The 72,089-nt window shown below is 31.6% G+C and overlaps 1 protein-coding gene and 2 pseudogenes across 3 annotated transcripts; all 3 read right to left on the bottom strand.

Annotated features, from left to right (window-relative positions):
- Nucleotides 1-5,553: 5,553 nt before the first annotated feature.
- Nucleotides 5,554-8,340, bottom strand: LOC149495867 (receptor-like protein 9DC3; annotated as a pseudogene).
- Nucleotides 8,341-26,920: 18,580 nt separating this feature from the next.
- Nucleotides 26,921-30,509, bottom strand: LOC149495868 (uncharacterized; annotated as a pseudogene). The gene is made up of 2 exons (XR_016321136.1): nucleotides 27,286-30,509; nucleotides 26,921-27,212 (listed from the first exon to the last, which is right to left on the bottom strand). The product of XR_016321136.1 is annotated as an uncharacterized LOC149495868 (transcript).
- Nucleotides 30,510-34,114: 3,605 nt separating this feature from the next.
- Nucleotides 34,115-37,571, bottom strand: LOC119370012 (uncharacterized). 2 transcript variants are annotated; one of them, XM_089723403.1, is made up of 2 exons: nucleotides 35,989-37,571; nucleotides 34,115-35,113 (listed from the first exon to the last, which is right to left on the bottom strand). In XM_089723403.1, exons 1-2 carry the CDS (start codon nucleotides 36,838-36,840, stop codon nucleotides 35,102-35,104), a joined length of 864 nt encoding a protein of 287 aa, XP_089579529.1. In that variant the 5' UTR covers nucleotides 36,841-37,571; the 3' UTR covers nucleotides 34,115-35,101. The 2 variants fall into 2 exon arrangements, with proteins under 2 accessions (XP_089579529.1, XP_089579528.1); XM_089723402.1 differs by lacking the exon at nucleotides 34,115-35,113 and adding an exon at nucleotides 35,543-35,652 and having other exon boundaries at nucleotides 35,989-37,570.
- Nucleotides 37,572-72,089: the final 34,518 nt, after the last annotated feature.

Raw genomic sequence — 72,089 nt, forward strand, 5'->3', positions numbered from 1 at the left:
AAATTTCCAGCAAACTCTGGTTCATAAACTCATTCCATCCCCTGTTTTCACATCATTTTCAATCCTCTCACTCCACAATAAGCAACATATGATCTCATGAGCAACACTCCACACAATTTTTCATGCAAAGAACATGGGAAAAAAACAAGAGATATCAAACCTGTCTTGCCACAAAGCTGGGGCTCTGTTTTAGCTTCTCTTTTCTGCAACTTTTGAACTTTCTTCTCCTATACACAAGAATTCTCATAACTCATCTCCAATATAACTCAATTAAAGAGTGAATAACATATAACTTCAAGGAATTCTACTTACTTGGAGTGGACTTACTGCGTAACGTGCATGAGAAGTGCAAGGAAATGGAAGGGAAACGTAAGAAGAAAATGAAAAACGTGAAAATAGGAAAGTGAAAATGATAGGAACGGGTAGACTCTAGAAGAAGTGATTTGGCTGTGTAAACTCTCTAATTGGTACCTCAAGTATACAAAGGCTACAACTTACTACCCAAGCTATATGTTTGGAGGCAAACAAGTCCTAAACTTTCCATGCAAATAAGTCCACTTATCATCCATTCTACCCCAACCAGGTTTGGTTCAACCCGACTCAACTCAAGAGGATGTTACAAAAATACTTTATATTATATTCAAAATGAAATCAAATAAATAATAAATTCAAAAAATAAAATATAAAAATTTCAAATGTCTTATTTATCATATATATTTATTAAAACATAAATTAAAAAATCAATTATATCCAATCAACTAATAAACTGTAATTTTTTTAATTGGCCATCATTAAGGGTATTTTAGAACATTTTAAATTTCATTAAGAATGATATAGGTAGTCGCATTATTCCCCCTCATTCCCACTGTAACATCCCTTCCCGGTCCACCCATTAACCCGAATGAACCGAGCCGAGACGCTACAATCTGGTTGAATCTATGTCCTGTCATGCTGATATCATCCTATATGCTAAATATTATGTCATGTTATAAGAAGTTCCCTTTAAAAAAAAACTGAGCTTGCCAAACATGTGAATACAAAACACTCCTAATTAAACTCCAAACTTCCAACATCTCCAAATAATCATCATAACACAATAGCACTTTATATATTTTCATAACTGTATAAATCCTCAATAGCATTTAATATCCATTAATTAATTGCATTCATTATATATATCAAGTCTTAATGAACTAATCATACTAACTATTTTAAAATATTTCATTGAATAAGTATTATTCTTATTTCCAAATACTTACGCCAAAATAATTACATGCTTCAATTATATTTCAAATCACATAATCTCTAAAAATATAATAATTATACATGCCATAATTCTTAATTATATAACTCTCAATCTACTACTACCAAATTAGTCACTTCTGCTTTGATAGTACTCTTCAAATCTTCAAGTAGCAACCACTATCTTCAACCTACGCGTGATAAAAATCGACGCGGTGAGTATAAAACTCAGTGGTGCTCATAATTCATATACTTACCAAAGTTGCGATGGCAACTTACTTAAAATACAAATTTCATAAAATCATTGATAATCATAGAATCATTAAATTTCAACATAAATTTACATTTATAGCAAAGAAATATCAAATAATCTTATAATTAATAACATACATAATTTAGTTCTAATTATACCATAAATCCTTTACATACACATTTAATCACACATATCATTATACTTTCATGATCTTACCTAATATTCCTTATGCTGTATGAATTAAATAAATAAATATGTATGCACACATAACATTATATTTTCATGATCTTACCTGATGTTTCTTATGCTGTATGAATTCAAGAAATAAACATGTAAGCACACATATCATTATACTTTCATTATCTTACTTGCTGTTCATTATGTTGTATGACTTATGTAATTTTTAGTCAACATCATATAAGTTATTCTCATAACTGTATGGCTTCATAAGGTTATAGTGAAACCTAAAAGATAAGAAGAACTGTATGAAACTGGATGAATACTGTATGGCTGGGCTGCTATGGCCATATATAATCATATCCACTCAACGGCCTGTAGCCGGAGTAACAAACTGTATGGGGCGCAGATCTGCTATCCTATATCGCGACATAGCCTTATCTACGTGGTTTCTACTTAACCTCAATGGAGCATATTATCTGTATGTCATTAATACAATCAACATATTAAATTATTCATAAAATGCATAAACTATACTGTTTATCTGTATGCTGTCTCATTCTGTATGTTGCTAACCTGTTTCATGCTTTAAAAGGATGTCATAGACAATTATCAGTAATATCTAATGAGTAATAATACAAACAATTAATCACTTGTAAAGGAACTTGCATGAAAATAATTTGACTGTTGCATTCGCGACGCAACTCTTACTAATCTTTATGTAACTTCATTTATACCAATCAAATTAAGGAAATTCTTGATTTTAATTTACGTTAACTCAGAAGGTTAAATTCAGTAAATATCTTAGGCTGAATGAATCTACATATGCATCCCAACATCATATCTCATGTAGCCTTGAAATCTGCCAAGGCAGCCTGTATTTGTTTCATAAATTCTAGCATAACTCTTTCTTCGTAAGTCCAATTTAGGTAAGTCTACATTCTATGGTTAGATAACACAATAAACTTTGACCTTTGCTGAGTGTTTAAGACATATATTGAGTTATAGAGCTTCAAATTGAATGAAATTAGATTCATTAGAAAGATAAGACAAAATGATACAAATTTTATGAAGGGATCACAGCCCAGATCAATGTGTAAGATGGTAAACAAAGACTAGGAACACAGACCAACAGTCCACACCTAATTCAGCAGAACCAAGTCCACTGTTTGTTGCATTTCTACTTATCCAAACACTCAAATTAAACCAATCCAAAACCAGAGAAGTCTCAATACACAGGGTAACAACTCTCATGAAGACCTCAGAACATATTCTTGCCATTATAGTGGTCAAAATGGGCACTCAAGTCAGTGATGCATGTGGCCCATCATAACAAAGTCAGTTTGGGTGTTTTAGCCATAAGTGGAGCTGTATATATCCAAATTGAACATAAGAAGATGGGTTGGAAAGCTAAGAAGTAGACCTAGAACGTTCATGATGAACTCAGACACCAATGGAAAATAAAAAGGATCGAAACATAGTCTTTAATGCCACCTAATAACATTTTTTACCAATTTCAGCTTACTTAAATCATATACAAGGTAGAGATTTCTACCACAAACTAAATACTCTTCAAACATCATCTTAAGAGCATAAACCAATAAAGAATAACAAGAAAACTTAAGGCCTTATTCATCAATAGGTTCTGCCACTCTTGGAAAATGAAGAAGAAAATGTTTTCCTCATCAATTCAACATATGGGCATGCTTAGAAATCTCCCAAGAACACATTTATACCATCAAAGTTCAATAATCAAATCATTTCATATAAAATTCCCAATTTTCACAAAATAGTATAAACTTCACAAAATCAAAAATTTAAACAAGGTAAGAGTGTTTATGAACACTTACCTTAAACATAAGCTCTAACAAGCTTAAATCAAACTCTTAAAGCCTTAGTTTGCCCTTCTCTTTGGTAGAAGGTCCTCCACCCTTTGGCTTAAGTAGTAACTCTCCAAATCACTTGAAAATAATCACCACAAATCACTTCTCAAGCTTAATTCTCTAAGATTCATTACTTAAATCAAGTTTAATGGTGTAAATTTGGTGGATTTAGTGAGTAGCAGTGAAGAAAACAAGAGAAGAGAAGAAGAGAGGAAGTTGGCGTTGGAAAATGGAGGAGAAGAAGAAGTGTTGCTCAATTATTTGAGCAACAAGGGTATTTTTGTCATAGCCCTCCCCTTGGTAAGTATTGTCCGCTTTGGGCCCGTCCGTACGCGGTCACCCTCACGGCTTTGTCCCTCAGGCAGGCTTTGCAACCCACCCAAAAGGGCCCTTACCAAGTTGAGAGACTACCCCCTTTATGTATAGGACCGCCCCCTCGTACTTAACTGATGTGGGATTTGCCTAAGTGTAGCCGGTGGCCCCCGTCACTACACCCCCCTTAGGGACTCAGCGTCCTCGCTGAGGTTTGCCCCACCACCGGCCAGAGGAACGAGAGTCGGCTCTGATACCAACTGTCATAGCCCTCCCCTTGGTAAGTATTGTCCGCTTTGGGCCCGTCCGTACGCGGTCACCCTCACGGCTTTGTCCCTCAAGCAGGCTTTGCAACCCACCCAAAAGGGCCCTTACCAAGTTGAGAGACTACCCCCTTTATGTATAGGACCGCCCCCTCGTACTTAACCGGCTACACTTAGGCAAATCCCACATCGGTTAAGTACGAGGGGGCGGTCCTATACATAAAGGGGGTAGTCTCTCAACTTGGTAAGGGCCCTTTTGGGTGGGTTGCAAAGCCTGCCTGAGGGACAAAGCCGTGAGGGTGACCGCGTACGGACGGGCCCAAAGCGGACAATACTTACCAAGGGGAGGGCTATGACAATTTTAGTCTTTTCACCACAATTGGATGGCTAAGATTAAGTCAATGGTAATCTAATCCAATGGCTAAAAATATTCTCCAATTTATTTCCTTCAAAATATTATTTATCTCCACAAAATTCTCAAATTTAATCCTTAAAAATTATTCCTCTAATTTCCTTAATTAATATAACAACATCTCAAAATTACTCCATAAACATATTGCCTCTAATTTTCGTAATTAATATAACACCATAATTAACTATTTACTAATTATCTAAATGCTCCAAAAATATTCCTTACTTACTTTCTACACATAAAAATCATGTATGTATACTCCACAAATATTAAATAAAATATGACACATAGATAGTAATTTTTGGACCAAAATAATACTAATTCCCGGACCGATGACACTATTCATAGACCGGTAAATTACTATTTCAGACACAGAAAAATGGGGCGTTACACCCACTTTTATATATAATATAAATTATATATATAGTTAAATCTAATTCTTAAATTGTGTCTTTGCTATAAATGGAACAATTTAATTTCGTGCATTGCAATTTCTTTGAATAGCATAATTAGTAGCATCATAGAAGCAACTAGTTAAGTTAATGAGTCAACATTTGTCTTGTTAGAATTTCAAAAAATAAAAAAAAAAAAGAGAAAAATGTGAGTTTTTGACTTTTGTTACAAATTTACAATTATATCAAGCTAAACATACGTAGGTATCAATTAGTTAATTTGAATTTTATTTCAAGTGACAAATCAAGTCTGACTTTAAAATTATTTTACATATATAGACACACACAGAAAAAAGAAGAGAAAAACAACATAAAAAAAAAAAGGAAATTATAGCTTAAAAAATTGAAAAGAGCTTTGTTGTAGATGTTCCAAGTAGCGCATTTGATTCTGGTGCAATAGAAGAGATCTCTTCTTTCCACATGGCATGCAAATGTACCATCTGCTTATTCATCATTTCATTTACCTAACAAAGTCCAAAGTTCATCATGAAATAAAAATCTTGTTAATTAGATATGAAGACAGATATTAAAACTTACCTTCAGAAAGCAATTCCATTCACTAATTTCTTCTTCTTCTTCTTCTTCTTCTTTGATAAGATATGCAGGTGTTGTTGATACTTCTTTTCAGCCTTGGATGTCCTTCACCTTCAATCAGCTTCACCAACCAAGCAGGTTTTCTTGTTCTGAACACAAGGTATCCCTTTGCGAGACCAAACACTGCTCCAAATGCATATCCCGTGAAAACAGATTTCCATCCAAATCCATTTTCATCAGAGTTTGAATCTCCTTCGCCTGATGGAGTCGTTATTTGTTGCCTTTCACCAGAATTACAAGCCTTTTGCAGTGCAAATCCACACAGTCTTGTGTTTCCTTCATACGAGCTATTATCAAATGTGTCGAACTGAGGGCCCGTAGGTATGGGTCCTTCAAGTTGATTATGCGAAACACGAAATACTTTGAGGGATGTCAAAGTTGCCAATTGGATCGGAATCCTTCCAGTAAGATTATTTGAAGAGAGGTCTAAAGTTTCCAGATTGGTCAAATTTCCTATTGATGGTTCAATATTGCCTGTGAGATGATTATGAGACATGTTGAGCTGCTTAAGTGCTTTAAGCTTTCCAATTGACTTGGGAATTTTTCCTGTGAAGTTATTACCTGACAAATTAATGGATGTTAAAAGAGTTTGGATTTTCACCAACTCAATTTCCAATCCTTTCAATGTCAAGCTCACAGAAAAATCATAATAGGAGTCTTTTGGTTCTCCCATGTATGTCATATTCTGATCAACATTGATCATTGCATCGAAATTATTGAAATAATATAAAGGCAAAGGTCCACTGAAATTGTTGTTGGAGAGGTCCAAAATCCGTAGCTTGGGAAACGGATAGTTGGCAATGGAGTGGCTTTTCACCAAACCATGGAGTCTATTGGATCGTAGCTATAGAATCTGCAACTTTTGAAGAGTTTGTAGAAAAGAAGGGAATGTGTCCTCTATCTCATTGTTGCCCATATCTAAAATTTCCAAATCTTTACAATTGGAAATAGACGTTGGAATTTTCCCTTGCAATTGGTTGCCATTGAAATTCAAATATCTCACGTTACTGCCTTCTGAAAATACTTGAGGGAGAACTCCACTAAAGTTGTTCATACCCAGATGTAATACTAAAAGGCTACTGCTGAAGTTTCCCAAACATTGTGGAATGGGACCACTGAAATTGTTACTCGACAGGTCGAGGATTTGGAGTGATTTTAACTCACAAACTGCAGAAGGAATTTCTCCTGTCAATTTCTCATTTGATGAAAGAATGAGAATCGTCAAGCCCAACTGATTGAAAATTGAGCTTGGAACTGTGCCAGACAACTTGTTATGGCTCAGATCAACATATTTTAACGTATTATTATATTTGAATTGACATACTTGACCAGTGAGCAAGTTATTAGACCAACTCAAGTACACAAGGCTGGAGAGCCTGCAAATATCTGGAGGAATTGGACCACTAAAATTATTGTATGAAAGGTACAAAAATTGGAGTTGGTTACAGTTTCCAATGAAAGATGGAATTGGACCATTGATATTGTTACTTTCCATAAATAAATAGAAGAGCTAGCTAAGGTTTCCAAATGAGGGAGGAATTGGGCCACTAAAATTATTGTATGAAAGGTCCAAATATTGGAGTTGGTTACAGTTTCCAATGAAAGATGGAATTGGACCATTGATATTGTTGCTTTCCATAAGTAAATAGGAGAGCTGGCTAAGGTTTGCAAATGAGGGAGGAATTGGGCCACTAAAATTATTGTATGAAAGGTCCAAGAGAGAGAGTTTGTCAAGTTTTCCAATTGAGGATGGAATTTGACCAGCGAAATTATTATCTTCAAGTTCCAATACAATGAGTTTGGATAAATTACCAAACAATTCAAGATTAGACCCTATAAAATTGCAACTATTGAGTTCCAGTACTTGCAACAACTTCAGATTCTTGAAGAATTCATTTTCTAAATAAATCAGAATTTTAGTCCGAGAAAGTGACAAGTGGCTGAGTGAGATACTCCAATTTGACGTTGGAAAAGAGCCATTGAGGCCTACATTGTACTCTAAGTCTAAGACTTCGAGATGTGGAAGCTGAATTATACTGTCTGAAAATTTCCCTCTCAACCTACAATATAAGAGTTTGAGGGATGACAAAGAAGTAGATAAATTGATAAAGGAATTAGGAGAAACGAAAGACAGGTCTGCAAAGCTCAGGTCCAATTCTTGTAACTTGGTTAAATTTCGAATAAACTTGTCTAAACTACCAGTTGTTTCTAATGTCAAACCAAAGTTCCAGGAAAGATCAAGAGAAACCAAATTGGATAGCTGACCGATTTCTAATGGAATTTGGCCATCAAAGTTTGAATCATTTAGATTAAGGTGTGTCAAGCTCAACAAATGGCCAAATTGAGATGGAATTATGGAGCCTCTGAAATTATTGGAAGAGAGATCTAGTTTTTGAAGATGATGAAGTGCGAAAAGAGAATTATTAGAATGGAAGTTACCATAAAGCATACTGTAAGAAAGGTTAAGCCCAATCACATAGCCAGTATTAAAGTCACAGCTGACACCATCCCAAAAGAAGCAACAATCCGTGCCCTCTTTCCATGAATATGTCTTGGGATAAGAATTAATAGAAGGATCATAACTCCTAATGGAGAAGGAGTTTTTGAATTGGAGCAAGGCATTACTTTGATCAAGCTGGCAAACTACATTTGAGAAATGGGAATTTGTAATATTTGAAGAAAGAGATTGAAAATGGAAGTGAAATAGGAGGCAGAGAAATTGAAAATGCCACAGTAAGCAACCAAAACCCATGTTTTGTGTTTGCCAAATTTAATTATGATCAATTTCAGCATATATCACTCCCTATTTATAGACCACATGATTCCCTATTTGTTTGAATCATGATAATGTTCTCTCTCCTTTTTCTTTTTTCTAGTTATTTTAAACATTCGTTCTTTAATTTCTACCACTTAGTGCAAGAGCCACTGTAATTCTATTCTATTTTTATTGTTATTATAAATTACACTATACTTTGTTTCATAATTTTTTTTAATAGTTAGAATAATTTTCTCTAATTATTTTTAACAAAAGTGGATTGTAAATTTTATCTTTTAGAAATTACGTTGGTTTCTGTTTCTGCATTATCAATCTTTTTCTCAAGGTTTTTCTTTTTTTTTTTTTTTGAAAAATCCTCAAGGTTTTCAAAAAAAAAAAAAAAGAATTCAGAATAATAAGCTACACTGATATTTTTTGTATTTTTGAACACCTCATAATTAAAACCAAAATAAAATAAAGGTACATCCAAGAAGACAAGAACTTTTCAAGTCTTGCAAGCATGCACCATATGAAAAAAACTTGTCTAGATTCGGTGTACGACCTAATTTATAGACCAAGCAAATGAAATTAGAGATTTTTTAAAAAGTGTTTTGACTTTTTATTTTTCAAATGTATAATCAGAAATACTCTCATTTCAATAAACATATTAAATTTCATTAGTTTAATTTATAGGTGGGAATATAAACATGGTCTAAGTAAGTTTTTCCATGCACCATATACCACGTAGGGATATTATTAGAGTATCAAACCTTATCTTTGGGCAAAGGATGAAATTTATTTGCCTTTCACTTATAACCCTTTAATTAAAAAATTCAATCCAGTCACTATATTATTAGGTGAATAGTTAAAGAGTTGTGTCAAATTCAGTCACTATCCGAAGACTTGTGCAAGTCTTTCTTTGCCTCTAAATTCTTTGATAAGTTAACCATTATGCTACGTTTTCGTTCCAGTTAAGCAAATTCTAATCTTAAAGTCCAGCGAATGACTTGTACAAGTCTTCCTGTCTCATTATTCACTAACCAAATTTCCTTCAACCATCGTTAAGGTCTACTGATTGAGAAATTCATAGATAGAATCTCTATCTAGCAAGTGACGTGTATATTAGATTAAGAATCTTGTTCGATAAATTTAGCCATTACATTTACCTTTTGGTTGTTTCAGAAACTAAGACTTCCTCTCTCTTATATCTCATGCATTGGTGCTGGCTTGCTGCATTTTTATACTTCTCTTTCTGGATTATCTTTTTTGTTAATTAATTTTACCCATTTGTTCTCATTTCTCTTTTTTTATTGAGTATCGGTACGAAAGACCATTTGGAGAGAAGAGGTTAGATAAAATTGAAAAGTTCACTCTTTTATAAATAAAATTTAAAATTTTTAATATTTTAGGGATGAATGTTTTTAATTTTTAATATTTCTTGAATTCAAATGAATATATAAATAAATATTTTTAAAAAATTAAAAAAAATTTAAAAATTCATTTTTTAAATATAATGGGATTTTAGTCCGAGAAAGAAGTAGATAAATTGATAGAGGAATTAGAAAAAACCAAAGACAAGTCTACCCGGCTGAAGTCCAATTCTTGCAAATTGGTATGAGTTTGTGGATGGTTAAGTTTTGGGCTAGATTGGCTAAGCCTTTAAAGTTAGACCGGGGGCTTGAATTGTCTTATCGAGGCCAATCAAATATAATTATAGATATCATTTTCTTTTTTCTAAAATATCAAGGGAAGAAATTAATTTTGTGGAGAATTGAGTGTTTCTTATTGATCATCAACACTAATTTATACAGAGATATATAACATATCATCTCCTAAACATCAGCCTATCATTAAGCTATTTACAGGTAATTGATCGTCTTTACAAAATAATCACATATCTAAATATGGAAAAGATAAATACAATATATTTTCCTTAATACTCCCCCTCAAGTTGGAGAGTGAATATTCTGAACTCCCAACTTGCCTTTCAGATTTTCAAACTGATCCCGTCCTAAAGCCTTTGTGAAGATATCTGCAATCTGCATTTTAGTCGGAACATAGCATGGTCTAATAAGTCCTGACTGCAACTTCTCACGTACAATATGACAGTCAATCTCTATATGTTTTGTACGCTCGTGAAAGACCGGATTAGCCGCTATATGTAGTGCTGCTTGGTTATCACAAAACAGTTTTGTCGGTTTTACTCTTCTCACACCCAAATCCTGTAGAATATAGTGAAGCCATGTAATCTCTAAACAAGCATTTGCCATTGCCCTATATTCTGCTTCAGCAGATGACCGCGAAACATTTGCTTGCTTTTTTGATTTCCACGATATTAAGGAAGACCCAAGAAATATACAGTATCCTGAAATAGATCGTCGTGTCATACGGCATCCTGCCCAGTCTGAATCACAATAAGCCTTCAATTCCAAGGAATTCGTGGATGGCAATAGAAGACCCTGTCCAGGTGATCCTTTGATATACCTCAACAACCGGAGTGCAGTGTTCCAATGTGTTGTCCGTGGTTCGCCCATAAATTGACTAAGCATCCGCACGGTGTAAACTATATCAGGCCGTGTTACTGTCAAGTAAATGAGGCGACCAACAAGCCTTCTGTACTTGGCTGGTTCATGTAGTAACTCGCCATCAGTTGCATTGAGTTTCATTTGCTGCTCCATAGGAAATTTCTCTGGCTTGGCTCCAATTAAACCTGCATCCTGTAGTATATCGAGTGTATACTTTCGTTGAGACATAAATATGCCTTGTTTGGATCTGGAAAATTCTATGCCCAAAAAGTATTTTAAAGGACCCAAATCTTTGATGTGAAACTGTCTAAGTAATGTTTGTTTAAGTTGGCTCATTTCTTGTAGACTGTTGCCTGTCAATAGAATGTCATCAACGTAAATGAGTACCGCAGTAAAAGACATTCCTTGAACTTTTGTGAATAAACTGTAGTCGGCCTTGGACTGTGTGTATCCAGCTTGTTGTATGGCGATGGAGAAGGTGGAAAACCAGTTGCGGGAAGCCTGTTTGAGTCCATAAAGGGACTTATGAAGCCGACATACCAAATTCTCCCCCTGTCGGCGAAGTCCCTGTGGAGGAGTCATGTAGACAATTTCTTGCAAATCACCATGTAAAAAGGCGTTTTGGACATCCAACTGATGGGTGTACCATCCTCGGGCTGCGGCAACTGTGAGCAGGCATCGCATTGTAGTCAACTTTGCTGTTGGTGAAAAAGTTTCCCGGTAGTCAATTCCCTCGACTTGTGTATAACCTTTGGCAACAAGACGGGCTTTATAGCGCTCAATAGATCCGTCAGAATTGTATTTAATTTTATAAACCCACCGGCAACCGATAGGCTTTTGACCTGCAGGAAGAGAAACAAGACTCCATGTATGGTTACGTTCCAGTGCTTGTAATTCGAGATCCATAGCCTTTTGCCAATGGGGATGTAGGACAGCTTCTTCATAAGAATTAGGTTCTACCTGCGTGGTAAGGTGAGCTAAAAAGGTTTTGTGTTTAAGTGAAAAGTTAGAGAGTGTCATGTAATTAGTAATGGGATACCTGGTATTTTGAAGTGGACTTGCTTCAGGGGCAGCGTGATTGGCTCCAGGCGGCATAAAGTACTCCTGATGCCAACGTGGTGGATGTTTTGTGCGAGTCGATCGACGAAGTGGTTGGTCGTTGAAAAGAGATGCGGAAGGTGTGGACACAATTTGAGAATGTGATGAAGAATTATGAGGTGAATTATTTGAGGAAGGAGAAGGACTGGTAGAGGAGTCTATAGTGGCTGAAGGTGGGACATTACTAGTGGAAAAGGAAATCTGATCAGCATCCATAATTAATTGCGGCTGAGGTAGGTTTTGTGATGTTTGTGAAGTATTCTGGGCAAAAGGGAATATATTTTCACAAAATTGGACATCACGACTAACAAAATATTGATGTGTAGTAAGATCATAGAGTTTATAACCCTTTTGTCCGTTTGGGTACCCAACAAAAATACAAGAAGTAGCACGTGGATCAAATTTGAGTTTTGGATGAACATTGGTGGCATAACATTGACAACCAAAAACTCTTAAGTGGTATAAGTTTGGACGTTTGTTATATAAGCGCTCATATGGAGTTTGATTGGACAAAATAGGTGTGGGAAGCCGATTTATTATGTAAACGGCAGTGAGGACACAGTCTCCCCAAAAAGTTAAGGGAACACTGGATTGAAAAAAAAGGGAACGAGCCACGTTTAGGATGTGACGATGTTTTCGTTCCACAACACCATTCTGTTGTGGAGTATAAACACAAGTGTTTTGCAGTTCAATACCATGATCATGGAGAAAGGTTTTAAGTGATTGAAATTCTGTGCCGTTATCAGTTCTTAAGATTTTAATGGTTTTATTGAATTGTGTACGAACAAACTGGATGAATTTTGTTATAAGATGTTGAGTTTCTGACTTGTGTCTCATTAAAAGGACCCAAGTGCAACGTGTGTAGTCATCAACAATAGTGAGAAAAAAACGTGCCCCTGAGTGAGTAGCTACTTTGTGAGGCCCCCATACATCACAATGTAGTAAATCAAAAGGATTTTTAGTTGTAATGGAACTGATAGGAAAAGGTTGTCTTGTTTGTTTTGCTAAAGGACAAACACTACAATTATTAGAAAAATCAACGGAGTGTTTACTCAAGGATAACAAAGGAGAAATTAATTTGAAACGTGAAGAAGATAGATGTCCGAGGCGCATGTGCCACAGATCAGGCGAGATGGACACTTGGCAAGAGTGGATGGGTGAACACGAAGGCATCATGTGGTAAAGTCCTCCATGTTGTTTACCCAAGCCAATCATCTTCCCCGTTGTCAAGTCCTGCAAAATACATGAATCAGGAAATAATATGATGCAACAATTGAGATCTTTGGTAATTTTACTGGCAGAAATTAAATTTAAACGAAAAGAAGGAACACATAGCACGTTTTTAAGGGTCATATTAGGACTGAATTTTACTGTGCCAGTTTGTGTGATTGGAGCAGTGATTCCATTTGGTAAGTTGACTGAATGAACGGTTGGTGATTTAGTGTGGCTAAACAGATGTGAATCTGCAGACACGTGGTCAGTAGTACCACTATCTAGAATCCATGGGTTTGATATGGCAGAATTGGCATAAGCTTTGGATAATGAAAACAAACCTGCTGCGTTTGCATACACATCAGTGTTACCAGATGAAGCTGCTTGATTAATTGAGGATAATGCCTGTGCTATCTGTTGTAAATATTCAACCGAGTATCCCTGGAATTTATTAGGATTTTTTTTTTCTTCATGAGAAACTTCGGAATAATTGGCCTGAGGAATGGCTTTACCATTGTTTCGTTGTCCTCCACGATTTTGGCTTGAGAAATTGCTACCTGCTCTTTCTTTTCTTTTAATCCTACAACGATCTTCAGTATGTCCGTCTTTATTACAGTAATTACAATGAAATTTTAAAGTACGACAATCATCAATAGTATGTCCAGGTCTATGACAATGATCACAAGTTTTAGATGAGTTGGAAAATTGCACCTTGTTTTGAATAGCGGCAGCAATGGAAAAATTCTCCACCGGTTCTGATGATAACTGCCTCTGCGTTTCTTCTTGCACTATTAACGAGTATGCTTGTCGCACGTTAGGTAATGGTGTCATCATGAGAATATTAGATCTTACCGCCTTATATGACTCATTGAGACCCATTAAAAATTGCATCAACCTGTCTTCCTGAAGTTGTTCTAAATGCGATGCAGTCTGATTACAGGTGAATGGGGTTCGATAAGTATCTAATTCGTCCCATAACGCCTTCAGTTTGATGTAGTAAGAGGCTACTGACATGGTACCCTGTGTAATTGTAGCAATTGATTTTTGAACTTGGAAAATTGCTGGTGCATTCTTCTGAGAAAATTGATCCCGAAGATCAATCCAGACTTGGTGCGCAGTTTTTGCATGTACTATACCTTCGGCTAGATTAGGTTCAACAGAGTGCGTTAACCATGATAAAATCATGCTGTTGCACTGATTCCAAAGTGCAAAATCTGCGGGCTCTTCTACCTGTGAAGGAGCTTCAATGGATCCATCAATAAAGCCAATTTTGTTTTTGGCAGTGAGTGCATGAATCATGGCTTTGCTCCATGATTGATAATTGGCACCGTTTAACTTAACGGGCACAAGAAGATGACCAGGTTGGTCAGAATGATGGACAAGGAATGGGTGAGAAGGATTAGGTATAGGCTGTTCTGAGGTTTTGTTTTTATCGCTCATGGCTAAAGGAGGAAAATAAACTAGACTCTCAAACCAGGCTCTGATACCATCTAAAATATCAAGGGAAGAAATTAATTTTGTGGAGAATTGAGTGTTTCTTATTGATCATCAACACTAATTTATACAGAGATATATAACATATCATCTCCTAAACATCAGCCTATCATTAAGCTATTTACAGGTAATTGATCGTCTTTACAAAATAATCACATATCTAAATATGGAAAAGATAAATACAATATATTTTCCTTAATATTTTTGCTTTTTATCTTTTGAACTTCAATAGTTCATGGATAATGCATATTCTGTAATTATATTTTATATTATACAATTTCAAATAATAACTAATTATGTGTCTACGCATATACTGATAAATTAATTGATATATGAATTAACCATGCTATAAATTTCAGATTAAGAAAAATCATACTATAAATTAATCAGATATATAATTAGCAGAAATTTTTACAAATTTTTAAAGAAATACAAATAATTCAATTATAGATTTATAATAGTCATGTTTTTTTTTTCAATTTTTTTGTTAAAAAAAATCTATGTAAGCCATCTCTTTGTTCGTTTGCAATCAAGGCATAATATTTAATTTATTTAAATTGCTTCTTCCACAAGTTGATTGCAGCAAGAATCCATGAATGCATGAAGACAACCCTACTTGTATTTTTAATGAAGGAATAGTCTTGTCTAGTCAATGATTTTGATAATGCACTGTTGCTTCTACTATTTAATATAACCAATCTTGACTTCATTAAGCTATAATAAACAAACAAATATGTTTTGGAATTTTGGGATTTTAAGCTATTGGACGAAAGGAATCCTATATTCCAAGTTGTCTCAAGACAAATTAATTAAATTCGAAACATATATACTTCTTAATTAGATTAAAAATTATATGTTTACATAATTTGTATTTTATGCGATGTGTATTTCACGCTCCGTAGTTTTTGTTATTCACAAAAAAAAAAAAAAAGTTGCAAACCTTTACCGTGGAATATAGAATCTTTTTTTTTTAAATCGTTATTAAAATTATAAAATATAGGTTGCATTTGTCAATAGTATTTGAAATATCTTTTAATGATTAAGATAACGTTTTATAAAAAGTTAAACTCGTGTAATGTTTAGCTTTAGCGTTTTATATATGAAAAGCTGCTTAAATAGCTAACAACAAAGCGCTATCAAAATAACTAACAGCTATCAAAATAACTAATTTTAACGAACAAATTCACAATTGTCTTTAGATTTATCAAAACTTAGTTGTGAATTAGTAAAAATTTGAAATAGAAATTTTCCGGACCCACAGAGAGGCCAACTTATATATTTCCTGTGGTGCAAAAGACAAGACACATGGTCACAAAACTTACAATGTGTTGTTTTAGTGCAGTGGAGGGAGCTGAATCTGAGATATGGTTGTTGCTGTGCTAGTACTGATTTTGGGTGTCTTATTGGGAGGCTTTATTTTGATTCCTCGACACTTGAAATCTTGTAATCTTTTTTGTTTCTTTTCTTTTCTTTTTATTTTTCAATTAATTAAGCGAACCTTTCAGAGGGAGATTGAGTTGCTATGTTTTGATGGGTAAATCTTTGTTCAATGCAGCTCAAACGGAAAAGGTTCTCTCGAGTGCTAGTGGAACGAAGGTACGTCTGATACTGATAATAGGAACTTCAAAGCGTTCTTAAAAGTACTTGAAATGCTCAAGCACTCTGAAATCTCTAAGATTTTAAAAAACAAATAAGCTAATATAGGGTATCTTATTCCAAGGATGACTGGAAAAAGAGAGACTGTTAATTAAGTGCATCTCCACTTGCATTTCTCTTTCTTCAACATTTATATTGTACATACAAGTTAATTTCATACTGATTTTCATTTAATTGTAAGAAGAGAATTGTATGTCACTGAGGTTCATAAATTTGAAAGAAGGCAGGTTAATTTTTAACTACGGCCTAAGACAGATCAAAGAATTTTAAAATTATTTCTATATCTATTGATATCGACTCATCTGAATCTTTAACAAGAAGAATATTGATTCTAAGCTATTTTGTTCACTAAGAGTCATCAGAAATTATAATATTACATATATAAATGCTAAGAAACTGACAATAGTAAGATCTAAATCTAACATTCACCTTATAGTTTCACATTACTTTCAAATTATAAAAAAAAAAAAAAAAGAGCAGTCCTGCAAAAATTAATTAAGTCTTAAACTAACTTAAAGAAATGATTTTTTAAGAATCCAATAATATTAAATATAATCCCGACATTCTGTCAATTTTTATCTTTCTTAATTATTCAGGAATCCAATGATATTAAATTTTATAATTTCCTAAATAAGGAAATTTATTAATTTTCTAAATTTTTTGTCTTTACCGAATAGTGTAACGTTACACGCCACGACCAACATAGCCGTCAAACACGGTCAGGTGAAAGGCAAACTCTTTGACAAACCTATCTGCCACGTGTAAAAAAAGAAAATTTTAGTTTCCTTCATTTGTCCAAAAAATTTTGTTCTTAATTGATGAAGCAACCCCAACCTGCCGGAGAAATTTTCATATACTCCTGATCAGAAAAATAAATTTCAGTACCTCTGCAAAATTCTTATTTACGAATTCAATTACAGCCAGACTGGTAGAAATGTAAAATTCTGAAACTATGAGCGGTCACCGGAAAAGAGCATTCATTTAAGTTCAGGAGCTCAAAAAATAGAGAACACCTGAAAAGCTCCAATTTTTTTAAAGCACCCATTATTGCAGGAAATCTTCTCATCGGAGCCCAAACTCAGAGGAAGGCCTAAGGTGAGGACGATGATCAACCCATAAAAAATTTGTAGAATTTGAATTGGTGAAGCTTACCAGGAAATATTCAAATTGAAACCCAAATAGTAATTTTCTGTCTCGGCGATAAATTATGTTTCCTGTACATTAAGAAAGAAAGCTGTTCTAACTCTGTGGGTTGTTTCTCAGCTTTTTCGGTTGAAACAAGGAGAGAGACGGATAGAGACTAGAGAGAGATTTTTGTGAGCCAAAAAACAATGATAAAAGAATGAAAAGAGCTTAATGATGGCGATGAGTTACCAATGAAGAGAAATAAGAATTTATAGGTGGAGGTTTAACCATCTGGATTGTGGCCTGAACTTCCATATAATTGGATAGGCATGGCCACCGGTTCGGTTCTAACCGGAACCGAACCGTACTGTAGACAAACTGGAACCGGACCGGAACCGGCGGTTCATAATTTTGAACCGGAACCGGCGGTTCAAGGGCCGGTTAAGGTTCATGTAAATTTTAAAATATGAACCGGAACCGGCCCGGAACCGGCGGTTCCGGTCTGGTTCGAACCGGATGCACAAAAAAATTGTAGCTTAAAATTTTTATAAAAAAAATTTATATTACTTAATTTGATTATAGTTGATTTGATTTATGGTGAAGAGAAGTACAATGGTACATAAGTTATAAAAAGTGGTGAAAAAAAATACACATTTTTTAACTTAATTTATACAAAAAATGGTACATGAATAGTTGATTTATAAAAAAAAAAATACTTTCAAGTGTATAAAAAAAGAGTGTAACGAATAGTTTTTGATATAATAGGTGTTTTTTTATTTATTTTTTGGTAAATAAATTTTATTTATTTTTTAATCATTTATTTATTTATTTACTGTAATTTACTAAATTATCCAAAAATATAGTTGTTATTTTTCTATTATAAGGGACAATTTGGAAAACTAATAAATGAGAAACATGTATAAATATGATGAGTTGATGATTTTTTATTTCACAATCAATTATATCATAACTCTTCTCTTATTCTCGATCAAAATTCTCTCAAATTTCCATATTTCATTATTTTTTCTATTGCTTTATTTTTCTTAATATTGAAATTATCTATTGTTTATTTTTTATTTTCTTACATCTAATTCCAAATTCTTTCTCTAATCTCAATTTTTTCCATTCATAAATTTACTTCATTTGATTTTTTTAATAATTTTCTTAGATTTTGAAAATAATAATTTCCAACTCATTTCATTAATTTTATATTCCATTTATAGTTTTCTATATTAGTGAATTAGCAAAATTTGTAAATTTAATATAATAATAGTTCTAAGTTAGTTAATAGAAGTTTTTCTTTTAAAATTTTATAATAATTTATTTAGTTAAAAAAATTTAAACATTTTAAAATTATTATTTATTTATGAATTCGGAATCAAAATTTTATTATTTTTTTAAAAATTTGAGTAGTGCTGGAACCGTAATTCGAACCGTCGGTTCGTCGGAACCGTGCCGAACCGTGCCGGAACCGAAACCGGAGGTTCAAGGGTCGATTTCGGTTCAAAATTTTAAACATCTCGAACCGGCGGTTCAGTGAACCGGAACCGGCGGTTCACTGAACCGGCCATGCCTATAATTGGAGATGTGGGGGATGAAATGGGTCTTGGTACCATTGATGGGTCATGCTCATTTTCCCTAATAAATGTTCTAGCTTTTGCCTTTTTCTTATCTCCCATTTTCAGGGACATACATTAATTTCAAATACTAACTGAAAATATATATATAATGAACAATCATACAAAATATATCTTACATTTAGAATAAGCATCCACGTGTTTATATTTTTCTTTGCCATTCATAAAACTAAAATTTTAAAATTAGTTAATCATGTGATTATAGTTACGACAATTTTTTTTAGGGGTCAAATAAAATTTTTAAAATTTTAGAGGGGTTAAATATAGTTGTTTATATTTTTAAGGATCAAAATATAATTTTGTTTAAATACCACGCACCTTAGGTCCGTCCTTATGGATCTCCGCCTTTGATTATAGTCAACATTTGGTAGCTACTAATTAGTGGCTATCTGTCAAAAGGCTCATGCAATAATTATAATTATAAATTTCAATTTTTAATGTTTTTAAGTTAAATACTCCCTAATATTAAAACACTATTCTAATTTTTGAATTATACAACATTATTAACTTACCCTTTGTTTGGACGAGAGTTTTTTTTTAAGGAGGAAAATAACTATGTAAATTATCTAGTTAAAGGTATTTTCCCTTATTTAGAAAGAGGAGGAAAATATTAATTTCACTTATTTTTCACTCAGATCCACGTGTTTTAAATTTCACCAATTTGAAGAGAAAATAATGAAGAAAAATGAAAATCTCACTTATTTTTATTAAATTATCCAAATACCTCAAATCAATTAACTAACTTTAACCCTTCTTAAATACCCTACTATTTAAATGAGAACAAAATTGGCAATTTTTAATATAAATATTTTTTTCCTCTAAAACTTTCTCATTTCCAAACAAAACACCGAATGAAAAATAATCATTGAAACAAAATTGATAATCCGTCATTATTTTCCTTCTTTCAATATTTTCTTTCATCTCGTTTGTAAACAGAGATTAGAGTTAAAACCCTAAACTCAAATTGTTTATCCCTCATTCAAACAAACTTTTAGGGTTTGTTCAAAATACAATTATATATATTGTTGACAAATTATTTTGTAATGTTAAGGAAGAAGGGAACCTTGTATATCAAAATTCGAGAGGGACATAACCCCACTCTCATAGATTAAGCCTGAGTTGCAAGCAAATGTGTAACACTATTCGTTGATCGTCTAACACACTTTAGCTAACACACGAGATTAAACATTCAGAAAGTTATTCAAGATGACATTACAATCACAGAAAATCATATTGTTTAAATTAAACACACTTTTATTTGCAGTTTAAGAGATGATAAAATGCAGAGGAATTGGTGAAACCAAATAAAAAAATATGAGGCTTTGCAGGGTGGGCATGACCCAAAATGAATTTAGCAAATCAGAAGGAAGAACTATTGCAATTAAGTTGTTAAAAAATTGCAGTTCAGTTGCCCTCATTTGTTTTGGATTTCACTTGCTTTAGCAAAGGCCTAGTTCCATGAAAGTACTTGTTGAGGAAGAAGAACAATCCTTAATTGAAGCAAAGAGAAGAAAGAAAGAAGAAAGTCTTTGAAAAAAAAAAGGAAAAGAAAAGATATCTAACAATCTTTTGTGTTTAATCCTCATTTTCGCAGGTTGCTCAGGTTTAGACTCAATTGATTTGGATTAAAGTTTGATTATATTCAGTGTAGGAGGGATAGGATGTCAAGGGTGACCCCCAGTAATTTTTTTTTTTTTAATAATTCAACTCTAAATTTCTAAAAATTTTCAATTTTATTCCTTAAAATATAATACCTTTTAATTTAGCGCTTCCTAACTTTTGAAAAAAAAAAAAATTTTTGTCCCCCTTTGTCTTCAATCCTGGCTCCGCCATTAACTATATCCATCGCTTTTGTTTGTTACAGTTTTGAGATCACTTTTTTTGTTCTTCAAGTATGATTTAATTGAAGTGAAATCAACATCGGATATCTTTTTGTTTGTAATCTATTGCAAGACCAGCAAAGAAGTGAAGTTAACATCAATTTTTCATTTTTGTCTTCAAAAATTTTGCTAAAGAGTTGTAAATTACGTGCAATTTGCATAGACCCTCTGAGACTTTTAAAAGTATTTAGAACCTGCAGGTGAGAATGGCTTGATTGAAGACTTGTTCAAGTCTTTGTTTGCCCCCAATCCTAAACTCCTTGATAAGTTAGCCATTAGAGTCCCACCAAAAGACTTGCACAAGTCTATGGCAGGCTTTTTTGACGGCTCATATTTTCTCCAGTCATAAATATTAACGAATGTTGATATTTCAAGCCTTCAAAATTTTCCATTTCTAAAATGTGAAATGCTATCGTCAGGGTGTGACATGGTCTATGACATAATAATACAATTTGTTTAATATCAAAATTAAACGGATTAAGGTTGAATTTAAATAAGTTCATGTCATAAACGAGTGATCCACATATGACACAAGTTTTAAGCGGATCGTGCTACAAATTGACTCATCTAATCCGTCTAACTATTTATTTTAAGATAAAAATGTAATTTATATATATATATATATATATATATATATATATATATATATATATATATATATATATAGCGTTATGTGGGCTATACGTATTATAATTGTCGTGTTTTGATCCGTATATGATCCATTTAATTAAATTTGATTGACTTTTTTGACTCATATATGAGCTATTTAATTAAATGGGTTACACGTATTGTGTTCATGTTACTCGTTTAATTTTTGTGTCGTACTTATATTTAAATATTTGACACGATTATTAAACGAGTCGTATTTATATTGACCCTAATCGTATCATGTATTAGGAGGGTTCGTATCCAACCCGACACGCCAACCTATTTTCACACCCCTAGCCATATTTTAGTTTCCACGTGGATCATAAGTTAAATTATTGGGAGTCAAACAATTATCAATTTTGTAACTTTAGTAACACCATTATTAAGAATTTGCACGTTAAAATTCATTGTTCCTACTCATTTTTTTATTTTTTTCTAAATATAGTTTATTGATTTTTCTATAATATAATAAAAATGATAATAAATTATTGAATAAAAAAATAAGTATATTAATTAGGTGTTTTTAGTCAATATTTTATTTTAAATATTATAATATATATGCAGACAAAATGAATGAATATTGAAAAAAAAAATCAAAATTGAATGACAAAATAAAACTTTATGATTGAAACGCTATGGAAAGTAAAAATAATCATACTCAAGTAAAGTAATATCTTTAAAATTAAAAAGTAAAATGATAGAAGAAAAGTTTTTGACATATAATAATAAACTCTATAACCAAGAAAAATAAAATTATTATGGTGATTTTTTCTATAAGTATTAAACATTTATATTGGTAGTCTATAGTAAATTGGTATTTTAATAAGATTCTTAATTGAGTTATATTATCGTTCATAAATTATTCATAATTAAAATATTACTCATACGTCTTATCTTCAACTATTTGAAGTACAATAATAAATTTAAATAATAAGTACTGATTTTTAATTCTTTTAATCAAATTATTTTTATTATTTTTTAGAATAATTATTTTATTAATAGTTTTATTTGAACTATTTTAAATTTTTGAGTAATTTAAATTAATATAAAATAAATTTATATAGTTTTCTATCAATTGAGTTAAAATATTTTGACATATACTTCGTGCTTCTTAACTGAATCTTCAACTTTATTTGATAATTGATTTTTATTTAAGGTCAGGTTATAAAAAAATTTTCGGTTTTCTATTTTTATATTTCCTAGTTTTATATGTTTAATTGAATATTAGTAACCAATCTAATTAAAAATTATTATATAATTTTAATCAACCAATGAAATTAAAAGTTTTCTAATTAGGATTAGACTAGATTACATTAATGATATTGTTAATCAATCAATAAAACGCAAATAAAATTTAGAATTCCTATACATATAAAAAATTATGATTTACTATTATATTATATTTTGAATATTGAAATTTCTATGGTTACCTTACTTCTATCGAAATACTTGAAATTAAAAAATAAAAAATAAAAGATATTATTTTAACAAATATTAATCTTATTGTCCTAATAAAATATAAAATAAAAGGAGGAAGAAAAGAGAAAAAGATACAAAACAGATAATCAATTTATGGTTATAACTTTAGCAACAGGTAAAAATTCCATTGCTAAACTATTTGTGTATCCATTTCCCAATTCTTAGCAACGGAAGAAGAAGGAAATTCTGTTAATTAATAAAAATCAATTCAGGTTATAACTTTACAAACGGAAAAGTATCTGTTTCTAACTTGTTTGTAGAAACCCATGAAACAAACAAGATTTGTTAATTAATTAAAATAATTTGATTAAGGAAACTAATATAAGTAAACCAATTAAAAATTATTATATAATTTTAATCAATCAATAAAATTAAAAATATCAATAAAATTAATATCAATAAAATTATTATATAATTTTTAATCAACCAATAAAATATCAATAAAATTAACAATTTTATAATTAGAATAAGACTAAATTATCCTTAATAATATTTTTAATCAATTATTAAAATTAAAAATATGTAAGTGTACGTACCACAAGAAGAAGATATGATTGCAAACTCAATAATTTTAAATTGACAAAAGCTTTATACAATAATTCTTAATAGTCAAAAGCAATAAATTCTTGATAGTCAAAAATAATTAAAACTAAACATATATATATAGTGTTATGATATAACGAAATCCTAATTAGAATGATATTAAAGGATAAATTCCTAATTAGAATAAGATTGAATTTATAATATTAAATTGGATAATTTAACATTAATGATATTAAATTCCTAATCAGCCAATAAAATTAAAGTATTAATTGGATAATTTTCTATTTAGAATTAGATTAAACTTCATAATAGAATTTAGATTCAAATAGAAAATTAACATAACTAATCAAAGTTAAACTACTTTTATTTTTCAACTAACAAAATTAAATTTTCATCATTAGAATATGACTAAATTATCCTTGATGATATTTTTAATTAACCAATTAAATGAAAAATTCATAGGGGCATTTTAGGAACTCAATGTTTTCCATTCGTATTTTTACACAGATTAGCAACAGAATTTTTATCCATTGCTAAAGTAAATTAACTAACATTTTGCATGTATTAATTGTCAAGAGAATACAAATTTCAATTAAATAATACAAACTATATTCACAAAAGTCAATGAGTTTATTCTTATTTTTTAAAAAAATAATGAATTTATTTATTCAAAAGTAAGTTATCTTTATTTTTTAACCAATAAATTTAAAATTCTTAAAGTTTTATGTTCTTACCATGTATATCTTATATAATATATAATTTCATCCAATAGAATTTATATTTAAATAGAAAATATATATCCTTAATAATTAAATTAGCTTTATTTTTTAACCAATAATTTATTAATTTAAAAAAATTAATTCAAATATAATCAATTTAATAAATAAAAAAAATCTAAACTCCAGAGAATTTTCGCTTATACTAAATATAGAAAAATATAAATTTATATTTAAATTATATAGAATTCACTTAGACCAAATCAGATTCATATAAAATCGTTAATATTTCATAGGACCTATGAATAATCACAAAAATTTTAATTTTTACATGTTTGGCCAAATAAGAAAATCATTATATATGATATTATAAAGAAATTTTGCTTCACAATCTTTAATCAAGTGGCTTTACTTAATAAAATAAGTTACAACTTTTGAAACTAATTTTAGGTAGGTGAGAATACACGATCACTTTAATTTAAAACTACACCGAATCAAATTAAAATTAAAGTGAATTTTCAAAGTGAAAACAGCCTCAAATTAAATATAGCTCAAAATCTAATTAGTTCAATTGGTTTTACATGCACTTTTAGGTTGGTCAATTTAAACCTTTCACTAAAAATAAAAACTGGATAAAAAAATTCAATTTAGCTGTGCAAACTAAAAATCAACCTAAATCAGTTTTACCCGATATTTTAATATCCTTAAAATTAGAAAAAATCCCTAAAATTACAAAGGGATATAAGTTCTCTTTTGTTGAAGAAATCTTAGACCATTAATTAATTTAATATTTAATTAATTAATGTAATAATAATATTTTTGAACATATTGAATAACTCCAACTAAGTGCAAAATTGACAAAGTATATTGTAGAATTCTTTTCTACTTACCATTCTCATTCTCTTTCTATTCTTAATTATCCGATATGAGATAAATGGTTTAAACGTGTATATATATTTCACACAAATATATTTAAGGGAAGATTAAAAGAAATATCAAATTTCACATAAACTATTAAATCAATTAAATATTTATTATTCTTATTATTGTATAAGTTTTTTTACCTTTATTGCCATAATCCAATTATTTCTAAGAGTATTATAAAAGAAAAATATCACATATTTTTTTTTATAATAAAAAATATTAGGTAACTATTTTATATCTTAGATAATCGTCTATAAGAAAAAGAAAGTGAAGGAAAATATTAATTAAATATTCTCATATACACCACTTTATCATTTATTATTTTTTCCATAGAAAGAACTAAAAAAAATAAAATAAAATAACACAATATTTATACGTAATATAATTTCAAAAATTTATATTGAAAAACTTATTCTACTTGAAAATTTATTTTTAAAAAATATATCAAATCAAATCATACAAACATAAAGAAAAAAGAATATCAATAAAAAATACATTTTTTCTATGTTTATCTCTCTCCTAAATAAAATACTAAAAATTATATTCAAAATGAAATCAAATAAATAATAAATTCAAAAAATAAAATATAAAAATTTCAAATGCCTTATTTATCATAATTAGTTATTAAAAAATAAATTATATCCAATCAACTCATAAACTGTAATTTTTTAATTAGCCATCATTAAGAGTATTTTAGAACATTTTAAATTTCATTGAGGGTGATACAGGTAATCTCAATATTTCCCCTCATTCCTACTTTTTTTATATAATATAGATTATATATATAGTTAAATCTAATTCTTAAATTGTGTCTTTGCTATAAATGGAACAATTTAATTTCGTGCATTGCAATTTCTTTGAATAGCATAATTAGTAGCATCATAGAAGCAACTAGTTAAGTTAATGAGTCAACATTTGTTTTGTTAGAATTTCAAAAAAAAAAAAAAAAAGAGAAAAATGTTAGTTTTTGACTTTTGTTACAAATTTACAATTATATCAAGCTAAACATACGAAATAATGAAAGGAATTAATGAAAGAGACATAAACACATCTTCGTATTAGTCTATGTAAAAAGGAAAGTTATAGTCAATATGTAGTTCTTGATTTTTTACAAGTTACACATATTCCACGAATTTTATACTCAGAGACATGAAAATGAGTTAACACGATTATTTAATTAAATAGGATAAATTATTATTTAATTCCTGAGATTTTATCTAATTAATGAGTTCATTCCTCTTTTTTTTTAAAAAAAAAAAATCTTAAATAGTTAATTATGTTCATCCGTCAACAAAATAACTTGAGAATTTTATTAAATTAATGAAAAAAAAAATACTAAAATATTTTTTACTTTTCACTTAGTACCCTCTAGTGACTGAAAATTTTTTGAAAAAACGCAATATCAATTTCCAATTTGTACTATATCATATGCCGTTGCATATAAAAATTATGACAGGGTTATATAGTGATTCTTATCACACAGAGGCCAATACTAAGTTTATGCTGGCAAATTTGTTTGGTTCTCAGGAACTAAATTGGGACACCCAACTCTGTCCCTTCTGCAATTTTGGAAAGAGACAAGCAAACCCAACAACTTTCATAATCATGGGACCTTAGAGCAAGGTGGCTTTAGTCTCCTCTGGCAAGAAATAACTATTTCTTTATTGTGGATTTTCTTTTTCACATGATTTGAATTTTATTTCAAGTGACAAATCAAGTCTGACTTTAGAATTATTTTACATATATAGACACACACGGAAAAAAGAAGAGAAAAACAACAAAAAACAGAGAGGAAATTATGGCTTAAAAAATTGAAAAGAACTTTGTTCTAGATGTTCCAAGTAGCGCATTTGATTCTGGAGCAACAGAAGAGATCTCTTCTTTCCTCTTGGCATGCAAATGCACCATCTGCTTATTCATCATTTGATTTACCTAACAAAGTCCAAAGTTCCTCATGAAATAAAAATCTTGTTAATTGGATATGAAGACAGATATTAAAACTTACCTTCACAGAGCAATTCCATTCACTAATTTCTTCTTCTTCTTCTTCTTCTTTGATAAGATATGCAGGTGTTGTTGATACTTCTTTTCAGCCTTGGATGTCCTTCACCTTCAATCAGCTTCACCAACCAAGCAGGTTTTCTTGTTCTGAACACAAGGTATCCCATTGCGAGACCAAACACTGCTCCAAATGCATATCCCGTGAAAACAGATTTCCATCCAAATCCATTTTCATCAGAGTTTGAATCTTCTTCGCCTGATGGGGTCGTGACTTGTTGCCTTTCACCAGAATTACAAGCCTTTTGAAGTGGAAATCCACACAGTCTTGTGTTTCCTTCATACGAGCTATTATCAAATGTGTTGAACTGAGGGCCTGTAGGTATGGGTCCTTCAAGTTGATTATGCGAAACACTAAATACTTCGAGGGATGTCACAGTTGCCAATTGGATCGGAATCCTTCCAGTAAGATTATTTGAAGAGAGGTCTAAAGTTTCCAGATTGGTCAAATTTCCTATTGATGGTTCAATATTGCCTGTGAGATGATTATGAGACATGTTGAGCTGCTTAAGTGCTTTAAGCTTTCCAACTGACTTGGGAATTTTGCCTGTGAAGTTATTACCTGACAAATTAATGGTTGTTAAAAGAGTTTGGATTTTCACCAACTCAATTTCCAATCCTTTCAATGTCAAGCTCACAGAATAATCATAAGAGGAGTCATTTGGTGATCTCATGTATGTCATGTTCTGGTCAACATTGATCATTGCATCGAAATTATTGAAATAATATGAAGGCAAAGGTCCGCTGAAATTGTTGTTGGAGAGGTCCAAAATCCGTAGCTTGGGAAACGGATAGTTGGCAATGGAGTGGCTTTTCACTAAACCATGAAGTCTATTGGATCGTAGCTGTAGAATCTGCAACTTTTGAAGAGTTTGTAGAAAAGAAGGGAATGTGTCCTCTATCTCATTATTGCCCATGTCTAAAATTTCCAAATCTTTACAATTGGAAATGGATGTTGGGATTGTCCCTTGCAGTTGGTTGCCATTGAAATTCAAATATCTCACGTTACTGCCTTCTGAAAATACTTGAGGGAGAACTCCATTAAAGTTGTTCATACCCAGATGTAATACTGAAAGGCTGCTGCTGAAGTTTCCCAAACATTGTGGAATGGGACCACTGAAATTGTTACTCGACAGGTCAAGGATTTCGAGTGATTTTAACTCACAAACTGCAGAAGGAATTTCTCCTGTCAATTTCTCATTTGATGAAAGAATGAGAACCATCAAGTCCACCTCATTGAAAATTGAACTGTGCCAGACAACTTGTTATGGCTCAAATCAACATATTGTAATGTATTAGACAACCTCAAGGTTATTAGACTAGAGAGCCTCCAAATATCTGAAGGAATTGGACCACTAAAATTATTGTATGAAAGGCACAACGCTCGGAGTTGGTTACAATTTCCAATGAAAGATGGAATTGGACCATTGATATTGTTGCTTTCCATAAGTAAATAGGAGAGCTGGCTAAGGTTTGCAAATGAGGGAGGAATTGGGCCACTAAAATTATTGTCCGAAAGGTCCAACCAATAGAGTTTTTCAAGTTTTCCAATGAAAGATGGAATTGGGCCACTAAAATTATTGTATGAAAGGAACAATTCTTCGAGTTGGTTACAGTTTCCGATGAAAGATGGAATTGGACCATTGATATTGTTGCTTCTCATATGTAAATAGGAGAGCTGGCTAAGGTTTGCAAATGAGGGAGGAATTGGGCCACTAAAATTATTGTGTGAAAGGTCCAAATCTCGGAGTTGGTTACAGTTTCCAATGAAAGATGGAATTGGACCATTGATATTGTTGCTTCCCATAAATAAAAAGGAGAGCTGGCTAAGGTTTGCAAATGAGGGAGGAATTGGGCCACTAAAATTATTGTGTGAAAGGTCCAAATCTCGGAGTTGGTTACAGTTTCCAATGAAAGATGGAATTGGACCATTGATATTGTTGCTTCCCATAAATAAAAAGGAGAGCTGGCTAAGGTTTGCAAATGAGGGAGGAATTGGGCCACTAAAATTATTTTCTGAAAGGTTCAAGAGAGAGAGTTTTGATAAATTACCAAACAATGCAAGATTAGACCCTATGAAATTGCAACTGCTGAGTTGCAGTGATTCCAATAAATTTAGATTTTTGAAAAATTCATTTTCTAAATATATTGGAATTTCAGTCTGAGAAAGAGACAAATGGTAGAGTGAAAGACTCCAATTTGACGTTGGAAAAGAGCCATTGAGGCCTTCATTGTACGCTAAGTCTAAGACTTCGAGATGCGGAAGCTGAATTATATTGTTTGGAAATTTCCCTCTCAACCCAGAAGATAAAAGTCTGAGGGATGACAAAGAAGTAGATAAATTGATAAAGGAATTAGGAGAAACCAAAGACAGGTCTGCAGTGCTCAGGTCTAATTCTTGCAATTTGGTTAAGTTTCGAATAAGCTTGTCAAAACTAGCAGTTGTTTCTAATGTCAAAGAGTTAAAGGAAAGATCAAGAGAAACCAAATTGGATAGCTGACTGATTTCTAATGGAATTTGGCTATCAAAGTTTGAAAAGTTTAGATTAAGGTGTGTCAAGCTCAACAAATGGCCAATTTGAGATGGAATTATGGAGCGTATGAAATTATTGTAAGAGAGATCTAGTTTTTGAAGATGATGAAGAGTGAAAATAGAATTATTTGAATGGAAGTTACCGTAAAGCATACTGTAAGAAAGGTTAAGCCCAATTACATAGCCAGTATTAAAGTCACAGCTGACACCATCCCAAAAGAAGCAACAATCCGTGCCCTCTTTCCATGAATCTGTCTTGGGATAAGAATTAATAAAAGAAGGAAAACTCCTCCTAATGGAGAAGGAGTTTTTGAATTGGAGCAAGGCATTGCTTTGATCAAGCTGGCAAACTACATTTGAGAAAAGGGAATTTGTAATGTTTGAAGAAAGAGATTGAAAATGGAAGTGAAATAGAAGGAGGCAGAGAAATTGAAAATGCCACAGTAAGCAACCAAAACCCATGTTTTGTGTTTGCAAAATTTAATTATGATCAATTTCAGCATATATCACTCCCTATTTATAGACCACATGATTCCCTATTTGTTTGAATCATGATAATGTTCTCTCTCCTTTTTCTTTTTTCTAATTATTTTAAACATTCGCTCTTTAATTTCTACCAATTAGTGCAAGAGCCACTGTAATTCTATTCTATTTTTATTGTTATTATAAATTACACTATACTTTGTTTCATAATTTTTTTTAATAGTTAGAATAATTTACTCTAATTATTTTTAACAAAAGTGGATTATAAATTTTATTTTTAGAAATTACGTTGGTTTCTGTTTCTGCATTATCGATCTTTTTCTCAAAGTTTTTCATTTTTTTTTGAAAAATCCTCAAGGTTTTCAAAAAAAAAAAAAAAAAGAATTCAGAATAATAAGCTAGACTGATATTTTTTGTATTTTTGAACACCTCATAATTAAAACCAAAATAAAATAAAAGTACATCTAAGAAGGCAAGAACTTTTCAAGTCTTGCATGCATGCACCATATGGAAAATTTTTGTCTAGATCCGGTGCATGACCTCATTTATAGACCAAACAAATGAAATTAGGGATTTTTTTAAAAATTGTTTCGACTTTTTCTTTTTACCAAATGTATAAACAGAAATACTCTCATTTCAATAAAAAATATTAAATTTTATTAGTTTAATTAATAGGTGGAGATATAAACAGAGTATAAATAAGTTTTTCCCTACGCCATGTACCACGTAGGGATATTATTAGAGTATCGATCCTTATCTTCGGGCAAAGGATGAAATTTATTTGCCTATCACTTATAACCCTCTAATTAAAAAAGTCAATCAACAAGTGAATAGTTAAGCCTGAGAATGACAAGATTGAAGTGTTGTGTCAAATTCAGTCACTATCCGAAGACTTATGCAAGTCTTTCTTTGCCTCTAAATTCTTTGGTAAATTAACCATTATGCTACGTTTTCGTTACGGTCATGCAAATGTAATATTCATCGATCATATTTCCTCCAAACCATAATTTTTTAATGAATATGATATTTAAAATCTACAAACTAAGAAATTCGTAGCTAAACTATGTCTGGATGTCACTTGTGAAGTAGATGGAAAAAGAAAACAAAAGGAGAGAAAAATGTTGGTTTTGACAATAGTTACGATCGAATTGACAATTACATTAAGAAAAACGATGATTTAATTACTATAACTGCCTAATAATAATTCTTTTTTTAGTTTAATGGTAAAGTGTTACATCGTGTATATATATAATAAGGTAAAACGATGATTTTGAAGGTGAGTTCAAATTTCTTTTAACATTATATATCTTAAATATTATGTTAGTTTAAGTTTAATCTTAAATTTCATGAACAAAATAAATATAAATTAAAAAATAAGTGCACACATTATAAGTAAAGAAAAAAAATTATATTTGGTCATCATTCTCTTATAGTTATCTCAATAATTATTATATAAGGATATATCAGGAAAATTATTAAGTTTTTGTTATTTGTTAAACTATTTATATTTATTAGTATTTGTACTTTATTGAGAATTATGTTCGTAAGGATTTCATATGCTTATTACATGCAAAGGTTTATTTTGCAAATCACTATAATCCTCTGATTAAAAGACAATCAGATCTTGTTCTAGAGATTGTGTTTGAGTTGTGTAACAACAGTGATCATGTTACTATTGATTAGGGTAGGAGATCGGTAAATAAAGCTTCTCATGCTTTAGCAATATTATCTTCTTTCTATATTGGTTTTCATATTTAGTTTGAGATTTCTTCTCACGTCGACGCTCTTCTCATATTGAATCTCTTTTTATTTCTGGTTCTATTCATTAATGAAGTTTCCTCTTCTTCTCTAATCAATCAACAATTATGCAAGTCTTTATTTGAAACATCGTGTCAAAATCAGTCGCTCTTTGAAGACTTATGCAAGTCTTTATTTGCTCCATAATTCTTTAACAAGTTTTCATTCCAGCCAAGCAATTTTAATCTTAAAGTCCAGCCAATGACCTAGACAAGTCTTCCTGCCTCATTATTCACGAATCAAATTTCCTTCAACCATCGTTATAGTCTACTAATTGAAAAATTCATAGATAGAATCTGTCTGGCATGTGACGTGTAGATTAGACGTTCGACAAATTTAGCTATTTTAGTAGCTATTAGTTATTTTAATAGTTGTTAGCTGTTTTAATAGCTGTCAGATGTTAGTTGTTAGCTTTTAGCTAAGTAACAATTAAAAGCAAAAGTGTTTTGATAAAAATAACTGTTTGATTGACAATTAAATTTAAAATAACAAAAAAAGATATTGAAATATTCACTTAGAACAAATATTTTTTAATATTTGTAAACAGTAGAAGGTCTCGAGTTTATCATATAGACTATAATAAATTATCTATTTTCACCAATTCTTACCTATTTAATGAAAAATACTTGCCTATTCTTTGTGACTTAAAAAATTATTTTTATCCTTTTGTCCTTTTCAGCAAAGTTCAATCAAATACTCATTCATTCATCGACTTTCTATATATTTAAAAGAAATTTAGAATATTTTCTTGACAATATAATATGATATGAATTAAATAAAATAGAAAATATGTCAATGACTAAAAAAAATATATAAAAAGGGAAGGAGAGGGCTTACAAATCGCTCATATGCATGCACATGGCCAGCAAAAACGACATCAACACGAGCTCGATAAATTAAATACTCCATAAAATCCCTCATATGAACAGACTCAGCTTCACCTTGATGAGCAGAATTAGAATTAAATACTCTAAAATTTTTAATATTTTAGGGATCAATATTTTAAATTTTTAATATTTATTGAATTCAAATGGATATATAAACAAATATTTTTTAAAAATTCATTTTCTCAATATAATGGAATTTTAGTCCGAGAAAGGAAAACCAAGGACAGTTGTACCCGGCTGAAGTCCAATTCTTGGAACTTGGTATGGGTCTGTGGATGGTTAGGTTTTGGGCTACATTGGCTAAGCCTTTGAAGTTAGATTGGGGGCTTGAAATGTCTTATCGAGGCCTATCAAATATAATTATATTTGCTTTTTATTTTTTGAACTTCAATACTTCATGGATAATGCATATTCTGTAATTATATTTTATATTCTACAATTTCAAATAATAACTACTTATGTGTCTGCGCATATACTGATAAACTAATTGATTTATGAATTAACCATGCTATAAATTTGAGATTAAGAAAAATCATACTATAAATTAATCAGATATATAATTATTAGAAATTTTTACAAATTTTTAAAGAAATACAAATAATTCAATAATAAATTATATTATTCAATCCCCTTCTTCCTCTCAGTCGGCACAATTATAGATTTATAATCAAAAGATTAAATTAAACTTCTTGATTAGATTAAAAATTATATGTCTATATAGTTTGTATTTCATGCAATGTGTATTTTACGCTCCGTTTTTGTTATTCACAAAAAAAAAAAATAGTTGCAAACCTTTACCGTGGAATATAGAATCTTTTTTCTTTTAAATCGTTATTGAAATTATAAATATAGGTTGCATTTGTCAATAGCATTTGAATTAGCTTTTAGATATTAAGATAACGTTTTATAAAAAGTTAACCCGTGTAATGTTTAGTTTTTAACGTTTTATATATGAAAAGCTACTTAAACAGTTAACAGCAAAGCGTTATTAAAACAATTAATAACTATCAAAATAGCTAATTTTTGAAGAACAAATTCATAAGTAAAATACTTCTTCCACTCATTGCGCTAGTATGGATCCCAAGCTTTAAAATTCAAATTCATTTTGCAAGAAGAAGTGTCATCATGAACCCAATAGCCAATTGCTATAAAGTCCAGTGTTGAAGGTACAAAAAGAAAAAAGAAGAAGAAAAGAAAAGCACATAAAGTTTCAGGAAGTATAAATGAAGGCATGATAGAGACCATTTAATTATTCATGTGATTTTGTAACTAGAATTAGTTTGATGTGTCTAGCAAATCAAAATAAACAAGAGTAAGACCTAATTGAAAATGAAGTGAATTATTGAGTAAGAATTCTACCTAATCAAATCTTTTTGTTAAAAAAAAAAAAAAAATGAAACTTTGCCAAGTTTTAATATATAACAAACTTCTAAGATGAGAATCAATAGTAATTGTAAATAATTCATTTCAACTAACACATCAAACTACACAAATTTCAAACATTAACAGAAAACATAGACTCATCAATGGACCCACAATTGTATGTAAAGACCATATTGGCTATGTGTCCATATCAAGGCACACTCATGTGAAGAAATCTTAAAAAGAAGTACTTTTTGTCATACTCTAATGGAGAGCTGCTAATTATTTTTTACTCTTTCCCTATTATAGAATGAAAAGAAGCAATGGATCCAAATGCTACGTGGCTACCATAGATTTAACAAGGAATAATGTTATTGGGTGAAGCACTCAAAGAAACTTTACTTTAGTTGTCAAGAGCATGGGAACCATCTTTTACTAAAAGTTTGTATAGTAAAGCAGTACTAGGAAAAAAGGACATAGCAGACTTTAATTTTCGAGACCCACAGAGAGGCCAACTTACATATTTCCTGTGGTGCAAAAGACAAGACACATGGTCACAAAAGTTAAATGTATGTATGTGTGTAGGTACATTATCTTGCCTTTAGAAAACAAATAAGCTAATATAGGGTATCTTATTCCAAGGATGACTGGAAAAAGAGAGACTGTTAATTAAGGGCATCTCCACTTGCATTTCTCTTTCTTCAACATTTATACTGTACATACAAGTTAATTTCATATTGATTTTCATTTAATTGTAAGAAGGGAGCTTCATAAATTTGAAAGAATGCAGGTTAATTTTTAACTACGGCCTAGGACAGATCAAAGAATTTTAAAACTATTTCTACATCTACTGACATCGACTCATCTGAATCTTTAAGAAGGAGAACAGTGATTCTAAGCTATTTTGTTCACTAAGAGTCATAAGAAATTATAGTATTACATACATAAATGCTAAGAAATTGACAATAATAAGATCTAAATCTAACATTCACCTTATAGTTTCATATTTATTGTAGAACAAGACATTACTTTCACATTATAATAAGTTTATGAATACACAGATAGAAGTGTTTTAGTTATATGAATATCAAAATTTAAAATAAAGATTATTTTTGATGGAAAATAAACAATTGCATAAACAGTTTCAACAAAAAAATTCACCACATTGATTAATTCTATTGCATCTTGAAATACATAGTGCACAGCTTTTAAGTGCTGCAGATTTTTATAAGTGAACTTCTTAAGAGCAGTCCTGCAAAAATTAATTAAGTCTCAAACTAACTTCAAGAAATGATTTTTTAAGAATCCAATAATATTAAATATAATCCCGACATTCTGTCAATTTTTATCTTTCTTAATTATTCAGAATCCAATGATATTAAATTTTATAATTTCCTAAATAAGGAAATTTATTAATTTTCTAAATTTTTTGTCTTTACCAAATAGTGTAACGTTACACGTGGCCACGACACGCATAACCGTCAAACACGGTCAGGTGAGAGGCAAACTCTGTTGACAAACCTATCTGCCACGTGTAAAAAAGAAAACTCCAAACAAAGCCAACTGTACAAATAACCTACACACGTACCTGGTGGAATCCGCGCTCTAAAGTAAGCGGCACGCCGATTTCACTTATACACGCCCAGATCCTTTGATCAGAACCGTAGAAATAATAGTACCGATCAAGACAACCGTCTAATATGTTGACTAATTTCTCCGCCAATGGATAACTGATCGCAAATCCTCCACCGCCAAAAGCCATATCGTACGCGTGCATCAAATCTTGCTCTACACTCTCAGAATTCCCTCCGATATACCACATCTGATTATGATCATATTTCGCTAACACCGAAACTAAGTTATCAGTGAAATACACTGTATCATCATCTCCCATCACGAACCACCTCACATTTGGCTGCCTCAATTTAAAGCTATCGCTTATTATTCTAGCGATCCTGACCGCTGATCTCGAGCTGGAGAATCTGAACCGTTTCCAGTCTGGAGACGAAAGCCTGTACGGTGGTTCCGATATTTCGGATTTTCTGTTGTTCTTGTTTTTCGGCATTTTGTCTAGCCAAACGAAGCCTCGCGTTTTCTTTGTGTCCCACCAGAGAGAGCTGTATCGGACGCGATCGTTCCATGTGGCGGCTGATCCGCCTATTCCGAAAAGGATGTGGGAGATGTTAGTGGGTCCGGTATCGAGTCTGGTTTCGGGTTGTGGGTTGTTCCGTTTTGGAGTGGGGAAACGGAGCGCAAGGGGTTTTGGGGAGAAGAAGGCAGTATACAGGACGAGAGAGATTGAGGATATGAGACAGAAGAGGAGGAAAATTTTCGCAAGAACAGTTAAAATCTCGCACGTTTTATCGGGGAGAGAGATTAGCTTCAGCTTTTTAATCAGGTTGTAACTTGGGTGCAAACGAGTCTGACTCGTTTCCTTCATTTGTCCAAAAAATTTTGTTATTAATTGATGAAGCAACCCCAACCCGTCAGAGAAATTTTCTTATACTCCTGATCAGAAAAATAAATTTCAGTACCCCTGCAAAATTCTTAATTACGAATTCAATTACACCCAGACTGGTAGAAATGTAAAATTCTGAAACTATGAGCGGTCACCGGAAAAAGAGCATTCATTTAAGTTCAGGAGCTCAAAAAATAGAGAACACCTGAAAAGCTCTATTTTTTTTAAAGTACCCATTATTGCAGGAAATCTTCTCATCGGAGCCCAAACTCAGAGGAAGGCCTAGGGTGGCGACGATTATCAACCCTTAAAAAATTTGTAGAATTTGAATTGGTGAAGCTTACCAGGAAATTTTCAAATTGAAACCCAAATAGTAATTTTATCTCTCGGCGATAAATTCTGTTTCCTGCATATTAAGAAAGAAAGCTGTTCTAACTCTGTGGGTTGTTTCTCAGCTTTTTCGGTTGAAACAAGGATAGAGACGATAGAGCCTAGAGAGAGAGAATTTTGTGAGCTAAAAAACAATGGTAAAAGAATGAAAAGAGCTTAATGATGACGATGAGTTACCAATGAAGAGAAATAAGAATTTATAGGTGGAGGTTTAACCATGTGGATTGTGGCCTGAACTTCCATATAATTGGAGATGTGGGGGATGAAATGGGACTTGGTACCATTGTTGGGTCATGCTCATTTTCCCTAATAAATGTTCCAGCTTTTGCCTTTTTCTTATCTCCCATTGTCAGGGACATACATTAATTTACATTAATTTCAAATACTAACTGAAAATATGTATATAATGAACAATCATACAGAATATATCTTACATTTAGAATAAGCATCCACGTGTTTATATTTTTCTTTGCCATTCATAAAACTGAAATTTTAAAATTAGTTAATCATGTGATACAATCAACTATGATAATGAGGTTATTCAGTGTCTATTTGGTTCCATGATTATAGTTACGACAATTTTTTTTTGAGGAGTCAAATAAAATTTTTTAAAATTTCAGAGGGGTTAAATGTATTATTTTATATTTTTAAGGATCAAAATATAATTTTCTTTAAATACCACGCACCTTAGGTCCGTCCTTATGGAACTCCGCCTTTGATTATAGTCAACATTTGGTAGCTACTAATTAGTGGCTATCTGTAAAAAGGCTCATGCAATAATTATAATTATAAATTTCAATTTTTAATGTTTTTAAGTTAAATACTCCTTAATATTAAAACAGTATTCTAATTTTTGAATTATACAACCTTATTAACTTACCCTTTGTTTGGATGAGATTGTTTTTTTAAGGAGGAAAATAACTATGTAAATTATCTAGTTAAAGGTATTTTCCCTTATTTAGAAAAGATGACGAAAATATTAATTTCACTTATTTTTCACTCAGATCTACATGTTTTAAATTTTTCCAATTTGAAGAAAAAATAATAGAGAAAAATGAAAATCTCACTTATTTTTATTAAATTATCAAAATACCTCAAATCAATTAACTAACTTTAACTCTTCTTAAATACCCTACTATTTAAATGAGAATAAAATTAGCAATTTTTAATATAAATATTTTTTTCTAAAACTTTGTCATTTCCAAACAAAAGCAAATAAATTTATTTTCTTTCTTTTATTCTATCCAAACACGGAATAGAAAATAACCATTGAAACAAAATTGATAATCTATCGTTATTTTCCTTCTTTCAATATTTTCTTTCATCTTGTTCGTAAACAGAGATTAGAGTTAAAACCCTAAACTCTAATTGTTTATCCCTCATTCAAACATACTTTTATATTGTTGGTAAATTGTTTTGTAATGTTTAGGATGAAGGGAACTTACCATGCGAGAAGTTAAAAGAAAAGTCAATTTTTTCCGAGAAAATATAAAACACAGTTTAAGAATGATTAACAACTCAATACCAAACTAAGCTTCAAGATTATTTGGAGAAAAAAAAAAAAAGGAAACCATAGGTTTAAAGAAATATTTATCAATATTAATTTTCTTTCTATATAAAAAAATAAAATTCCACTAATACATACCATAGCTTTGGTGTTGATGATTCAACTATTAATTCAACTAATTTAACAGATATAATGTTAAAAGTCATAATTATTTTGATATTTTGTGTCTAGAGTTATTGGAGAGATGCTTAATTTGTATTTACAAGATTGAATAATTAATGATTTAATTAATTAACTATGTTGAAAGATTTATGATAAAAAATGGTTTTTTTAAATTGTATCTAATGAAATTACTCAGATAATTAAGGTATAAAATGAAATTTATTGCGATTAAAGAATTGATAAATTGAAATTGGAAGTGATTAATTACCTATTATTTGGTTTAATAATTTAAATTATATTATGGAGAATAAAAAATAACCATTTGCTACTATTATTGTATTTTTTCAAAAAAAAAATAATCATTAATAATAATTAAGTATTATAAATTCTCATATGGATCCATATGAATAAAAATAATCATATTTATGATATCATTAATTTTATTTTAATTTAATTCCAATTCTATGAATATTTAAATAATAAATAATTAATATTAAAATCAAACCTCAACAACAAATTAAAAGATAATCAATTAAAAATATAAAATAAAACCCAAAACAAATGTAAAATCAAACCAGCTATAGGATTCTTTTATATATTTTTGTATGAATACAATCTTTATCCAACTTTTTTTAATTAAAATTTTTTAGTAATGGACAAAATAATGCTATCATTTTGGCCCCATCACCATGCAAATTACAAACAATATGAAGATAAAAAGTATTTTCGATTCCTTCTAGTGACAGGAAAATTATAGAAAATGCTGTTGGGATGATAACTAATCTGAGTGTGCCCGCGAAAAAATACTCCAATAATTTTGTATTGGATATTAACGATCGAATTCAACAAAAATAATAACCACGGTAAAAAAATTAAATAATTACCGTAAATGCCAGATGGAAAATAAGGACACCGAGATTTACGTGGTTCACCCTTCAACTGTTATGGGCTACGTCCACGGGACAAAAACAAAAAACAATAAAAATACACAAAGTGTAGAGAATTTTAGGAAATGGTTCCTAAAATTGGGAAAGAGAGAAAATAGTGACGATTATAATTTTTAATATCCAATACGTAATTATTGGAGCATTTTTCTGCGGGCCACTCGGGATCAGTTATAATCCCAACAACTGGTATCAGAGCTGATGCCCAACAACTGGTATCAGAGCTGAGGCAAGTGGTGCCTGAGGCCCAACAACTAATATCAGAGCTGATGCCCAACAAATGCAATATTAATTTCCAAGATTTGTACTATTCTTTGTTGTTGAATATAAAAATCTTGAAAGGTTATGGTGATTTCTGATCACTGATTGATCAACAAAGGTCAAAACTAAGTCCATGCCGGCAAATCTGTTTGGTTCTTGGGAAATAAATTAGGGCACCCAACTCTGTCCCTTTGTAATTTTGGTATGAGACAAACAATCTCAACAACTTACATCTCATGGACCCTTAGAGAAGAAATTCATAATTCATAGGGATGGGAGACAGAAACCAGTTTAGTGAAAGGCAACAATTATTTACTTACTATGTGTTTTCTTTTCACATATTATAAGAATTTGTAAAATATTTGAATTTTACATCAATTTACATTTTAAATATTATAAAGTAATATTTGTATAAAGTTATTTTTATCATAATGAAAATTGAAAAAAAGGTAAACAAACCAAATCAATGGTTAAGAAGTGAATCTCATATTGAAAAATAATAATAGAAATTAAAGGACTTATAATTAAAATAACTTATTTTTCAGCTCGTATATATTGGCCATGTCTTTTAACTTACAAAATCAAATTCTTCCAAAGTTTTTGAAGTTAATAAATTAGTTGAGGATTTAATATAATAATATTTCACATTGTTTATTATTATTATTTTTTTTGACAGATAAAACGGAAATTTAAATTAGACTAAATCAACTCTTACAACATTGGAAATAAAATTGAGAGGGACATGACCCCACTATCGCAGATCAAATATAGGCTTGAATTGCAAGTAAATGTGTAACATTATTCGTTGACCGTCGAACACACTTCAGCTAACACACGAGATAGAACGTTCAGAAAGTTATTCAAGATGACATTACAATCACAGAAAATCATATTGTTTAAATTAAACATGCTTTTATTTGCAGTTTAAGAGATGATAAAATGCAGAGGAATTGGTGAAACCAAATAAAAAAATGAGGCTTTGTAGGGTGGGCATGACCCAAAATGAATTTAGCAAATCAGAAGGAAGAACAATTGCAATTCAGTTGCCCTCATTTGTTTTGGATTTCACTTGCTTTAGCAAAGGCCTAGTTCCATGAAAGTACTTGTTGAGGAAGAAGAACAATCCTTAATTGAAGCGAAGAGAAAAAAGAAAGAAGAAAGTCTTTGAAAAAAAAAAAAAAAAAGAAAAGATATCTAACAATCTTTTGTGTTTAATTCTCATTTTTGCAGGTTGCTTAGGTTTAGACTCAATTGATTGGGATTAAAGTATGACTATATTCAGTGAGGGAGGGATGGGATGTCGGGGGTGACCCTTTCAGTAATTTTTTTTTAATAATTCAACTCTAAATTTCTAAAAATTTTCAATTTTATTTCCTAAAATATAATACTTTTTAATTTAGCGCTTCCTAACTTTTGAAAAAAAAAAAAAAATTTTTGTCCCTCTTTGTCTTCAATCCTAACTCCGCCACTGACTATATCTATTGCTTTTGTTTGTTATAGTTTTGAGATCAGTTTTTTGTTCTTCAAGTATGATTTAATTGAAGTGAAATCAACATTTGATATCTTTTTGTTTGTAATCTATTGCAAAACCAGCAAAGAAGTGAAGTTAACATCAATTTTTCAATTTTGTCTTCAAAAATTTTGCTAAAGAGCTGTAAATTACGTGCAATTTGCCTAGACCCTCAGAGACTTTTAAAAGTATTTAGACTCTGCAGGTGAGAATGGCTTTACTGAAGACTTGTTCAAGTCTTTGTTTGCCCCCAATCCTAAACTCCTTGATAAGTTAGCCATTAGAGTCCCACCAAAAAGACTTGCACAAGTCTATGGCAGGCTTTGTTGACGGCTCATATTTTCTCCAATCATAAATATTAATGAATGTTGATATTTCAAGCCTTCTAAATTCTCCATTTCTGAGACGTGAAATGCTCCCGTCAAGGTGTGACATGGTCTATATATGACGCGGGAATGCGATTTGTATAATATCAAAATTAAACGGATTAATTTTGAGTTTAAATAGGTTCGTGTCATAAATGAGTGATCCACATGTGACACAAGTATAATTTATAAAAAAAAATCCATTTTAATGAGTGATCCACATATGACACAAATGACACAAGTGATCCACTCATCTAATCCATCTAATTATTTGTTTTAAGATAAAAATGTAATATATATATATATATATATATATATATATATATATATATATATAGAGAGAGAGAGAGAGAGAGAGAGAGAGAGAGAGAGAGAGAGCTATATGTATTATAATTGTCGTGTTTTGACCCGTATATGATCATCTAATTAAATTTGATTGACTTTTTTGACTTATATATAAGCTATTTAATTAAACGGGTTACATGTATCATGTTAATGTTACTTGTTTAATTTTTGTGTCGTACTTATGTTTAAATATTGGACACAATTATTAAGCAAGTTGTATTTGTATTGACCCTAATCGTATCACGAATTAGGAGAGTTCGTGTCCAACCCGACATGCCAACCTATTTTCACACCCGTAGCCACATTTTAGTTTCACATGGATCATAAGTTAAATTATTGGGAGTCAAACAATTATCAATTTGTAACTTTAGTAATACCAGTATTAAGAACGTGCTTTGCACGTTAAAACTCATTGTTCCTACTCGTTTTTTTATTTTTTCTAAATATAGTTTATTGATTTTTCTATAATATAATAAAAATGATAATAAATTATTGACTAAAAAAATATGTATATTAATTAGGTGTTTTTAGTCAATATTTTATTGTAAATATTATAATATATATATATATATATATATATATATATATATATATATATATATATATATATATAGACAAAATGAATGAGTATTTAAAAAAAAAATCAAAATTGAATGAAAAAAATTAAACTTTATGATTGAAATGATATGGAAAGTAAAAATAATCATAACTCAAGTAAAATAATATCTTTAAAATTAAAAAGTAAAATGATAGAAGAAAAGTTTTTGACATATAATAATAAACTCTATAGCCAAAGAAAAATAAAATTATTACGGTGATTTTTCCTATAAGTATTAAATATTATATTGGTAGTCTATAGTAAATTGGTATTTTAACAAGATTCCTAATTGAGTTATATTATAATTCAAAAATTATTCATAATTAAGATATTACTCATCCGTCTTATCTTTAACTATTGAAAGTACAATAATAAATTTAAATAATAAGTACCGATTTTTTAATTCTTTTAATCAAATTATTATTATTATTATTTTGGAATAATTATTTTATTAATAGTTTTATTTGAAACCATTTTAAATTTTTTAGTAATTTAAATTAATATAAAATAAAATTATATAATTTTCTATCAATTGAGTTAAAATATTTTGACATATACTTCGTGTGTCTTAACTGTATCTTCAACTTTATTTGATAATTGATTTTTTTTGAAGGCTAATTTATGAAACGACCCGAAAAATTGTTTTCAAAAATCTTTCATTTAAAAATTCAATCATAAAACCTAACCAATGAAATCAACGGAAAAATATTTTATTATTACTAAATCGAAAAATCAAGTGAGAAACTCGAAAACCAAGTAAAAATCGGGCCAAACTGATTCGAATCGAACGGGAATGGCCCAGAATTCTCTAGACCCATCTTCTCCTCTCTTTTTCGCTCTTCTTCTCTTCTTCTTCGCGAGCGCCAGAGCGCGCACCACCACCGCCAGCGTTGTGCCTCCTTCCTCACCCGTTTCCGGCCACCTGAGCCGACCGAACCTCCTCCTCCATTGCGCCACCATCGTCCTGCAGTGTCCCCCTCTTTCAGTTCTCGTTTCTGGAGAACGCAGCAGGCGAGCGAGCTGCGGTTCTCCTTAGCGGTGATGCAGTAGCACCTCCAGGCTCCGATCGCCACTGCTCAGTCGCGCCTCCTCTCAGCTAGCAACTCCGGCGACTGCTGCTGCGTAGGTGAGCTGCGGCTGCTCCGTTTAGAGGGACAGCACCATTAATGCGCCTAAGGCTACTGTTGAGCGTTTTGGCCAACTAGAGGGCTGATCTCACTAAACTAACGCTGGAAATGGAATCCTTGGTGAATTTAGAGTCGAATGGTATGATCGTGGCAAATTTCTGGACAGGATCGATTCGCCCGCCACCGTTGGCGGTCCGGTGACCGGCCGGCGAGGCATCAAGAGACAAGTCCTTCCTTTCCTCGCGTGGATTGTGGATTCGTCATTCGATTTTCAATCGGTACACTCTAAGACTCAATTCCCAAATTATTTGTATACATTTTGAATTAATTAATTAATGAATTTAATTCAGTATTTAAGTAAATTAAATTGAATATTGCTAAATATATTTCATGAACATTAGTTATAACTAGGAGGTTGATATTGAAATAAGAATTCTTAGCTATTATTTGTGTAAGTTAACTTAGGAATTTTAGTAATTAGTATTAAGGGGAGTTATAATCTAAACTTTAGACAAGTGAGCAAGATACAAATATTATACGCTTGATGTATGAGATAAATCATATTATTTAGAATATATATATATATATATATATATATATATATATATATATATATATATATAAAGTTAGTAAATTTCCTTTATGGAATACTGATTATGTAATAAAAACTGAAGAGCGTGATTTTCAACTTAGTAAACCTTTTGAACGCATCACTCTTCTTTCATCTAAAACTTTACAACAACATAAACATAAAAAATATAAACACATTCATATAGGATTAATCCAGGTAGGAATTAAACCTTTAACTAGAGAAGGATTAAACACTAGTATTCTTGCAGTGGTTAGGGATGCTAGATTTTTAAACTTTCAGGATTCTTTATTAGGATCTGTAGAAACTAGTCTAAGTGAAGGACCGATCTCTTTTGAGGTCTATCCAGATATGACTGTTTCTTTAAATGATTTAAATATTTTAGAAAGTATAGTTCTAGAAATAAAAACTCATAATTATAAAATGAAGCAAGGATCTATTCCTATTGCTTTAATTTATAAAATTCACTATAAAGCTATGAATTCTGCTTTTAGTACTAAATATAAGTTACAACCTAAACTTGGAGAAACAAGGTTTCTTCAAACTGATTTGACTAAAACCAATACTGTTATACCTAAAACCATCCAATGGAAGGATATCACCTTACCAGAGGAATGGATTTTGGAAGGAGTTGTTCCTCCCCCTGTTCATGAACCAGTTAAACCAAATGTCAACTTACAAAAAATTGAACAATTTGAAGATGGTAAAGTAACATTAAAATTTAATAGGAGTCAAAGCTCTAGGTATATAGGATCTACATCTTCTGTTGTTACAGACGATGATAAACCTAAAGTACCTTCAGTAATTTATGCCAGATATAAAGAAACTGAATCTAAACCCATACTTCAAACATTAGTCAAACCTAGGTATTCTACTTCAGATTTACCTATATCTAGTCAATCATTTAAAATGAAAGGAGTTGATTATAGTAATTTAGTTCCACAGGCAGTCTATAACCCTGTTGATAATTACTTAAATCAACAATCCAATCTAGTAAATACTTCACCTGAATCACCAACAGCCTCAGCTATAACTGAGAATGTTAGTGAAATGAATCGTGAACTAAATGTTTTAACTAAGGAAGATATTAATAAAGATCTTGTAAAAGAAATTACTAAATCTAAAAATATCATGAAGTTTAATGAAATATTTAAAAATTATAATTTTGATGATTTAAAAGAAGAATATTTAAATCACCAATTTGCAACTCGAACTAAAATTAAATTTTTAGATTGGTTTTCTTCAGTAAAAATGGATTCTAGTAAAAGCATAAATCCAATCACAACTAGAGATAAAAGGCCAGAATGGATAGTAAATGATAGAGTCATTCAAAGTGATTTTCCCCCTAAAGCAATTAGTAAATTTAGATATCAAGATAATGATATAATATGTGCACCATATAAAATGGCTAGAGATAATGATTCTGGGGATCCCAGGTCAAGGTTGCAGGAACCCTCAACCTTATATAAAATTAATTAAAATTGGTTGAGTTGATTAATAAATATTATTGATAAATTGTGTGTTATATAAGTATGCTCTGTGGATGCAGCTTAGTCTGATCTTCCACATCAGAAATTTTGTTGTAAATGCTTCTTAATCTAAACAGTAACTGTTTATTCATATTAAAAAGATAAACAGTAACTATTTCTTAAATTAAATTTAAACAGTAACTGTTTGTAAATAGTATTGGAATATAGGCTGGAAACACATAACCTCCTGGTGTTTATCATTGCACTTGATAAACAAGGGAAACTTTGTGCTACAACGCCACGTATCTTACTATATGGATTATATTTATATATTTATAAATTCTTTCGATGAAACTGTCTTAATTATGATATATGACTTAAATAATAATCAATCATATGCATATATGTTTCCCTTTCATGCATTCTTGTAAAGTAGTTTAGATCGTAGTCGGTCCTAGGGTGTGATTAGTCCCTGTCTTTGTACAATCACATGGTATTTGACCAAGCGATCTAAACATTGTTTACACCTATATAATAAAATTCTATTTTCTGGATATCATAGATAGTATTGGGTATGCCGATCTGAACCCGTTGTAAGTCCCTTATAGAGTTTTGTTGGGCAGTGAAGGGTATAACACTGGCAGTGGCCGCTACTTGTTGATATTCTTAAAATGGATCCTTTATTATGTAGATCTGTAAATAGTGTTAAGTCGGATGATTCTGATTCCTCTGAAATCAGAAGGATCATAAACCGAAATGAATTAATTTTACAAGATTTTAGTAAAACTAAAATGGACTTATTTAAAATCAAAGTTAGATTTTTGGGTCACTATATAGAACAGGGTATTATCCAGCCCATAGAACGTGCTATGGTCTTTGGATCTAAATTCCCTGATGAGTTAACTAATAAAACCCAACTCCAACGTTTTCTTGGATGTTTAAACTATGTTATAGATTTTTACCCAAACTTAAATTGTATGATTAAACCCTTGCATGATAGGCTTAAGAAAAATGCAGGCCCATGGACAGCCCAGCATACACAGTTAGTAAAAAAGATAAAAGCCTTAGTCACTGAAATTCCATATCTGTATATCCCTAATCCAACAGCTTTTAAAATTGTTGAAACAGATGCATCAAATGTTGGATATGGTGGTATTTTAAAGTAAGTTATTGATGGTAAAGAATGTATTATTCAATATACATCTGGTCATTGGAACCAAACACAGTTAAATTATTCTACTATTAAAAAAGAAATTTTAAGTATTGTAATTTGTATCAATAAATTTCAATCTGATTTATTAAATCAAAAGTTTTTACTTCGGATTGATTGTAAATCTGCAAAAGATGTTTTGCAAAAGGATGTTAAAAACCTTGCTTCTAAGCAAATCTTTGCTAGATGGCAAGCGCTTCTTAGTATATTTGAATTTGATATTGAATTCATTAAAGGTGATTGTAATAACATTCCAGACTTTCTGACTAGAGAATTCTTACAGAACAATGGGAAAGAAGAAGGATAAAGGGAAGAAGCCCCTAAATGAATCCAGTTCTCCAACTAAAGCTCTCTCTGAGCACTCTGAGGACCTTAGTAAAACACATAAACCTGACCCCACTAAAAACCTTCAACAATGGATTGAAGAACTTAGTAAATCTCCAGAAGTAGTAAAGGCTCTCCAGAGTATAGCATCCTCTTCCACAGAGGATCCAAGTATGAATTCTCAACCTACAGCGATCGTATCCGCTTCTGGTACGGCTACTCCGTCTCAAACGGTAGGCGGTAAAGAGCTATCAAATCCGTTTATGGCTGTGGCTTTGCCCAAAAGCCAAACATCTTTTAAACCTAGTATACATAAATGGTTTATTAAAAATATATATGATTTTGAAATTGAAGTTGAGGATGGTTTTACCAGTACTAATCCTTGGCAAGTTGTAAAATCATATTCTCCTGAGAATTGGTTTTTTGTCCCAACGGACCCCTCAAAACCTCAGGAATATTATCATAATATTTTAATCGATACTGGTTCTGTAAAAATTAAACATACCTTTGATAATACCACTAAACATATTTCGTACTCTTCTTTTCAAATAAAACGCGTCATCCATCCCAAGGATCGGCCCGTATCTTCTTTGTATACCCCTGTTCGATTTAAAACTCTATTTAAATATAATCCTACTTATAATTATTTTGATTATAAAGAGGCTTGGGAAAAGGTTTTTTGTCTTCAAAACCCCAATAGCACTCATTCTTGGTTAATTTATTTTGACCAAAATATTCGTAAAGATTTACCCATTCCTAATTGGTTTAAAAAGTGGTGGCAATCACATGGTATTTCTGACGACATTATAACCCCAGAAATCCTGTCTTTGTACAATTATTTTAAAACCAATTATAAACCAACCCCTGAAGAAGCCCATATACCATCATTTATGTATTATAGTATGACCTTCTTCACCCCATGGGTATACCAATAGTTTTTTGACTATCAGCATGTCCCTGGTACTCGAATACCAATAGTGGTAAAATATCACAAGATAAAATGGTGGGGATCATTCAAGAACTCTACCACTCAACTTAAAATCAGTCAATGGATCACCAGTAAAAAGGCCAGCTCATCATCTCTTAAAAATTTAACTTATGCTAAAACACTTGCTTTACCAGAAAACCCTGACTTTGGGATTCAAAAGGCCAAGTGTCAAGCTCGGTTAGCTGCTGCTAAAACGCCTGAGGAATATAAACTGATCTGTGAAGAAATGTCCCAATTGCTTTCCACCAGTTCAGATCCACAGGTAAAACCTTCATTTAGTAAAATTCAAGCAGAGTCTTCAAGTCAATCATCGACCAAGACCGCTTCTAAAGGTAAAGGTAAAACATCATCATCTTCATCAGAGGCGTCCAGCTCATCTTCTGACGATAGTGATGAAGCTCTCTCCACTATAAAAATCAAAAGTAAAGCTAAAGAAAAGCAAGAAAAGAAAAAATAAAGAAAAAGAAAAAGAAGACCGACAAGATAAAAAGAAAAGTAAAGAAAGGATTATCATTATCCTCCTCTTGTTCGGATTCTATATAAAACAAGGCAGGTGGAACCTTATTTCACCATCATCTACAGTAAAGTCAATGGCAGACAAACTATTCATCTACAGGAAAGGTCAACACTGTTCAAGATTCCGTGGCAGACCAAGTACTATTCATGAATAGTAAAAGTTAAATAGTAAAGATTCTTTTATTTTCTATTTAAAGGAAGCCTATCTCCTTGTGAAGGCATAAGTTTAGGATAGATAAGTCAATAAACTCTAAATTTGTAAGAACCTCCCAACTTTCCGTCTCAGTTCTCAAGTTCTGTGTAAGGATTCTAGTTGGAAGTCTGTTCATAAAATTTTGTAAGTTTAAATTGTAATTCCATATTTGTATTTAAATAAAGTTTATTTTGTAAACTGTAAACTGCTACTTCATAAAGCCCGTGTTGACGGCACCTTTCTTCTTCTCCCTCCACACTCTGACTTGATTCCTAGGACAATCCTCGGGTCCGTTCCATGGGGGGCTCTCACTGTGTGACCTTGTGACGAAGCATGGGCTCTTACCCCCAGGATATCCCATTCGACCGTCTTGCTGCTATGAGGCCTAGGGCCAGACTTCGAGGGCTGGACGTCTCTTAGTTCGCGGGTCAGCCCTTTAATGGGGTGGGTTTGGCGTTGTCGTGAGGCAACAAATCGAGTACGCCAGTAAAAAGGAATCAAGTGGTACCGCAAGTTGTCACGATCCTGGTGTATGGGCACCGCTTAGTCAAAAACTAAGCAGCCGGATTTGCGGATTTGTTGGTATCAGAGCCAAGCGATCTAAACATTGTTTCATCGAAAGGCTAAAATTCTATTTTCTGGATATCATAGATAGTATTGGGTATGCCGATCTGAACCCGTTGTAAGTCCCTTATTGAGTTTTGTTGGGCAGTGAAGGGTATAACACTGGCAGTGGCCGCTACTTGTTGATATTCTTAAAATGGATCCTTTATTATGTAGATCTGTAAATAGTGTTAAGTCGGATGATTCTGATTCCTCTGAAATCAGAAGGATCATAAACCGAAATGAATTAATTTTACAAGATTTTAGTAAAGCTATTGATGAATGGGAAATACCTAAAGTAGATAAAGAACAGATTTATAAAGTTAGTAAATTTCCTTTATGGAATACTGATTATGTAATAAAAACTGAAGAGCGTGATTTTCAACTTAGTAAACCTTTTGAACGCATCACTCTTCTTTCATCTAAAACTTTACAACAACATAAACATAAAAAATATAAAATACATTCATATAGGATTAATCCAGGTAGGAATTAAACCTTTAACTAGAGAAGGATTAAACACTAGTATTCTTGCAGTGGTTAGGGATGCTAGATTTTTAAACTTTCAGGATTTTTTATTAGGATCTGTAGAAACTAGTCTAAGTGAAGGACTGATCTCTTTTGAGATCTATCCAGATATGACTGTTTCTTTAAATGATTTAAATATTTTAGAAAGTATAGTTCTAGAAATAAAAACTCATAATTATAAAATGAAGCAAGGATCTATTCCTATTGCTTTAATTTATAAAATTCACTATAAAGCTATGAATTCTGCTTTTAGTACTAAATATAAGTTACAACCTAAACTTGGAGAAACAAGGTTTCTTCAAACTGATTTGACTAAAACCAATACTGTTATACCTAAAACCATCCAATGGAAGGATATCACCTTACCAGAGGAATGGATTTTGGAAGGAGTTGTTCCTCCCCCTGTTCATGAACCAGTTAAACCAAATGTCAACTTACAAAAAATTGAACAATTTGAAGATGGTAAAGTAACATTAAAATTTAATAGGAGTCAAAGCTCTAGGTATATAGGATCTACATCTTCTGTTGTTACAGACGATGATAAACCTAAAGTACCTTCAGTAATTTATGCCAGATATAAAGAAACTGAATCTAAACCCATACTTCAAACATTAGTCAAACCTAGGTATTCTACTTCAGATTTACCTATATCTAGTCAATCATTTAAAATGAAAGGAGTTGATTATAGTAATTCAGTTCCACAGGCAGTCTATAACCCTGTTGATAATTACTTAAATCAACAATCCAATCTAGTAAATACTTCACCTGAATCACCAACAGCCTCAGCTATAACTGAGAATGTTAGTAAAATGAATCGTGAACTAAATGTTTTAACTAAGGAAGATATTAATAAAGATCTTGTAAAAGAAATTACTAAATCTAAAAATATCATGAAGTTTAATGAAATATTTAAAAATTATAATTTTGATGATTTAAAAGAAGAATATTTAAATCACCAATTTGCAACTCAAACTAAAATTAAATTTTTAGATTGGTTTTCTTCAGTAAAATTGGATTCTAGTAAAAGCATAAATCCAATCACAACTAGAGATAAAAGGCCAGAATGGATAGTAAATGATAGAGTCATTCAAAGTGATTTTCCCCCTAAAGCAATTAGTAAATTTAGATATCAAGATAATGATATAATATGTGCACCATATAAAATGGCTAGAGATAATGATTCTGATAAAAAATTAATTGAACAAAATAATTTTTGTAATGCTAGTTTAATTTGCTTAAATAGTCAGTTAAAACGGCTTGAAAATTTTTTAGTAAATAAACCAATAGTAAATTCTAATGATAAAGGTAAAGAAATCATTAAAACACATATGTTTAAACCTTATCAACTTTCTAAATCAAGTCAACAGGAATTAGATTCTAAATTCTTAAACACTCTTAAACAACAACTAAGTCAACTTGAGTTAAGTTCTGACTCCACTCAACATGTAGCTCAGGATACAACTCATTCTTCTAGAAATATAAACCTTTTAGAGGAAACATCCCAGTCTGAGGATAGTCACTTAGACACAGATGATGCTAATCAATTTGTAAATAATATAACCCATCGAGAAATTGTCTCTAGGGCTCCAGATTTAGGAATTATTGATAAACCTCCATATATATCCCAATTTCATTATAATGCTAACACATTATATGAATGGAATATTGATGGATTATCTGAATATAAAATTTTAAGTATTTTGCAACAAATGACAATGGCTGCAAATGCTTATAAAACCCAAGCACCTATTTCGGATAGGGCTGTGGCTGAAATCCTCATTGCAGGATTTACAGGACAGTTAAAAGGTTGGTGGGATTACCACTTAACTGAAAAAGACCATTTAGATATATTAAATTCAGTTCAAGTAAATGATGAGGATCAACCTATCTATGATGAAAATGGTGAACTTATTCAGGATGCAGTGGCAACCTTAATACTCACTATTTCTTTACATTTTATAGGAGACCCATCCCATATAAAGGATAAGAATGCAGAACTTTTAAGTAATTTAAAATGTAAACATTTAAGTGATTTCCAGGCTTATAAAACCACTTTTCTTACACGTCTAATGTTAAGAGAAGATTCAAACCAAGCTTTTTGGAAAGAAAAATTCTTAACTGGATTACCTTATTTTTTAGGGGAAAGAGTTAGGGATTTTATAAAACAAACTCATGGCAATCCAATTCCATATACTAAACTAACTTATGGTCAATTAATAAGTATAATTCAAAAAGAAGGTTTGCAGATTTGTCAAGATTTAAAACTTCAAAGAAATTTAAAATTTGAATTAAAAAAGACTAAACAAGAATTAGGCAGTTTTTGTAAACAATTTGATTATGGTATAACTTCGACACAGCAGTGTAGTGGTCAATGTTCTAAACCTTCATATCATAAAAAACATCATAAAAGACATTATAAATCTAAACCAAGTAAAGAGAAATATTATCAGAAAGAAAAACCTAAATATTATAAGAAATCTAAAAAGAAGCAACCGTATAAGTCTTCTCATAAAACTTCATATAAAGATTTAACTTGTTTTAAATGTGGTAAAAAAGGTCATACATCTAAATTTTGTAAATTCAATAAAAAATTACATGAATTAAATTTAGATGAAGAAGTTGTAAATAAAATTCATGAATTGTATCTTAATTCTGATACATCAGAATCTGAGGTACAAGAAAGTGAAAACCAAATTGATGAACTTAGTTCAACAACTAGTTCCTCAGATAAATCGATAAACATGTTAACTAAAGATCAAAGTGCTCTTTTAGAAGTAGTACAAAGTATAACAGATACTGATATTAAAGCTCAATTACTTAAAAAATTAATTAAAAGTTTTGAAGAAGATAAGGAAGTAAAAATTATAACACCTAAAATTCAAACTAATACTTATGATTTAACTACCATATTAAATAAAAATAAAAAAGTTAAAGTAGATATCTCACTTGAAGATTTATATAAAGAAGTTAGAATTTTAAAAAATGAAATAAAAGATTTAAAAAATCAAGCAAAATTGAATGCTAGTAAGATAAAACATTTGGAGACACAACTAATATCTAGTTCTTCTTCGGATGAACCAGATAATGACATAAAAGATGAAATAAATGAATTACAGGAAGATGAAGATATAAACCCCAATTTCCTTTTTCTTTTACAAGAAATCACATCAAGGAAATATTTAGTAAAAATAACTTTACAAATATCACATGATTTTGTTATAAATGGTATAGCATTATTTGACACAGGTGCTGATTTAAATTGCATAAAATCTGACATAGTACCTAAAAGATATTGGTCAGATACTAATGAAAAATTAACCACAGCTAATAAATCTAAATTAGAAATTGTTGGTAAAATCGATGCTAATATTGTAAATAATGGATTAGAAATTAAAACTATTTATTTGCTTTCACCACAAATAAATTATATGGTAATCTTAGGAACACCATTTATAAATCTGATAACTCCATATTCAGTCAAAGAAGATTGCATTAAATTTAAAGTAAAAGGCTGTAAGGCTAGGTTAGAATTCACTGAAAAACCTAGCCGAAAAAATTTAAATTTGCTTAAAGCTCATAGTATTAAAACATTAGAAATTAATTCTTTGATTAAATCTAAGGAAGATGACTTACTAAATTTAAGGAATAGTGCTTATTTAAAAAGAATTCAAGCACAACTAAATAATGAAGAAATTCAAAATAGGATTAACAAATTAAAAGATTTCATGGAAAATAGATTATGTGCGGATCACCCGAATGCTTTTTGGGCCCGTAAACAGCACATAGTAGATTTGCCCTATGAAAAGGACTTTGATGAGAAGTCCATTACAACTAAAGCTAGGCCCATACAAATGAGCCCTGAACTTATAGAACATTGTAAAAAAGAAATTAAAGAATTAGAAATTAAAGGATTAATTAGTAAGTCTAGAAGTCCTTGGTCTTGTGCTGCTTTTTATGTCAATAAAAATGCTGAGATAGAGCGAGGAGTACCTAGATTGGTAATTAATTATAAACCCTTAAATACTGCATTAAAATGGATTAGGTACCCTATTCCAAATAAAAAGGATCTTTTAAAGATGTTATATAATGCAAACATATTTAGTAAGTTTGACATGAAATCTGGTTATTGGCAGATCCAGATTCACCCTAAAGATAGGTATAAAACGGCATTCACAGTCCCTTTTGGACAATATGAATGGAATGTGATGCCATTTGGACTTAAAAATGCACCATCAGAATTTCAAAGAATAATGAATGACATATTCAGTTCTTGTTCTGAATTCTGTATAGTGTATATTGATGATGTTCTAATTTTTAGTAAAACATTAGAAGATCATTTTAAACACTTAAAAACATTTTGCATGGTAATCGAAAGTAATGGGTTAGCCCTTAGTAAAACTAAAATGGACTTATTTAAAATCAAAGTTAGATTTTTGGGTCACTATATAGAACAGGTTATTATCCAGCCCATAGAACGTGCTATGGTCTTTGGATCTAAATTCCCTGATGAGTTAACTAATAAAACCCAACTCCAACGTTTTCTTGGATGTTTAAACTATGTTATAGATTTTTACCCAAACTTAAATTGTATGATTAAACCCTTGCATGATAGGCTTAAGAAAAATGCAGGCCCATGGACAGCCCAGCATACACAGTTAGTAAAAAAGATAAAAGCCTTAGTCACTGAAATTCCATATCTGTATATCCCTAATCCAACAGCTTTTAAAATTGTTGAAACAGATGCATCAAATGTTGGATATGGTGGTATTTTAAAGCAAGTTATTGATGGTAAAGAACATATTATTCAATATACATCTGGTCATTGGAACCAAACACAGTTAAATTATTCTACTATTAAAAAAGAAATTTTAAGTATTGTAATTTGTATCAATAAATTTCAATCTGATTTATTAAATCAAAAGTTTTTACTTCGGATTGATTGTAAATCTGCAAAAGATGTTTTGCAAAAGGATGTTAAAAACCTTACTTCTAAGCAAATCTTTGCTAGATGGCAAGCGCTTCTTAGTATATTTGAATTTGATATTGAATTCATTAAAGGTGATTGTAATAACATTCCAGACTTTCTGACTAGAGAATTCTTACAGAATAATGGGAAAGAAGAAGGATAAAGGGAAGAAGCCCCTAAATGAATCCAGTTCTCCAACTAAAGCTCTCTCTGAGCACTCTAAGGACCTTAGTAAAACACATAAACCTGACCCCACTAAAAACCTTCAACAATGGATTGAAGAACTTAGTAAATCTCCAGAAGTAGTAAAGGCGCTTCAGAGTATAGCATCCTCTTCCACAGAGGAGCCAGGTATGAATTCTCAAACTAAAGCGATCGTATCCGCTTCTGGTACGGCTACTCCGTCTCAAACGGTAGGCGGTAAAGAGATATCAAATCCGTTTATGGCTGTGGCTTCGCCAAAAAGCCAATCATCTTTTAAACCTAGTATACATAAATGGTTTATTAAAAATATATATGATTTTGAAATTGAAGTTGAGGATGGTTTTACCAGTACTAATCCTTGGTAGGTTGTAAAATCATATTCTCTTGAGAATTGGTTTTTTGTCCCAACGGACCCCTCAAAACCTCAGGAATATTATCATAATATTTTAATCGATACTGGTTCTGTAAAAATTAAACATACCTTTGATAATACCACTAAACATATTTCGTACTCTTCTTTTCAAATAAAACGCGTCATCCATCCCAAGGATCGGCCCGTATCTTCTTTGTATACCCCTGTTCGATTTAAAACTCTATTTAAATATAATCCTACTTATAATTATTTTGATTATAAAGAGGCTTGGGAAAAGGTTTTTTGTCTTCAAAACCCCAATAGCACTCATTCTTGGTTAATTTATTTTGACCAAAATATTCGTAAAGATTTACCCATTCCTAATTGGTTTAAAAAGTGGTGGCAATCACATGGTATTTCTGACGACATTATAACCCCAGAAATCCTGTCTTTGTACAATTATTTTAAAACCAATTATAAACCAACCCCTGAAGAAGCCCATATACCATCATTTATGTATTATAGTATGACCTTCTTCACCCCATGGGTATACCAATGGTTTTTTGACTATCAGCATGTCCCTGGTACTCGAATACCAATAGTGGTAAAATATCACAAGATAAAATGGTGGGGATCATTCAAGAACTCTACCACTCAACTTAAAATCAGTCAATGGATCACCAGTAAAAAGGCCAGCTCATCATCTCTTAAAAATTTAACTTATGCTAAAACACTTGCTTTACCAGAAAACCCTGACTTTGGGATTCAAAAGGCCAAGTGTCAAGCTCGGTTAGCTGCTGCTAAAACGCCTGAGGAATATAAACTGATCTGTGAAGAAATGTCCCAATTGCTTTCCACCAGTTCAGATCCACAGGTAAAACCTTCATTTAGTAAAATTCAAGCAGAGTCTTCAAGTCAATCATCGACCAAGACCGCTTCTAAAGGTAAAGGTAAAACATCATCATCTTCATCAGAGGCGTCCAGCTCATCTTCTGACGATAGTGATGAAGCTCTCTCCACTATAAAAATCAAAAGTAAAGCTAAAGAAAAAGTAAGAAAAGAAAAAATAAAGAAAAAGAAAAAGAAGACCGACAAGATAAAAAGAAAAGTAAAGAAAGGATTATCATTATCCTCCTCTTGTTCGGATTCTATATAAAACAAGGCAGGTGGAACCTTATTTCACCATCATCTACAGTAAAGTCAATGGCAGACAAACTATTCATCTACAGGAAAGGTCAACACTGTTCAAGATTCCGTGGCAGACCAAGTACTATTCATGAATAGTAAAAGTTAAATAGTAAAGATTCTTTTATTTTCTATTTAAAGGAAGCCTATCTCCTTGTGAAGGCATAAGTTTAGGATAGATAAGTCAATAAACTCTAAATTTGTAAGAACCTCCCAACTTTCCGTCTCAGTTCTCAAGTTCTGTGTAAGGATTCTAGTTGGAAGTCTGTTCATAAAATTTTGTAAGTTTAAATTGTAATTCCATATTTGTATTTAAATAAAGTTTATTTTGTAAACTATAAATTGCTACTTCTTAAAGCCCGTGTTGACGGCACCTTTCTTCTTCTCCCTCCACACTCTGACTTGATTCTGGGGATCCCAGGTCAAGGTTGCAGGAACCCTCAACCTTAATTAAAATAAAATATAACTGGTTGAGTTGATTGATAAATTGTGTGTTATATAAGTATGCTCTGTGGATGCAGCTTAGTCTGATCTTCCACATCAGAAATTTTGTTGTAAATGCTTCTTAAATCTAAACAGTAACTGTTTATTCATATTAAAAAGATGAACAGTAACTATTTCTTAAATTAAATTTAAACAGTACTTGTTTGTAAATAGTATTGGTATATAGGCTGGAAACACATAACCTCCTGGTGTTTATCATTGCACTTGATAAACAAGGGAAACTTTGTGCTACAACGCCACGTATCTTACTATATGGATTATATTTATATATTTATAAATTCTTTCGATGAAACTGTCTTAATTATGATATATGACTTAAATAATAATCAATCATATGCATATATGTTTCCCTTTCATGCATTCTTGTAAAGTAGTTTAGATCGTAGTCGGTCTTAGGGTGTTAGTTGGTATATATATATATATATATATATATATATATATATATATATATATATTAAAAACTTATGTTAAGCGATTGAGATAGTTGAGCAACAATATTGATGTTTAAGGAAGATGGGTGCTTAATCTAATTGATTGCCGATGGGCTGTGTGAATTGAGTGAACGAATGATCGATGAATGGGATTATGACGGACAGGATGAGTTGATGAGAATTTGCCCGATGGATGGGTTGTGTGTGGATATGTGCGACTATAAAATTGGGTAATCCAATTTATGTAGGAAATGCTGCCGAATGTTCGACAGAACACTTAATAAAGAATTAAATTAGTTGTACCTTTAATAGGTGGTAACGACTAGAACTTTTAGTATTATTATTATTATTATTATTATTATTATCATTATAAAATATTACTTACCAAATAATTAGAAGCTTTATTAAAAGTTATAAGTTAGAATAAATAAATAAAATAAATAGAGGAAATACTATTAAAAATTTAAGTTTGGAATGGACAGTTAGAATTGATAGATAATAAACTTATTTTGGCTCTTTGATTAGACATTATTTCGGGTTCAAAGGAATTAATGGATGGGTAACCGGATGGCGAGAGAGGAGCACAACTTCTAGCTAAATTACAAAACTGTGAGTAGTGTTAGATAATTCGCATTCACCTGCATTTACATTGATGCATTCATGACTAAATGTTATCATGCATACTTGGTGAACTGCTATATTGCTCTGCACTATTTGTTGCGAGTAAAAAATTGTTTGATTACCTGTGTTGTGATATTGCTATGCCTTATTTGTGTGGAATTGGGATGAAGTAGGTCACCGTGGATTTGTGAGGACGGTCTATAAAGGATGGATCCTGGATATGATGAAATTATAAAATTTGACCGTCAACCAAGTATGGGAGATCGGTGCCCCCGTATGCACTTGATGATATGATAAGGGTGATCCCCGATTATATGATATGGAAAACCACAGGTTGGCCTTCTGTTGGTATGGAAAAGAAAAGAGAGAATGAAAAAACAATGAGAGCGCTAGTAAAGTGACGATTAGACTAGTCGGCCATGTATGGGGATTAGCTTCCTGGTGCACACATTATGAGAGGATGGGCCATGTGGGAGGACGGCTCATCGGGGTTTCGGTGATGCCACTAACTAATTTCCACGTGATGTGATTATATAAGATGATAATAATTGTGATTGCTGTTGTATTGTCATTTGTGTGACAAACTGTATGATCATATAATTAGTCGGATGACTAAAATGAATTATTTTAGCATTCGTGTGATTGTGTAGGTTGAGAGGGTTATCTAACCCTACTCATTGACTATGGCGCTCACGCATGCCTTATATATATATATATATATATATATTTAGGTAATAGGAAGAAAGAAAAGACCTATGGATCCAATTAAGATGAAATATCAAATATAGAAAACTGTCAATAGTTGTATTAACCATGTAAATGTAAAGGACTGTTGTTGAAAGAATATTTCGTATTTCTTTTATTGTGTGTTATATTTTCAATCTCTACACCACTATATGTATACACAAGATTGTTCCAATATAGGAAGAAATCTAAATAGGAATAAACCTAAATTAGGAAAGATAATAAACCTAAACTAGGAAAGACAATATTGACTTTAATTACAAAGATTTCAACACTCCCCCTCAAGTTGGTGCATAGATATTACTCATGCCCAACTTGCAAACTAAAGGATGAAACAGTTTGCTATTCAAACCCTTTGTGAAAACATCGGCTAGTTGCTCTTTTGAAGCTATATAGGAGACATTTATAAGGCCTTCAACTATCTTCTCTTTTATAAAGTGACGATCAATCTCTATGTGCTTAGTTCGATCATGCTGGACTGGATTATTCATAATACTGATGGCTGCTTTACTATCACAAAACAAGGATATATTTGTTGTTTCAACCAACTTTAACTGTTCCATTAATCTGTGCAACCATAGGAGTTCACATATTCCTTGTGCCATAGCTCTATATTCTGCTTCTGCACTGGACCTTGCAACAACAGCCTGCTTCTTACTTCTCCATGTGACAAGGTTTCCTACAACAAAAACACAATATCCTGAAGTTGATCTCCTATCATCAAGAGAACCAGCCCAATCCGCATCTGTATAGCCTGTTATTGTCAAATGGCCATGTTTAGAAAATAAAAGTCCTCTACCAGGAGCTGATTTTAAATATCTTAGATTCCGATGCACAACTTCTAAGTGAGACTCCTGAGGGTCATGCATGTACTGACTCACTAAACTTACAGCATAGGCAATATCTGATCTAGTATGGGCAAGGTAAATCAACCTCCCGACCAATCTCTGATACCTGCCAACATCAACTGAACTTCCCACTCCAGCTTGAAGCTTATGATTGGCTTCAATAGGTGATTCTACGGGTTTACATCCAACATACCAGTTTCTTTAAGGAGATCAAGGATATACTTTCTTTGAGAAATAAAAATCCCTTTTTCTAATCTAGCAATTTCTATCCCAAGGAAATATCTCAACTTTCCCAATTCCTTAATCTCAAACTCCCTAGCTAACAAATTTCTCAAGTGAGTCATTTCTTCTTCATTATTTCCAGTCATCACTATATCATCAACATAAACAATAAGCAATGTGATCTTACCTTTATGATGTTTAATGAACAAAGTATGATCAGCATCGCTCTGCATGTACCCAAAAGAAAGCATAGTTTTACTAAACCTTTCAAATCATGCCCTTGGTGATTGCTTCAGCCCATATAATGACTTCTTCAGCTTGCAAACTTTTCCTCTGGTCTTGTCATCATCAAATCCAGGAGGAATCTCCATATACACCTCTTCTTTCAAATCACCATGTAGAAAAGCGTTTTTAACATCAAACTGATGTAATTCCCAATCAAGATTGGCTGCACAAGACAACAAAATTCTAATTGTATTCATTTTGGCTACAGGGGCAAAAGTTTCCTGGTAATCAATTCCATAGGTCTGACTGAACCCTCTGGCTACCAATCTGGCCTTGTACCTCTTAATGGAACCATCTGCCTTATGTTTAACTGTGAACACCCATTTACATCCAACTGGCTTCTTTCCTGATGGAGGAGTTACAAGATCCCATGTCTCGTTCTTTGCCAAAGCTCTCATCTCCTCAACCATTGCAGCCTTCAATTTTGAGTCCTGTAATGCCTCTTGCCAATCCTGCGGTATAGAAACAAAAGAAACAGACAAAACAAAGGCTCTATAGGAAGGGGACAGAGCATTATAGGAGATGAAATGGGAGATGGGATGTTTAGTGCATGTTCTAACTCCTTTTCTAAGAGCAATAGGAATATCGAGGTCATTGTTAGAAGGGCTAGAAGCAAGATTAGGGTCAGAATCATCAGGAATTAAAGACGACTCGCCAAGTTCTTGTTCGGCTGTATTTTCAGAGCCTGAAATTGGAGAAGACGGTTGATCAGAGGTCTCATGCTCCATGGTTGTATCTGTATTAGTCCGTCGTGTGTAGGTTTTCAAATCAGTTCTATCCAATCTTTCTAGAGGTTTGGGTTGTTCTCTCTTACTATCTATGTGTAACATCCCAGGCCTACCGAGATATTGTCCGCTCTGGGCCCCAGGCCCGAACGGTTTTGTTCCTGGGCCAGGGAACCACCTCCTAGCCCAAAACGCGTCTCAGTAGCTCAAGGCCTGTCACACCTTATGTACATCACTTCCACCTTGTGCTTAGCCGATGTGGGATTCGCCTAAGGTGTCACATACACCCCCCCTTTTGGGACTCAGCGTCCTCGCTGAGGTTTGCCCCACCACCAGCCATAGGGACAAGGCTTGGCTCTGATACCAAGTTTGTAACATCCCAGGCCTACCGAGATATTGTCCGCTCTGGGCCCCAGGCCCGCACGGTTTTGTTCCTGGGCCAGGGAACCACCTCCTAGCCCAAAACGCGTCTCAGTAGCTCAAGGCCTGTCACACCTTATGTGCATCACTTCCACCTTGTGCTTAGCTGATGTGGGATTCGCCTAAGGTGTCACACTATGTCTACAGGAAACTCCCCCTGGAAAGGAACGTCATTCATCACCTCTTCCATCTGAAATTTCTCCCCCTGAAGAGGTGATTGGGAAGGAAAATAAGACTCAAATTCCCGAAAGGTAACATCCATACTCACAAAATATTTTCTAGAAGGAGGATGATAACACTTGTATCCTTTTTGAGTAGCAGAGTAACCAACAAACACACACTTCAAGGCTCTAGGATCTAATTTGCTTAGACCATTCTGATGAACAAAACAAACACAACCAAAGACTTTAGGAGGTACAATATAAGAGTTTTTTCCTTGAAGAACCTCTAATGGAGTTTTAAAATTTAAAATACGAAGAGGCATACGATTGATAAGGTAAGCAGCAGTCAAAATAGCATCCCCCCAATATGGTTTGGGAAGATTCATAGTGAACATAAGAGACCTAGCTACTTCTAGTAAATGCCTATTTTTCCTTTCCGCGACTCCATTTTGAGCACTAGTATTGACACAACTAGTTTGATGTATAATACCATTAGAATCTAAATAGGTACGAAAAACTGCATTCATGTATTCAGTACCATTATCAGTTCTTAGGATTTTAACATGCGCATCAAACTGAGTACAAATCATTCTATGGAAGTTCTGAAAACACGAAAAAACTTCATTTTTTGTTTTCATCAAATAAACCCAAGTTAATCTAGTACAACAATCAATAAAGGTCACAAACCACCTATAACCAGAAAGAGAGACAGTTTTAGTACGACCCCATACATCAGAATGAATAGTAGCAAAAGGAATCAAGCTTTTATTATTAATTTGAGAATAAGAATGTCTGGTGTGTTTGGCAAGTTCACAAGCATTACATACTAATGAATCGAAATCACACTTAGAAAATAAAGTGGGAAATAAACGTCCTAAAACAGAAAAAGAGGGATGTCCTAATCTCCTATGCCATTGAATAACTTCATGGGAAGGATTTTTAGAAGTTCCTAACAAAGCTTGACCGGTACCCGAATTTGAAAAATGACAAACGTCATCCAACAGATACAGTCCATCGCGCAAGCTACCACTGCCAATCGTTCTCCCCGTGTTTAGTTCCTGAAATATACAATGAGTAGGGTAAAAGGTTACTTTGCAATTAAGCGCTTTTGTGATTAAGCTAACAGATAACAGATTAATAGGGAATCTAGGGACATGAAGAACAGAGGAGAGTTTAATATTGGAAGTACAGTTAATAGAACCTGAGCCAGCAATGGGTACTAAGGAGCCATCCGCAATGTGAATTTTTTCTGTGCCTTGATCCTTAGAATATGTGAGGAAATGTTTTATAGAGCCTGTTGTATGTTTATTTGCTCCTGAATCTATAAACCAAGAGGGTTTTGTAATTTTTGCAAGAAAGGTAAGAAAAGCATTACCTGAATTAACAAAATTAGAAGCTGCAGTCTGAGTTGAGGAAGAATCAAGCTGTGACAACAATCGTTTCAGGGACTGAATTTCCTTATCAGAAAAGCTACCAGTAGTAGATGTTTCCTCACATAAAGCTCCACCATCAGATATGTGTGCCTGCAGTCTAGAAGAACTGACCCGCTTTCCTCCACGCCCTTTAGTTGGGCATCCATGTAATTTCCAGCAGAACTCCTTAGTGTGCCTGTTCTTACCACAATAGTCACAAAATAATTTATCTCTGTCTGAAGAATCGTTCTTGGCAGCCTGTATATGTTCTTTTGCAGAATTAGCAATCAACCTTGCTTTATCAATTGTAGATCTGTGAACCATTGCATTCCTCCGAGTCTCCTTTTGCTGTACAAAAGAATATGCTTGTCGCAAGGATGGAAAAGGATCTCGTCCAAGAACTTGGACTCAAATCTAATCATACTCATTGTTTAGGCCAGCCAGAAAATCATACACACGTTCTACTTCAATCAACTTCTGAACTTGAGTCGCATCATCAGTACATTTGGCTTGAAAGTCTTGGTAATAATCCAGTTCTTGCCATAACCCACTAAGTTCAGCAAAATACTGAGCGATAGTCAAATCTCCCTATTTGGTTTCATGAACTTTCTATCACAATTCATACCTCTGAGCATAGTTTCCAGTTTGCGAATACATCTGTGAAGCGGCATCCCATATCTTCTTAGCTGTATCAAGAAGCAAATAGCCTCGGGAAATAGTTGGCTGCATGGAATTTATTAATCAAGACATAATAAGAGAATTCTCGGATTTCCATTTGTTAAAGCCTGGATCTGTCGAAACTGGTTTAGTTGCGCCACCATCAAGGTATCCCTGCAAACCTCTTGCTTCAATGAATAATAAGCAAGATCGAGACCAAGCCAGGTAGTTCGTTCCATCTAACTTCACTGGACTAATCTGAAGAGAGGGGCTCTCTGAGTGAAAACCCATATCTACCTTTTTTCCGTCACCCATATTGTCAGAAAAAAAATTTTAAGCGGCAGTGGCAAAGAACTAGCAGCGGCAGAAATAAACCAAAAAAAGAAAAAATTGCAAAAAAGCAAAACTGGTGCTGAAGAACCAACAAGGGAAGAACGCCACAACAAATCGAGGCCGCCGGAACAAGAAACGTCGACGGATCTCGCCGGAAATAGCTGCACGCACCGACACGTGAAGAACGGCCAGAATCTTCTGGAGGCGCGTGTGCACACGCGGGTGATCGGACGGCGACGCGGTTTGGACGGAGGGCCGATCGGCGGTCGCGTTTCCTTTTGAGCCGGGCGGTGACGATCAACTCCTACTCCCGGCGGTACTGGGTGTATGTCAGTCCACTCGGAAACCGAAACTGTTGCCGAAAAAAAATTCACGGCGACGGCTCTAATACCATGTTGAAAGAATATTTCGTATTTCTTTTATTGTGTGTTATATTTTCAATCTCTACACCACTATATATATACACAAGATTGTTCCAATATAGAAAGAAATCTAAATAGGAATAAACCTAAATTAGGAAAGATAATAAACCTAAACTAGGAAAGACAATATTGACTTTAATTACAAAGATTTCAACAATTGTAAATTATGGAGTTTTGCAATTGTATTCCACATGGGTTGTAATTGAATAATAAGAGTACATATATTAATTATATGAATTGTACTTTTGATATGTAGGTGAAATAAGTTACTGGGCCTGAATTCACAATAAAAATAGAATATGGGTTAACTAATATAGGCTTATTACGGGTCTCGGAGGCCTCAAGCTCGTCTAGGTTCTAGTGCCGATCTGGCTCATGGACACGGGTCGTGACAGGTTATAAAAAAATTTTTCGATTTTCTATTTTTATATTTTCTAGTTTTATATGTTTAATTGAATAGTATTAACCAATCTAATTAAAAATTATTATATAATTTTAATCAATCAATGAAATTAAAAGTTTTTTAATTAGGATGAGACTAAATTATCATTAATGATATTGTTAATCAATAATAAAATACAAATAAAATTTAGAATTCCTATATATATATATATATATATATATATATATATATATATATATATATATATATATATATATATAACAATTTGTCAATCAACTCAACCAATTTTATCAATTTATTGATACGTATGACTATACTTAAAATTTCCTTTTTAATAGTAGAATAATTAAGTTGAGCGGGAGTCCAATGACCTGAAGTATATTGGATTATACGCTCTTTATCATTAAGTTTTTAGGTTTTTCTGTGAATTCTAAATAAACTTTATGATTTTTTATTTTAAACTTAATACAATCTTCTTTTACTGAGTATGGGGTTATTAGGTTTATAAAAGGGGTTCCTAAAATTACCATATAATTTATTTGAGGTGATAACAAAAATACTGTGTTAATTTCTAAGCCTTGATTTACTATTTGTGCATCTGTTTTACCTATAATTTCAAGTTTAGATTTATTTGCAGCACTTAACTTTTCGTTTGTTTTAGACCAATATCGTTTAGGTACAATGTCAGATTTTATGCAATTTAAATCTGCACCTATATCAAACAATGCAATGGCATCTATAGCGAAATCATTTATTTGAATGGTTATTTTTACTAAATATTTCCTAGAGGTGATTTCCTGTAATAAGTTTAAGAAATTACTGTCTATTTCTTCATCTAATTGATTTATGTTTTCTTTTATATTATTATCTGGTTCGTCATCAGAAGAACTAGACACTAATTGGGATTCTAACATTTTTAGTAACCTATCATGTAATTGAAATCCCTTTTTTAACTCTTTAACTTCATTTTTTAGAGTTTTAATCTCTTTATGTAAATCTTTATTGACATCGTCTATATCTATCCTTTTTTGTTTATTTTTATTTAAAATAGTTGTTAAATCATAGGTATTAGTTTGAATTTTAGGAGTGATATCCTCTTTTACTGGTTTTTCTTCAAAACTTTTAATGAGTTGTTGCAATAACTGGGCTTTAGTTTCTTGGTCTTCTAATTTACTTACTAAGTCTAAAAGTGTATACTGATCTTTAGTTAGCACATTTAAGGATTTCTCAGATGAACTAGTTGTTGTTCCTAACTCATCAATTTGATTGTCACTTCCTATACTCTCAGATTCGGAAGTATCAGAATCAATATAAAGTTCATAAATTTTATTAACTACTGCTTCATCTAAATTTAGTTCATTTAGTTTTTTATTAAATTTACAGAATTTAGATGTATGTCCTTTTTTACCACAATTATAGCAAGTTAAATCTTTATAAGAAGTTTTATTGACAGTTTTCGATTGCTGCTTTCTTTTAGTCTTCCTATGAGGTTTATATTTGTCTTTTGAATAGTATATCTTGACTAGGTGTAGTCCTATACTGTCTTTTATGATATTTATTATATTTATGTGTATAATGTTTTTTAGGTTTATGTGTTCGAGAACACTGGCCATCACATCTTTGAGAAGATGTTATGCCATAATCAAATTGTTTACAGAATGATCCTAATTCTTTTTTAGTCTTAATCATTTCATTTTTTATTGTTCGTTGGAGTTTTAAATCATGACACAATTGTAAACCTTCTTTTTGAATCATACTTACTAATTGACCATATGTTAATTTACTATAAGGAATTGGATTCCCAAATTGTTATTTAATAGAATTCCTAACTTTTTCACTCAAAAAATAAGATAATCTAGCCAAAAACTTTTCTTTCCAAAAAGCTTGGTTTGAATCTTCCCTTAACATTAATCTAGTGAGAAAAGTAGTTTTATAATTTTGAAAATCACTTAAATATTTACACTTTAAGTTACTAAGTAACTCTGCATTTTTATCTTTTATATGAGATGGGTCTCCTATAAAATGAAGTGAAATAGTGAGAATTAAAGATGACACTGCATCTTGAATTACATCACCATTTTCATCATATATAGGTTTATCATCTTCATCAATTTTAATTGAATTTAAAATCTCTTCATGTTGTTGGTTAGTGAGATGATAATCCCACCATCCTTTAAGTTGGCCGGTAAATCCAGGAATTAAGATTTCTGCTATAGCTTTATCAGAAATAATTGACTGTGTTTTATAAGCATTTGCAGCCATTGTCATTTGTTGCAAAATACTTAATATATTATATTCACTTAAACCATCTATGTTCCATTCATAAATAGTTGAAGCATTATATTTAAACTGATTTATAGTATTAGGTTTATCAATTATACCTAAATCTGGTGCTCTATTTACTATTTCTCTATGATGATTTATTGGATTTATTTCAAATTGTTTTATATCTTCTGAGTCCGGTTCACTATCCTCAGAACTCAGGTTTTCTTCTATATTGTTTATGTTTCTTGATGCCTGAGAAGTATCATGAGCTACTTGTTGAGTAGTCGCTGAATGACCTTCAATTCTACTTAATTGATCTTTTAATTTGTTGACAAATTCATTTTGACTTGTTTTAGAAATTTGAAAAGGTTTAAACATGTGACTTTTTACAGTTTCTTTTCCTTTTACATTTTCTATTACTAAAGGTTTATCTTCTAATAAGTTTTCTATTCTTTTTAATTGTGTATTTAAGCAAATTAAACTAGCATTACTAAAATTATTTTGTTCAATGATTTTACTATTTACATCATTTTCTCGAGCTGCTTTATATGGTGCACAAATAATTTCATTATCTTGATGTTTTAGTTTACTAATTGTTTTAGGTGGAAAATCACTTTTTATTGTTTGATTATTTACTATCCATTCAGGTCTTTTATCTCTAATAGTTATTGGGTTTAAACTCTTATCAGATTCATTTTCTTTAATTATTGTATACCAATCAAAGAATTTTATGTCAGATTGTTCATTTAGTTTATATTCTAAATATTCAACTTTTAATTCTTCAAAAGTATAAAGTTTTAATATCTTTTGCATTTTAATTAAATTTTTAATTTTAGAAACTTCTTTTATTAAATCTTTTTCAATATCATCTTTACTAAGAACATTTAATTCTCTATTTATATCACTAACATTTTCAGTTATAGCTAAAGCTGTTGGTGATTCTGGTGATGAATTTACTAAATTAGACTGTTGATTTACATAATTATCTACAGGGTTATAAATTACCTGTGGGATAGAATGACTATAATCAACACCCTTCATTTTATTAGGAATATCCGAGGTAGAGTACCTAGGTTTTTCCAGAGTTTGAATTATAGGTTTATGCTCAGGTTCTTTATACTTAGCATAAATCACAGAAGGTATGGAGGAACTAGGTTTATCATTTTGATCTGTAGTAACAGAGGAAGATGACCCTGTATACCTCATACTTTGACTGCGATTGAATTTTAATGTGACTTTACCATCTTCAAATTGTTCAATTTTCTGTAAATTGACATTTGGTTTTACTGGGTCTGGAACAGGAGGAGGTACAACCCCTTCCAAAATCCATTCATCAGGAAGTGTGATGTCTTTCCATTGAATGGTTTTAGGTATCACAGTATTGGTTTTAGTTAAATCAGTTTGAAGAAATCTGGTTTCCCCAATTTTAGGTTGTAATTTATATTTAGTACTAAAGGCTGAATTCATAGCTTTATAGTGAATTTTATAGATCAAAGCAATAGGGATTGAACCCTGCTTCATTTTATAATTATGAGTTTTAATTTCCAAAACTATACTTTCCAAAATATTTAAATCATTTAATGAGACAGTCATATCAGGATAGACCTCAAAAGAAATCGGTCCTTCACTTAAACTAGTCTCAACAGATCCTAATAAAGAATCTTGAAAATTTAAAAATCTAGCATCTCTTACCACTGCAAGAATACTAGTGTTTAATCCTTCCCTTGTTAAAGGTTTTATTCCTACTTGAATTAATCCTATATGAATATATTTATATTTTTTACTTTTATGGTGTTGCAAAGTTTTAGAAGACAAAAGAGTTATTCGTTCAAAAGGTTTACTTAATTGAAAATCTCTTTCTTCGGTTTTAATGACATAATCTGTTTTAAATAAATTAAATTTAGAAATTTTATAAATCTGTTCTTTATCAACTTTAGGTATTTCCCATTCATCAATTGCTTTACTAAAATCTTGTAAAATTAATTCATTTCTGTTTATGACCCTTTTGATTTCGGAGTTATCTGAGTCTTCAGATCTATTGCTACTGGCTGATCTACATAGTAAAGGATCCATTTTATAAGATACTATAAACCTTAATGACCTCTGTCCGGTTATACCCTTCCTGTTATACCCTTCAGATGCCACACACACGGGTCTTACTCACGGGTTCAGTCGGAATAGGTTCAGTGGAACAAAGTCAAAACTGTCTATAATATATTATAAACTGAAATCTTTATATGTATACCAACAAGCAGATCTAAATCTTATATTGGCTCTGATACCAACAAAAGGCAAAGGACCGTTATCAAACTCAGATTTAGATCTTATAGATTTAGAAACTGAAGAAATACAAACTAAAATCAAGAATCTAAAAGAAGATATGGAAAATAGACTTTGTGCTGATCATCCTCATGCATTTTGGGATCGTAAACAGCATATAGTTGACTTACCATATGAAAAAGATTTTGATGAAACAACAATTAAAACAAAAGCTAGGCCAATTCAAATGAATCCTGAATTGACTGAGCATTGTAAAAAGGAAATACAAGATTTACTTAATAAAAAATTGATTTCACCATCTCATAGCCCATGGTCTTGTGCAGCTTTTTATGTCAATAAAAATGCTGAGATAGAACGTGGTGTTCCTAGATTGGTAATAAATTATAAACCCTTGAATACAGCTTTAAAATGGATTAGGTATCCTATTCCAAATAAAAAAGATCTTTTAAAGAAATTGTATAATGCAAATATTTTCAGTAAATTTGATATGAAATCTGGATATTGGCAGATTCAGATTGATGAAAAAGATAGATATAAAACAGCATTTACAGTTCCATTTGGTCAATATGAATGGAATGTAATGCCTTTTGGTTTAAAAAATGCTCCTTCTGAATTTCAAAGGATCATGAATGATATTTTTAATCCTCATTCTAAATTTTGTATTGTCTATATTGATGATGTGCTTATATTCAGTACTACTCTTGCTGACCATTTTAAACATTTAAAAGCTTTTTGCATGGTTGTTCAACAAAACGGTTTAGCATTAAGCAAAACTAAAATGGATCTGTTTAAAACTAAAATAAGATTTTTGGGTCATTATATTGAACAAGGTAAAATTCAGCCCATAGAAAGATCACTTGTTTTTGTAGAGAAATTTCCTGATGAAATTTCCAATAAAACCCAACTACAAAGATTTCTTGGTTGTTTAAACTATGTAATTGATTTTTATCCCAACTTAAATTGTATGATAAAACCATTGCATGATCGTTTGCGTAAAAATGCTGGTCCCTGGACTAATCAGCACACTCAATTAGTAAAAAAGGTCAAGTTTTTAGTAAAAGAAATACCCTATTTGTATATTCCTAATCCTACAGCATTTAAAATTGTTGAAACTGATGCTTCAGATATAGGATATGGTGGTATTTTAAAACAAAAACTTAATGATAAAGAGCGTATAATCCAATATACTTCAGGTCATTGGACTCCCGCTCAACTTAATTATTCTACTATTAAAAAGGAAATTTTAAGTATAGTCATATGTATCAATAAATTTCAATCTGATCTTTTAAATCAAAAATTTTTGCTACGTATTGATTGTAAATCTGCTAAAGATGTTTTACAAAAGGATGTTAAAAATCTTGCCTCTAAACAAATTTTTGCAAGGTGGCAAGCATTATTAAGTGTTTTTGATTTCGATATTGAATTTATTCCTGGCAATCAAAATAATATTCCAGACTTTCTAACCAGAGAATTCTTACAGAACAATGGGTCGCAAGAAAGGTAAAGAGAAGGGAAAAGAACCTAAAGAGGATTCTTCCTCACCCAGTAAAGCTCTTTCTGAGCATTCTGAAGACTTAGGTAAAACCTTAAACACTAAACCTACCCACAGTAAAGACCTTAAAAAGTGGATTGAGGAATTATCTCAATCTCCAGAAGTTCTTAAAGCTCTACGGCTATAGCATCCTCTTCAGCGGAGGATCCAGGTACGTCTTCTAAATCTAAAGCGATCGTATCCGCTCATGATACGGCTATTCCGTCTCAAACGGTAGGCGGTAAAGAATTATCAAATCCGTTGATGGCTGTGGATTTGCCAAAAATCCAGTATACTCCTCAAAGTATACATAAATGGTTTGTTAAAAATATTTTTGATCATGAAATTGAGATCGAGGATGGATATAACAATATTAATCCTTGGTTGATTTTAAACCACTATTACCCTGAGGATTGGTATTTTATTCCAACTGATCTTTCAAAACCTCAGGAATATTATCATAATATTCTGATTGACACTAAATCAGTAACCATTAAACATAATTTTGATCCTAAAAATAAATCCGTTATTTTATATTCTTCCATTAAAATCCATAGGGTTATTCATCCCAAAGATTGGCCTGCACCATCACTTTATACTCCAGTAAAATTCAAAGTTTTATATAAGCATG

Source organism: Jatropha curcas, chromosome 6 (assembly GCF_041381405.1).
Source record: "Jatropha curcas cultivar XTBG-Jc1 chromosome 6, XTBG_Jcur_1.0, whole genome shotgun sequence".
Taxonomy (NCBI): Eukaryota; Viridiplantae; Streptophyta; class Magnoliopsida; order Malpighiales; family Euphorbiaceae; genus Jatropha; species Jatropha curcas.

Bases quoted from the DNA above. Each gene is read 5' to 3' on its own strand.
- LOC119370012 (XM_089723403.1), bottom strand. From the start codon at position 36,840: ATGAAGGAAACGAGTCAGACTCGTTTGCACCCAAGTTACAACCTGATT.